This window comes from Tenrec ecaudatus, chromosome 9 (assembly GCF_050624435.1).
Source record: "Tenrec ecaudatus isolate mTenEca1 chromosome 9, mTenEca1.hap1, whole genome shotgun sequence".
NCBI classification, from domain to species: Eukaryota; Metazoa; Chordata; class Mammalia; order Afrosoricida; family Tenrecidae; genus Tenrec; species Tenrec ecaudatus.
Genome location: NC_134538.1, coordinates 161,592,930 through 161,665,018, shown reverse-complemented (window position 1 = coordinate 161,665,018; position 72,089 = coordinate 161,592,930). Strand labels below are relative to the sequence as shown.

At 45.3% G+C, this 72,089-nt stretch overlaps 1 pseudogene; it reads left to right on the top strand.

Annotated features, from left to right (window-relative positions):
- Positions 1–35,533: 35,533 nt before the first annotated feature.
- LOC142456262 (selenide, water dikinase 1 pseudogene) lies at positions 35,534–48,843 on the top strand (annotated as a pseudogene).
- The last annotated feature ends 23,246 nt before the right edge of the window (positions 48,844–72,089 follow it).

Here is a 72,089-nt window from a genome sequence, read left to right as displayed (position 1 = left end):
ACATAGACATCCATAGATACATAGACATTATAGGCATAGACATAGACAGACACAGACATGGACATTGCCATAGACACCATTGTTCTTAGGTCCCCTTGGGTGGACTCTGACCACGTACAACAGAAGAAATCACTACCTCATCCCGCTCCACTGTCAAAATTGCTATTATCTTTGAGCCCACTGTTGCAGCCACTGTGTCATTTCATCTCATCGAGAGCCTTCTCTCAGGCTGACCTTCCAATTTACCAAGCGTGATGCCCTTCTTCAGAGACTGGTCCCTCCCGATGACACAGTGTGTGAAACGAAGCCTTCGCATTTAGTTTCTAAGGAACATTGTGGCTTTACTTATTTTAAGGAAGACTTGCTTGTTCCTATGGCTGCCCGTGGTACTTTGACAGTTGAATATTCTTCTCTAACCACACACACACACACAATGTGAAACAGCCTAGTGTCCCAGGGGTTGAGCCCTCAGTTGCTAAACTAAAGGTCAGCTGTACAGACTCCCCAGATGTCCCACGGAAGAGAGGTGTGGCCATTAGCTTCCATAGAGTTCCAGCCTTAGAAAGCCTACTGAGCAACCCTAATTTGTCCTGTGCCGGTCACTGAGTTTGAATCAACTTGACAGCAACAGGTTGATGAATAAAAAACATATGTGAAAGGAAAACAAAAAGATCATGAAAAAATGGACTGAAAATACCATGGAATGTTTCCAGTAATTATTTTGAAGTCCCTTGTATATGCTGTTAGTTGCTTTTGAGTTGATTTCCCTCAAGCTGAGCTCATGCGTACAGAGTAGAGCGTCTCCAGAGCGTTTTCAGCACTGTGACTCTTCTGGGTCTGACCCCAGGCATGTCTTCCGAGGTGCATCTGCACAGGTTTGAACAACCAACTTTCAGTGAGTAATCAAGGGCTTACTCGGTGTATCACCCAGGACAACTACTTGGCCAACTGACTGAGAGAGAGCCACAGAAATGCTCCAACTACAGAACAATGTAATTGATGTCACATGCAAGTAACATTGTATTGAAGATCACCCATTAACAGCTGCAGCAGTACATTTATAGGGAGATGCCAGAGACATCCCGGTGGATTCAGAAGAGGACATGGAACAAGGGAGATCCTTGCTAATGTCAGAGAGCTCTTGGCTCAAAGCAGAGGCAACTAACTAGGAAGATGTTTACTTGTGTTTCATTGGCTATGTAAGGTCTTTGACTGTGTAGATCATAACAAACTATGGATAGAAGGGGGATTCCAAACAAATTGTGTTTATGAGGAACTTGTACATGGATCAAGAAACAGTTGTGTGACCAGAACAAAAGAATACTACATGGTTTAAAATCAGGAGTGAGGTGTGTCAGGGTTGAATTCTATTCCAAACTCAACTCCCTGCCATCGAATATATTCTAACTCAGAGTGAACTTATAGGACAAAATCAGTTACTTTGGGTTTCTGAGATTTTGGGTTTCAATCTTTACAAGAGGACAGCCTCGTCTTTCTCCAGGTGTGTAACACTGATGAGTCCGAAGCTGACTTGTGGTTAGGAGGTCCAGGGCTCCTGGTGTTAATAGCCAGTTGGAAATACTTTGCTTATCCCTCTTCCCATGCCAACAACATGCTGTGCTTGATGAAGCCAAACTCCGTAAATTTAGCCAGGAGCTAAATTTCTCAACAACTTCAGGGTCAAAGGCGAAGCTCACATGCAAACAGAAACAATGTAGATAGAAATAAGTACTTGTTTAAAGCTTGAGAAATATTTGAGCAAGTTATAGAGGGCAATCATTAGCATTAATTACTTACCCTTTCAATATTTCAATACTGAGCTAAGCTGTAAGTTAAGACATTCCAGGGGAAGAAAAAATATCTGCATAAAATGGAAGAAGTAAATGAAATTATAGTAAAAGAACGAGATATAAGACCCTTAAGTCAGCATTTTGAAATGACATATAAAAGAGATACACTATAAAAAGAATAGACATGATAATATTGTGTTATATGGATGAGGTTTGTTCTATTAGTGGTTAAAGAAATTAGAAGGGAAAAACATTATTAAAACAATTTATATGAATATATGTAAGAACACTGAGCAAATATCTTGTTTGTCAAGAAAGTGTAAAATTTACCCAAATGAGCTCTAGATGCACTATAAAACCTTGTACTTTACAATGAATAAGGAAGAACTTAGAAGAATAGATGCATTTGAATTTGTGGCGCTGGAGAAGAATACTCAAATTACCATAGCATGCTGAAAGGACAAACCGATTGGTACTGGAAGAAGTGAGACCAGAGTGCTCTTAGAGGCCAGAATGGCAAGACTTCATCTGACATACTTTGGACGTGTTGCCAGGAGAGACCAGTCCCTGGATAAGGATATACTATTGGTAAAGTGAGGGGCAGGGAAAAAGAGGAATGCCTTCGATGAGATGGACGGACACAGTGGCGCCATCAATGAGCTCAGGAATAGGAACAATTGTGAGAATAGCGCAGGACCGTGCAGGTTTCTTTCTGTTGTGCATAGAAGGTCACTGTGGGCCGAAGCTGACTACATGGCTCCTAAAGACATCAACCTTACATCATCCTTTAAATTAATTTGATATTTAGAAATATGATCACCTGGCAATCAGCAGACCAATAACAATTATCACCACAATTATTCCCAGGATTTGGAATTCACACTCTCAATCAACTCTTCCAAACATCGGAAAAAGGAAGAACATTTCCTAATTCATTTTAAAAAAACAACAACAAAAGAAACTAACATGGCTTTGACTAAATTTAAATATGAGCAAAATGAGCAAAACAACAGAGACTAATGTCAATCAGAACATGGGTGACAATAACCTAGTTTCCAAATAAATACACCTAACCGAGGGGCATACATTCAGAGGAAGGCCCTCAAGGAGATGGACTGACACAGTGGCACTGTCAATGGCCTCAAACGTAAGGACAATTGTGAAGTTATCCCAGGATCAGGGTGGTGTTTCATTCTGTGTAGCACATGGGGATGGTATGGGTTAAACGGAATCAATGGTATGTGAGATAAAGTTTATAGTGCCAACCTGGCCGATAAACACATGTGGGGTTCACTGAAGGGCAGAGAGATAAATGGCTCGATGAGCCTAGCCTTTCTAGTTCTTGGGTTTCTTGCTTTCTGATGGTTGGACCAGGGTGCAGCTGCGTAACCCAGTTCCCTGTTTCAGCTGGCAAGGCTCACTTCCTACAAGACATCCCTGAGGAGAAGCCACATGGACCTACACCAATGCAGCCCTGGGTGCGGGAGCAGTCCTGTGGAGACACCTGCCAGTGCTGAGATGCTTACATGTTCACTGATTCGGCTTTCCTCCTGCAGTTGACATCCTTGCATGTATTTTGTGAGATGGAGGAGGACTTTGTGAATTGGTGTCGGACATATGGGTTAATGTTGGCTTGTGGGCTTGGGCAGCACTGGGTTGGGATGTTTTCTTGATGTGCACTTACCCTTTATATAAAACTCTCTCTTATACATATGGGTTTCTGCGGATTTGTCTCTCTAATGTACTGACTAACACAGTACCTAACCATCAAGGGACATATATAATAAATAAATACCACACAATCATTTCAGGTTCTTTTGGCTTCCATCTTCAGTATACAATGTGAGCAGCCGTATTAACAAATGAGAAGGAAAAGTCACATGCTCATTCTCTGAGGGACGGGATACATTCTCAAGGACTCCACGCTTGTAAACTTCCACTTGTAAATGTCAGCAATTCAAGAATTCAAGGAACTTTCTTAACCGGATAAAAGGAATCTACAAAAACATTATTGAAAATATGGTATCTAATGGGAAAATATTAGAAAAAAATTTTCAATGAGCAGAAAGAAGACAAAGCTGTCCCCCACTGTTTCCATTTCTATTCAACATTACAATGGCCCACAGAAGACAATAATAATAAAATTAATGAAATGCCATGTGAAAGGAGAGGATATGAAAAGATATACTATGATATAACATAATGTGGTTTGAGAGAAAAGAGTAAAACTTATTACATGCAGATGATAAAACTTTTTATGAAGAAATGGAAAGAGATGCTGAGATAGATCGTTTAGAATTTAAAATATTATCAAGGGCACTAGATGAGAAATTCAATGTACCCAAATCATATGTCTATGCAGAAGTAAAGCTCAGCTAGGGAGTGTCGTCTAATGGGGGCCAATTACAATTTTGAGGGACTGGATGCTGGCCATCCACAGGAGAGAGGAGAGCTTTCAAGAAGCAGGCGAAGAGCACATTTTGGAGGTATTGATTAGCAAAGTCCACTGCTGAATACAAAGGTGATGAACCAAAATGCAGTCTCTCTCCTAATAATTAATAAAATAAAGTACACCATTTACAAAGTCAACAAATTAGTTAAATTACCTGGGTGGGGGAAAAACCAACAACAAAAGATACCAACCCAATATCTTATGGACAATATATAATTCTCCCTTATGATGATAATAATAACAACCCTAATAAATTAAACATGCAGTTAATTAATATATAACATGTTAAGAAATGGATTAATTAAGAATGTGATGGATTGGAACCTTGCATGTCATGAAGACATGTTTTACCTTAGCGGGATCTACAACTGCAGGTATGTTTGAGGCCAGGTGCCGGGCTGTAGGAAGAGGCCATGCGTACAAGCATCTTAGGCAGCCAAGCCAACGTGTTAGGAATCCCCTAGTGGAATGGAAACATTTGGAGGTGTACTAACACACAGGAGGAAGGGCAATAGTTTGATGAACAACTAGACCAAAATATGGAAAATTGGGGCAATGGGAAGATTCAAGAAACAGGCCTTGCTGATCAATGAGAAAGTATGTGCTTTTCAATAAATTATCCTGGGACCACAGACAATACATGCACCAAAAAAAGTGAAATTAAACCTTACATCATTCACAGGAAAATCAATCCCAGGGAAATTAAAGTCTAAATATGAAAGGGAAATATAAAATGCTGCTAAAAGACAAATGGGCGCATGGATCCATTGCACCCTTCTGACGGCCCTTGGATAATGCGCTGCTGTTGTCATCTGTGATTGACAGAGGGGTGGGTGGAGCCGGAGAAGCGGAGCCTGGTGGCACAGTGGGTTAAGCGGTGGTCTGCCCCGAGCGAGGTCATCACATCTATTCTAGCTGTTCCATGAGGTTGACACAGTGGCTGCAGAATGCGCTCAAGCGTAGGAACACCTGTGTGGATGGCTCACCACCAGGCAGCATGTCCTTCTGTTGTGTGGGGGTCGGAAACCCAACTCGATGGCGGCTCACAACCACCGCCACCAGCTCCATGGGAGGAAGGTGAACGAGTCACCATGGAGGAGTTCTGCTCCTTGCTGTTGAGGACTCCTGGCCCCTGAGAGAGGGGAGGCACCCGACTTCACTCTGAAGCAGTTAAGTGGTGGTGCTGATATTGGAACTCCGCCACCCGGTCCCCAGAGTCCGTATGGACAGATACTGCTGATCCAAACGGGGTGCTGGTGGCGCGGCTGCTCAGGTATTTGGTTTGTGCGCTGTGCCTCCAGCTCCCTGACGGCACTTCAGGAGAAGACCTGCCCGGGACCGTGCTGTCCCTCTCTCTGAGTGACAAGACAGCTCCCGGTCTCTCTGGGTTTGAATGGATTTCCTCACCAGATACGATCCATTCAGAAGAGTGTGTATAAATGGAATTGGATTCTTCTGGCCGCCCACCCCATACCCCTCTTCTTCAACACGGTCATTTGAGAGCACCTCGTCTTCTGCCTTCCTCTCCCACCGTCTGCCTGCCTTTCACGTGCTTTTTGAGAAAGTCAAAAAGATCATGGCAGGGACTAAATTAGTTTAATCATTTGGCCCAGACTTTTGGCTTGCCCTAAAAAATGCGAATACAATCAGAGACAGGTGCACACAGCAAGATGTTGGGTGGGTGGGCGCCACCTTGTCCAAGTGAAACACAATGCAACCTGCAGTCGCAATGTCTGGGCAAAGCACGTTAAATAATGACATCGAAGCACGTTAAATAATGACAGCAAAGAGGCAACGCTACTTTAGAAATGTTTTTCCTTAACTCAATATTTTACCAAATATTATCCTTTTGTTCTTTATATTTTGAAGCTACTTTGAAAATCCACCTCATTTTAAAGTCATTTCTTGTCATCATAAGAGGCAACCCAACATCAGTTAATTTGAGGTTTGCAACTTGGACAATTCAGTGAGGCCACTGACACCAATCCGGCCGTCAAAACGTCCCACTGTTATTGCCATCCGCCCCCCCCCCCCACCCCCTGTCGCTGTTTTGAGTTCGTTGTTGTAGGCCTTGTGTCCGTCAGTCTTGCCTAGGATCTTCCTCTGTTTTGCTGACCCTCTACTTTACCAAGCCCGATGCCCTTCTCCAAGGATGCGTCCCTCTTAGTCATGTGTCCAAAGAAAAGGAGAAAATTCTCTCATCATTCTTTCTCTTGCGGAGTTTCTGGATAACTTTCCCCAGGATGGTTCTGTTTCCTCCTCTGGGAATCCACGGTCTAGGTCCAACAGACTTCATCAACATCACAATCCGACTGCATTGATGGCTTCTCCCCTCCCCTCTTCACTGTAGCGTTCACATGCCTGGAGGAGCTTGGAAAGAGCATGGCTTGTTTCAGGAGCACCCTGGTCGCCAAAGGGGCTTTCAGAGAGGTCTTTAGTGGCAGATTTTCCCACTGCGATACAAGGTTGGATTTCTTGGTTACATCTTACATGGGTATTGATTATTGATCCAGAAATGGAATCTCTCATAACTCGAATCTCTTTGGCATTTGTCACGATGTTTGGTGGTTCAGGTGAGAGGTTTTTGTTTGTGTTCAGGTATCACCCACAGTGAAGGCTATGTTCTTTTACCTTCAGTAAGCGCTTCACGTCCTCGTCCCATTCAGCAGACAAAGCCGTGTCAGCTGTATGTGGCAGGTTGTTAATGAGTCTCCTTGCAGTCCCGACACCACACTCTTCTTCAGGTTACTTGTATAGCACGTAAACTGAACGAGTGAGGTGAAACCTGGCGATGCCTTCTCCAGTTGTAAACACACGATCTCCTCTTGTTCTGCTCTCTCGATCCACGCAGTCTCTGCATGAGCACACAGAAGTGTTCTGGGATTTCCATTCTTTGTAATTGGTTGTACCTAATTTGTTATGATTTGCACAATCAAAGACCTTTGTGTAGTCGATGAAACACAAGTAAGCGTCCCACTGTTCTCTACTTTTAAACAAGATCCATCTTCCCCGTTGATGGATAGTTGCAGCTGCCTTCAAATGATCGTTAGCAACATTTTGGAAGAATATGATAATATATTATTCAACCATTGTGGTATTTTGTTAGATTGCTTTTCTTTGGAATGAGGATGGATGTGGGTCTTTTTTCAATCTATGGGCCAGGTGGCTGTTTTCCAAATTCTTTGAGAGGAGTGGAGGTGCCAGGGTTGAACCCACTTGTTGAATCATCTTAATTTATATTCTACCCGTTTCTGGTCTTGTTTGTCATGATGTTCTCATGTGGCTCCTACTTCTTCCTTGAGTACCATTGGTCCTGCAGCACCTCCTGTCTTCGGAAATGGCTGAATGTCAAACACTTCTTTTGGTATACTGACTCTATGTCTTATCTCCACCCCCCTCACTCTTCTTCCTTGCCCCGTCATGTCATCCTCCTCCTTGTCCTTCATTCTTTTAACGCTTCCTGCTCTGTTCAATATTTTGTCCATAGAGTACATCAATATTGAATCAAGGCTTGAATTTTTTCCTTCAGTTGTATCAGCTTGGGAAATGCCAAGTGGACACTACCATTTGGGTTCTGGTCTACTTTCACTGCCCTTGGCGCTGTTCTTATTTCATCATTCATTCTACTCTCTTCCCTTTGGCATGCTGGCTACTCTGCACTCGAGGGAGAATTCCAGGTCTCTCCCGACATCCAGCCTGGTCCTTTCCTTCTTCTTGGGTTTAACGACTTCTTGCTCTCTTCAGTATACGCATTCCTGACGCCCTTGCTGTCTTCTGGCCTTCAGTCGACAATGAGCAATGCATCGAACCTCCACGTGCGCTCTAGTGCTGATGGGATGCGTTCAAAGTCATGCTTTGGCTCTCCTGGGTCCACTTTGATTTTCTTCTGCTTCAGCTTGAACTCCCGAATGAGTGATCGACGGCCTGTTCTGCAGTTAGCCCCTGGCTTTGTCTTGACTGATCATTTTGAGATTCTCCATCGCCTCTTTGCACAGCTGTAGTCAATTTGATTCCTGTGGAAACCATCTGGCACCGCCCGTGTGCACAGGCATCGTTTGGGTTGTTATGTGCGAAGTCGGCTTCTCTTTCATTTGCTCCAGGTAATCTTTGATTACTTTTTTTTTAGATCTTTATGTCGTTTCTCTAATGGAGGCCTACCATACTGAGAAGAGCCTTAAGGTGGCTTCTCCCTACTTTGAGTTTATCTCACGGTCTAGCCAAATGATCTGGATGTGCTCCCATTTTTCATTCTGTTTGTTTTTTCGCATGAGAAACGAAAGCAGAAAGCATGCACTGAGTAGAACTCTCAGGCTGTGGTTTTGCCAATCTGCTCCTGCTAGAGCTGGGCGTGAGAAGGGTGGGAGTCTCCGATGCCTCTGTGTCCTCCCGGCACTCATCCACACCTGGCATCGCACGTTTGCGCATTTCTTCTGGAAAATCCAGCTCAGCCCTTTTCTGTGTCGAGCCTACCACTTTTCATCGTGAGGGAGCTTCTTTGTCCTTCATCAGTTTGCTGGCCTGCATGTTGCTGTGATGCTGGACACTAGCACTGCACTGCAAAGACCAGTGAAGTGGAGCCAGGTTGGACATGCATCAAGAGAGGACTGGCCTAAGAAGGACTGAGAGAGAAGCCTAGGTGATAGACTTGCAAATGGCAGCCAGTAGAAGCCTGTGGATTGCAGCAAAATCTGGTGCCTAAGAGTGCTGGAAGTTAAGCCCTGAGGTTCAAAGGCAGCACAGACTCAGTAGGCTCAGGTCATGAAGATGGTTTGAGGCCAGGCAATGACTCACCTCTGCTGTGCATGAGGTTGCCTTGAGCCAGAGTCCGCAATGGCATGTTAATAAGGCTCTTTCATCTTCCTGCTCATAGCTACTGTGGAATGTGGCTAGCTCTGAGTTCAGGCCTCCCTTAGTGCCCATCTGGGTCATCAAGACTTACGGACTGGAGAAAGGATCCCAAAGAGTTAATGCTATCGCTGTTGCAACTAACAATGGCCATGGAAGCTCCCTTGCTAAATGCCAGAAGGGCTGATGTGTACTGCCATTTCCACAGAGGACACAGCTTGAGGTGTTGAGAGGCAGATGAACAGGGAGGAGACGGGAAGCCTGAAGAGTTTGAGCTTCTACACAGTCCACTTGCAGAAAGTACTTAACTTTCCACAGCACATTGCATAGGGTAATTTGGTTGCACAAGACCTCTTTGAAGTGTTGAAAATCAAGGATGTTACTTTGAGGACTAAAGTGTGCCTGGCACAAGCCAAGGTATTCTCCATTGCCTCAGATGCATGTAAAAGTTGGACATTGACTAAGGGAGACTGGAGAAGAAGCAAAGCATTTGAATTGTGGTGCTAGGGAAGAATCCTGAAAGGACCATGAACCACCGAAGGACCAGACGAGTCTGTCTCCGGAGAAGCACCTCCAGCTTAACGTTCCTCAGAGGCCAGGAAGGAGAGACTGCATCGCACATCTGTGGACATGTTGTCGGGAGAGACCTGTCCCTGGAGAAGGGTATCCTGCTTGTTACAGTAGAGGGTCAGCGGAAAGGAGAAGACCTTCAATGAGATGGAGTGACTCAGTGGCTGCAACAAGGGCTCACACAGAACAATGGTGAGGATGGAGCAGGACCAGGTGGTGTTTCCTGCTGTGACACATCACATTTCTGTGAGTCAGAAAGTACCAGACGGCACCTTCTCCAAGCATTTGCAGAAGTTGAGTGTGGTATTCATATAATCCCCCAAGGCAGCCATGCGTGGGCAGTGCACTTTCCAAGCATCCCCCCGGAGGTTGTGGCTGAGTAAGAATCGCGCCCTCTGGGCTGCGGGGGCGCTAGATACAGGGCTCAGGCTTCCCCAGACAGCAGAGGCCCGCTCAGCCCTGCAGAAGGCACTCACTTAATGCCCATGTGTAAAATTGGATGCAAGCTATCAAGGAAGTAGAATACTTAATCCTAGACCAAACAAAAACATCCCTTTCCCATTCCTATTGGCCAAGGATAGGATCCTACCTTGTGCTTGGGGACCACCGCAGGTGGTAAATCAGAGGCCCAGGCAGGTCTCCAGGTAAGTGAACAGTGGCCTAGCACCTTCCTGCAGAGGGAGTGGCCCTGCAGTCCTGGGAAGCTGGCAAAGCTGAGCAGGTGAGAAAGGGATCCCAGGGCAGCTGAACTCACTCATGTGAATGAGTGAAGGTGACATTATTCCTGTGGTTGTTCCTACCCATGATGACCCTGCACACAACAGCCCGACACGTGCCCGGTCTTGTGTCATTCTCACCAGGGTTCCTACTCTTGAGTCCACTGGGGCAGCCATGGTGTCCGTCCAGCTGTACACAGCCCTCCTGTTGTTTTCCTATAATCAGAGGAGAGAAAGGCCCACGGGCCTTGGGCTTCATGGACTGGTTAAAGTCTCTCTCCATAAATAGGGGCTCCAGTGAAGGACACATGGAGTGAGAAGCCCCACCCACCAGCCCCTGTGCTCTCTTAGGAAGGTGCTGGAAGGAGCATGGCATCATGGACAAGCAAGGAGTGTTTAGAGATTGGCAATGACCACCCGCCTGCCTTGGGGGTTCTTGTCCTGCATGGACCCCAAGGCAAATCCACCCAGCCTCCTTCATCTTCTGCCAGAGGGGAGATCACAAGGACACGCCATCTGCACTGGATCACTGTGTGGCAAATGGTTGCCCCTGGCAAGGCTGTGGTGTCTCTCATGATACCTGAGTTCCATGTTCGTGTCTCCAGCCCTGTGGGGGCCTCTGCAGAGGAGAACTGAGACCCAGGCTCCCTCCCCTCCCACTCACACTCCCACAGTCACTTCAGGGAGAGGGCCATTCATCCACGTCGGTTGATTGGCAGCTGTGTCATTGTCAGGGATTTGATTAATCATTTTGAGCGAGTTATCGGATTTATAATTCGGTAGGAGCTCTAAGGTGTGTTTGATTTATGTGCCTCCCTGGTGCGGCTCCCACAAACCACTGGTGGGTGAGGGCCACGAGGGCTGAGGACACCCCTCCCTGACCCCCCGCCCCCAGTGCCGCTGGGCTGTAAAGGTCAAAGATGCCCACTCTACCTGGAAAGACAGGTGGTCTAGATGCCCAGAATGACAAGGGTAAGAAGGTGGGAAATGCCATTTCCGGCCACCAGAATCATTTCACATTCTGTCTATAATTTGGCGCCTCATAGGGCTGCAGGACTGGAGCCCAGGCAGCGTGGAGGTTCCACATTTGGTTGCTAACCTTGACGTAGGCAGTTTTAACCCCCAGCAGCTCCATGGGAGGACACAGGATTGACAGCCTCACAAACTGACGGAGGCAGTTCCACCCTCTCCCACAGGATCACGATGAGTTAGAATTGATTTGAAGGCAGTGAGTGTGGCTTGGTTTTCTTTGAGAACTGGCTGCAGGAAGGAGCCAGGATGGAGCCGTGGGGTAAGATTTGGACTGCCACCTTAAGGTTGGTGGTTCAAACCCACTAGCATCTCCAGGAGAGAAAGAAGAGACTGCCCATCATGGTTTACAGTCTGGAAGACCCTTTAGACTAGGGTCGCTATGTATTGGAACGACTAGGTTTGCGGGGACAGAGGTGAACTATCAAAGAAATGTGGCATTAGACTCCTCACTGGTCTTGACCCCCATGTAGGCGCTCTCACTTCTCAGGGAGCATCTGGTGGGGGCAGCAACGGGGTGGTGGGGGTGGGGGATAGCACACGGTCCCCGTGGCTAAGCTGGGCTCTGCTGCCCTGGTGATCCTAAATCCTCTTGGATTTCTTTCTTCTGGGCCTCCCAGCTCCAGCCTGACTGCAGTCCTGCTCTGAGAAACGGCAGGAGGGTAGTGTAAAGCCACTTGATGCTTGGAGCGCATTGCCATTTTATAAAAATAGACTATATTTTTGAGAGCAGCTTTAGGCTGGCAGGTGTACTGGGCTGAGGCCTCAGAGAATGTCCCCACCCCCCACAGCTCCTCACCAGCCTGCTGCCTTTCTGTGCTGCCTGGGGGGTCCGGGAAGGACAGGCAGATGGACACTGGTGCGGACTGCAGGCCTCAGTGCTCCTTAGGGTGCATCCATGCGCCCCACCCAGCCCTGAGCTTTGGCAAGCACTGTGTCAGTGCGTCCACCCTGCCAGGGTCAGACACAGGTGCACTGGGTTACAAACTGGGCTCCAAAGCACAGGGGCAGTGGTTCGAATCCATAGCTGCTCTGCAGAGGAAAAGGAGGCTGCCTAATCTGTGAAGATTCACAGGCTCAAACTCACAGGGACAGGACTCCGGTGACCCATGGAGTCGAGTATGACTCAGCATCCCCAGGAAGGCAGTGAGTTTGGGGTTTATGTTTTCGGTTATGTCTCTAAGTGACTCAGAAGCTCATTCTCCCCACTGCTGAAGACAAAGTTTTGCTTTGTTTTGTTTTTAAGAGCATAAGATTATTCACTTGGAAGATTTTCAAAGGATGGAAGTCTGGTCTGTAAACCCAGCTCGGCCCACCCATGCCTTGGCTCCTTGTCCAGAGAACAGGACCCTTTGGCACCACTTGTCCAGGGACATCAAGTGGCCAGTGTGGTCAGGGTCCACCTCCAACCTGCATCACAACTCGCCAAGATCTGTGTTCCTCTTCAGAGGGAGAGACTGAGGCTCAGGGAAGCCACACGAGTGTTGAGCTGGGATTTTGAGTCCCCCTGGCCTGTGCTCCTCACTGGGCAGCATCACTCAGGCCCCTGAAGACAGAATGGGAGTCCAATTGGTCAGTGGAAAACAGTGGACTTCATCCTCTCTGGCCACACGGCAGTACCTGCCTCTCCCAGACGAGACCCTAATTGTAAAACGCCTCTCTTCTCGCTGCAGTGCCTGGTGTCATATTAATCTTTCTTTCTGACCTCATTCTGGCAAATTGTCTTGGAGAGAGGAATAAATAGTGTCCCTGCAAATTGATTTATAGCAACCCAAGAGACAGAGCACCAGCAGGAAATGGCAGCCGCGCCGGGCCTCAGTCAGTAGATCAAAGGTGTCTGGGTCTTACTCCCTGCCTTCATTGCTCAGGTCTGGGATGGGGTTGCTGAGGGGCCCTCTGCTGCGGCCACACCTTGCTCTCCACCCACCTGCACCCTCTGGGGTGCTGAGCCAGAAGGCAGTGTCTGGCTGGGGAGAGATGAAGGACTGGGACGAGCTGGGTGCCCCAGGTCTTCCAAGCCCTGAAACCCTGAAGCATAGACACCCAGTTCTCAGTACCACTGCTCTGCCCCTCCCTTGAAGCAGTCGGGCCCAGCCCCACGACTTGACGTTTCACCTCTGCAGTCCCTTGAGACCATGCCAAGCCCCTACCCTGCGTGGGGCTCTCTTTGACCCCGATCATGCAAGGTGGACCCTGTGGCCACACCCAGCTCTTACCTAGCACCATGGGCCCTGTGACCTCCACCCTGCACTGCGTACCCTCGGGTCCCTGCTCTGCACTGAGGGAGTCCTCCTGGACTCCTTGGGCCACCTTCTCGCCAGGGGAGCGATTCTACTGTGAGGCCATTACCAATCCTGTTCAAGTCCAGCGTCTTGGTTGGGTGTCTGCTATTTGATCAGTACTCCTGAAACAGGGCATCTTCTCTGACCCCAAGAAACTTAGCTTTCCCTTGAGGCCAATAAGTGAAATTGCGTGACAATGAAATGTGGCAGAAGATGCTGGGTGAGAGACTGTGACAACCTCTTGCAGCAACAGGGTCCTTTCATGAGGGGTGGGAAGGCCCGAGGGAAAGGTGGAGATGAACCCTCTGCCCCACTGCTAAACCAGGAGGTGTGAGTGCCCCTCATGTGCCAGGGAAGAAAGGCCTGGTGATTAGTTTCTGAGAAGCCAGTCACTGACTTCCTTTTGGGGCTCCATTTTACTCTCACATACCAGAGGGTGTCACACCGCACTTAAATCTAACTCTTGATGTGAAAGGTCATGGGACACACAAGGAAGATGGTTCAGGTAATCAGGTGTCAAGAGGGGAGGTAGCTCAGACACCAGACCCACTGCTGCCAACTGGATTTTAGCTCAGTGGAACTGTTCTTTGGGGTTTCTGAGGCTCTAAGTCTTCATGGGAGCAGACAGCCTCATCTTTCTCCAGCAGTAAGTGGCGGGGTTTGAATCCCAACCTGGTGGTTAGCAGCCCAAAACCTAACCCATAACCCTGGCCAGTTCCCTTAGGTATAAAATCAGCATGTTTTACTCTGAAGGCAATATTAGACTGGGTTGTCTACAGAAACAAAACCAGTGACACATATGGATAAGAAAGAAAATTGTATCAAGAAGTAATTTGACATTAAAAAGGTGTGCCAGCCCAGTCCCACTCAGGTTCATGGTCCCACGTTAGGCAGAGCCTTCTTCAGATTCATGGGGATCCAAGTTCAGAGGATCCGTGGAAGCCCACAGGGGGCTGACCCAGGAGGGAGACACAGAATCCAGGTAAGTTGAAAGGTGAAGGGAGGGAGGGAGAGAAGCTCCTGGTCTCTCTCCCCTCATTGGGGCCACCCTACATATGCACACAGCTTCCAGTTGACACAACGCTTAACTGCCAGGCGCAGCTGTGGGATAGAAGTTGAATGGAGTGAACACGCAGTTGGAGAGGAGCTGAGACATAAAGCTGAGAAATGTGACTTTCTCCTGAGTGCACCAGGGAGCAGAGGGAGATTCCCACTGCAGTGTGGGAAACACGCTGTGACACCCAGGGACAATGACTTGTGAGGAAGCAGAGGGCTGATGGGTGTTCTCGGGGCTTACCAGCAATGAAGGAGGTGAGGGAGCGAGTGGGGCAGAAACTGACAGCCCTGGGGGGCCTGGTGAGATTTCCTGGGTGCCTTCCTGGGAGGCGGGGGGCCCAGATTTGGGGAATCAAAACACAGGAGTCTGAGTTCAGTTGGAATCTCAGAGGAGCCTGATTTGGAGTTCTGGGTGATCTTTATCTGAAATCCACATATCGCTGGGGGTCCCGCATTTCCCTGGGCAGCCCTACCTCCGGAAGTTTGCTGTGCTGGAGATCATTCTTGGAGGGTGAAGACTCAGCTTGGTGGGTCAGTAAAATACAAATCCATAATATTGCATGAAGATGACAAATTTAGCCCATGAGCAAGTCAATGCCAATGGACTCCCAGGACAACTCCTGCGACCGGGTGTGAGCTGAGATTAGGGACGCGGCAGAGTCAGCCTACATAGAAAGAACGGGATTGACGAGCACAGGTGTTCCCAGAGAAAAGGTGGAGACTGTAGAGAGAAAATGCAATTACCTAGAACTTGTAGTTTAAAATGACAATAACGTGGGTTCCGCTGCTTCAAAGAGTGGCTGGGAATCAGCTGGGACCCAGGGGTGGCGGAGAGGAGAGACTACAAGAGTTTGTCACAGCCATTTCTATTTTTCAAAAAGAGAGCGATGATTCAATGTACGTATTCATTAAGGAAATAAGCACAAGAAGCTCCCACGGTGGCTAAGTCTTCATTGAAAGCGCTAAGAAGCCAGGCTGTTTATCCTAAAAGGAGGGGAAAAATGGAATATGAACCAACCAGAAGCTTGCAGAATATTTGGTCCAAGATTGGTGTGGAAAAGAAATGTGTTTTAAAACAGACACTGTTCGGGCCCATGGAGTCCGTTGTGATGCATAGGGATCCTGTGTGACAGAAGCAAACACTGTCCAGGGCCATGCCATCCTCATCTAAGCCTGTGTGGCACCACTGTGCCCATCATCCCATGAGGTCTGCCCCTTTTTTTCTGATTTTCCACTTTACCACACCTGATGTCCTTCTCCAGGTACTTAGAAAGGACAATGTAGATGATATGTAAAGTACAGACTCCTGAGGGCAGAGGGACTTGAGGAAGCTCAACATGTGGTAGGTGCAGGGTGGGCAGAGTGAGAGAGAGGTGTGGTGATAGCGTGATAGGGTGAGGATGGGAGTGGTAGGTGAAGGTAAGGAGAGCATTAGGCGCAAGTAGGGAGTGTGGTAGGTATAGGGCAGGGAGAGTGGTAGGTACAGGTAGGGGCGAATGGTAACAACAGTCTTTCCCAACCAAGGTATATGCCAACCAGGTTTCCTCCAGAAGGCCACTCCAATGAGATCACACACTCTGCTTCCTTCCCGTGGCTCCTGTGTCCGTTCCCCCCTCTCTCCTAATCCTCTTGAAATTGGGCCTTGGATAAAAATTGCCCTTTTTGTCTCAGATGGTGAAATAGTCTTAGGTGTGTGCACCTCACTGGTGTTACTGTCCCCCTCATCCCCCTGTCTGTTGTTTGGCTGACATCAGAGCCGCATGCATGAGATTACTTCTAGACCTGGAGGGCGGGTGGCTGAGGATCACAGTCTCGCGGTTCCACCAGGTCTGTCCAGCCTATAAAGCTGTCCTCTTTTATGATTTTGAATCACAGTTTTCTCTTACTTTAGCCAGAACCTTCCAATGGGATCCTTTTCAAAACAGTGGTAGCAGTCGCTGGGCACCAGCTGGTTTTCTGGTCTCAAGGGCCCAGAGACAGAGGTCCATGTGGTCTGTTGGCCCGCTCACCCGCTGGACTAATTGTGTCCACGTGTCCTTGCTTTCCATCACCCTTTTGTCCTCCCAACAGGGTGAGGGTAATAAGTGCACTTGACATAGCTGTTCATGAGCTTTTAAGACACAGACCACTACTCATCCAGGTAGATGTGGATGTCCCTCAATCAAGGCTGTTTTGTGAAGAGCATTTCCATTTGTGAAGAGCATTTCCATTCAGGAATTCGGTTGGTTATTCAAGTTCATGTCTACTGCAGGAGAGCAGGGTCCTGAGGCAGAACAAACGGTTCTCAGCTACCAGACAAAGGTGGATCCAAACGTATCCAGAACCACCTTGAGACAGGCCTGGCCATCTGCTTCTTTAAGGTCACCACCTGGGGAACCCTGCAGAGCAGTTCAAGGCTGCAGTGCACAAGGCGTCCCCATGGAGGCATCATGAGTCCAAATAGACTTATTGCCAACACAACACACAATCATGGCCATGGAGAGGAAGAAAGCAGCGGGCTGGCTGCGGCCTTCCCAGCTCTCCCTGGAAGCCAGGTTCAGGAGCCGACTCCTACCATTCCTACCTGCCTGACCTGCAAGACACCAGACACCTGGGAACAGAATGGAATGGCAGCTCATTGCCAGGGCCCAGCCTGCTCTGGAGGGGGATCCAGGAATCTAATATATATACAAGATGACTTTTGTTCATTAATTGTTTGGGGGAATCATGCCTCTATTCTACTGCCATAATTACATTTTCTCTTCAGAATTCACAGGGTTTATTAAAGAAGTTAATAGGTGGGGATACAGGTGAGAGCTAATTAAGACACCATTGTTTTGGTAAGGACATACTGCGAAGTTCTCTCAGAGCTGCTGATAAATTCCTGAAGTGCTGCCACACTTCTGTAAGCCTCATTCGGAGTGCCTCCGAGCCAAGCTCCACATGCCCGCAGCCCAGCTTCCCCAATTCATGCCAGGACACCCCACTCCACAAGTGAGCCTTCTTCCCCAGAGCACTCACCGTTCCTGGCTCTGGGGCTGCGACCCCACCACTGCGCCTCATGCTCTGGCCCCTGGTTCTCCTGCTGCTCCTCTGACGAAGCAGTCTTCTGGTTGAAGAAGGACGTAGCACGGGGATCTTGGGGTCCAGAGGTCACCCTTTACTCCTGGCTCCTGCTGGAAGTGAAATCCCCTTTCCTGCTTCTCAGAGGGCTCATCGGTACCCAGCAGGTGGCAATCGCCATGAACGCTGTCAACAATTACTCACAAGTGAATCCTACTAGTGTTTCCCTCATACCTTCCTCTCCAGACCCATGCAAAAAAAGAAAAAAGAAGAGGTCACTTGGTGGGGGTGACAAAGGATTTGACTAAAAGAGCCATATCACCTAAGTCATAGCCTCTTCCTTGTTTCCCTTTTGGGATTTCTAACTTCAGATGCTTACATAATTCACTGTGATAATTCACTTGTCTTCCGGGGCTGCCGTTTGAAAGAGTCTGTTCAACTCTGACTTCATCAGTTCATGGATGAAGACATCCGTCGCCACAAGATGTTGAAAGGTACCTCAGAGGGTCACAGAACTTTCACTGCGGACACCAAGGAAACTTGCTCGACGGCCAATTCCAGCAGCGTGGTAGTTCTCCACCTGCCCTTCGCCTGCAGGAGTCGACCCGCCTGGTAAGCAGGCCCTTTGACTAGCCGGGCCCATTTCCCATCGGGACTGGGGCCTCCTTGAGAAAGTCATGATGATTTGCCCCTGGAAATGCTATTTTTGAGAAGAGAGCATTTCAAAGGATCACTGGAAAGCATGAATCAAGATAATCATGTAGGGATGTTAACTACTTTTAGCGACTTCACATAAAAGACATAAACATGGTGTCTTTCTCACAGCGTGGGACCAAGCCCTGCCGTCCACACCAAAGTGGCCTCTTCAAAGCTGAATGTGCTTACAAGGTACAGGTTTACTGAGTAGGGCTGAGAGTGTTTTATTAAAAACGGGATATAGGCTAGCACGTTTAGATAAAAGAAAACACACACACAGCCACACACATACACACAACTGCATCTTAAAACAACACAGCTCAGCAGTTCATTTTAGAGATAAGCCAATCCAAACTCACTATGGCTACCGTGGTTAGTGAGCGAACTTAGATTTGAGTCCTGGACTCAACTAGGGAGTCTCCCAGAGCAGAGAAAGTGCAACCCCAGGGCTGAGGTCAGCTCAGCCGCGGTGTCCCCACACTCTCCCCCTCCAGCCTGTGAAGATCAAGCAGAGAAGGCCATTAGAAGATGAGGTTTCTTGTGTAACAGTATGGTTGACAGATGACAGACTGGACATATCATTAAAGCTACAGTTTACACACACACACACACACACAAATGAGCTTTATAGCACATGTTGTGTGAGATATTTTTTATACTAAAAAAGATACAAATAAGATAAAACAAGGCAAACAAGTTAAAGGACACACATTGGTCTCACAAGATCACCAGGGTCCACCGCCCCAGATGTCACCTCTGGTCCTTATCTCTGCCTTTCTTTCTGGACTCATGACCAGCATCCAAGGACAATACTTCCTGCAAGTTGTTGAAGTGACATGGTGTCATCAAAGGACCACACAGTGCCCTGTCTTTTGGCTACGTGGAGGTTTCCAGCCCCTCAGACTCAGATGCTGTCTGCAGCCTTCGTGACGGCCCTACTCAGGCCTCCATGAGTTGAGTTCCAAAGCAGTTCCCAAAGATCATGCTGCGCCTCTGCTGCTTACCCCACTATCTCTCCAAAATGTCCAGTCCCAAACATGGCCTTGTGGTCTCTGAGAGACAGTGTGTCAGCTGTGGAGCACCCCTGTTAGTACAGAGTCCCCGCACTCCCTCATCCTCATGAAGGTCACCTTCACAGAACTGTTGCACTAACTGGGAGGAACAGCTTATTCAAAAGCTGGGGTCCCCTTCAATCAGAAATGGATTTCTAGTAGCTTTTAAGAGGTGTTTAGACTTCTGAATACTCAATGACAACAAGTCTAGAATTCTTTATGTGCTGAATTTATATGCACTCCAGCTGAAGCAATAGGCTTTCCAGGGTCACAGCTGCCTCATATCCATTCCGGAAATTGGAATGCCTGGTCACCTCAGACTCTCTGGACAGACCCAATTCATGCCAAGTCAGTCAAAAGTTCATAGACATGTAATGAGGACAGTGTGGAAATTAAATCACCACCAGATGTAGATTCGGGATATGTAGGAGAAAATGATGGACTGGGAGTTGAATGATCCTTCCTTCCTTCCCCCCTTCCCTTGCCCTCACCTTAGCCTGCATCATGTGGCCATCACATTACCCTTTCTCATGAGAGAGGTATGCTAGCATGGGCAAGGAGAAGGAGGGAAGATAGAAGAGTCTCCTTCATCCTGGTCATTCTGCCATGGAGGTTTCAGGAGCTGCTCACTCAGGGAACAGGGGGACACAGGCACATTCATTGAGGAGAAGGTGTTGGAGGATCATGGAATAAGGTAGGCTGAAACACCTCTCCCTCTCTCTTCAGCTCTCTTCTGGTATGCTCAGGGTCAAGATTAAGCAGGAAGAGCATGCAATGCCAAAAGAACTAAACTAGTACATAATTTTTGGCTAAAGCATATCCTTACTTACAACTACAATGCCTATAAAGAATATCACTGAATGTTAATGGCAATGTTAATGGCCAAGAAGGGACTTATTAGGGTGTCCTGTTAGGCAACAGGACTGCATTTGGGCTTGTGGCCACCCTACTAATAATGTCCTCCCGTTCTAGAATCCTTCCTCTGATCACACAGGCAGCAAACTAGAGAGAGCCAACACATTTTTTCGTTTGCCGTGCCTTCAGTGTGGGTCTTGCTTTCCGTTGCTCACCTCTTCTCTCTTTGTCTCCATTGATTCCTTCGTGAAGCAGCTCAAGAAGACCCCGGTGGGTAGATTTCCCCTCCGGAAGGACAATGAGAGCTGTGAAAATGCAGAAGACCATACATAGCTCGTAAAGAGTAGTGGAGAATCGAGGATGTTTTCATCCAGGGTGTATTTAGCAAGCGTGATGTCCTCCTCCAAGGACTGATCTGGGCTTGGCCTTTCCTGATAACATTGCCAAAGCGCGGGACCCGTCCTTACCCCTTCACTTCTCTGGGGCGTTGATTTGGACTGTTCCTCTTCCAAGACAGCGTTGTGTGCTCTACTGTCAATCTTCTTTGCCAACATCCTAATTCCAAAGCTTCCATTCTTCTCTTCTGGTCAACTGCCAATCTCTTACATGCATATGAGATAATTAAAATTAGCATGGCTTGAGCCAGTCATACTTTGGTCCTCAAAATGACACTTCCTCTTTAACACCCGAAGGAGGCCTTGTACCAATATGGTGAGCAAATGGGGCTCATGCAGTGTCACCCTCTTGGATTCTTGACTGCTGCTTCCATGAGTTTGGACAGGGGAGCCAAGCAAAACAAAACCCCGGGCCACTTCCATGGGCTCTCCAGTCGTCATGGTGGGGGTTGTTGCTCCCACTGAGAACAGTTTGGTGCACACCCTACTGAAGGCCAGATCCTTTGAGCGTCACCAGCAAGTGCTTCAAGTCCTCCCCACTTTCAGCAAGCATGGTTGTGTCATCCGAGTATCACAAGTTGTCTTGCACCTTCCTCTGACCCCGATGCTGTTTCCTTCATATAGTCCCACGTCTTGGATTATTTGCTCAGCATACCGATTTTCAAGATTCGTGGTACTAATAAAATATGTGAGCAATGAAAATAAAAAATGAGGCTAAAGCATAACTGTGGATTAACGGTAATTGCTAAGTATGGCTGACATGTGTGACTACTTAATATCATTAGCTCTCATGATTGCACTCCTAAGGAAGAGTGGCACAAAGGAACATTTATGACACGAGGTCCCCTGAACCCTTCCCCTCGGCCAGGAGCTGACAAGGATTCAAGAGACTGTCATAGTCTTGAGGAATCGCTTCACATTTTTGTATCATTAGAAATTACCCAGAGCTCCCGCTAGCAGACACGAAGGCATTTACTGGCACCTGTTCGAGTGCTAAGTGAGTGGCAGGTCAGGACTGACAGAAACGAGGTTTGACAATCCATCTTCTGGAGGAGTGCGGGGTTAATCAAGTCCCTCAGCCTCACGGGAACCCGGGATCCCGCCTCCTGACCGTCTCCTCATTAAGTGACAGAGGGGAACTGTGGATAGTTAGTGTGGCCCCGGGGACCAATGTGCCAGGAAGAGAGGGCAGGGGAGAGACACCAGGCACACAGTAAGGAGCGCATTCTAGCACCGCACTCAGCCGGCCCACTTTGGGAAAGTCATTCCGTCATTCAGGTGCTTGGCACGCTGCTGCACGCCACTCCTCCGTGAGCATTTGACCTCTTCGAGTTCTGCTTCACATCTTGGAAGGTTCCCAAAGATGTCAAATGGGTATGAGTGAACATTCAGACCCTTTACTGAGCTTTCCTCTCTGGGCTGATTCCTCTCCACCTCCTTCCAGCGATTCCGGCTGGCTTCCTTTGCAACCTACCTGTGGGCATTCCCATCGAACTGGTCACCAGCCCATCCACCTGGGCCTGCTGTTTCCTAGTGGAGTGCAGCCAGGATCACTTGGAAGCCGAAGCATTCCCCACCGGAGCGAGGGTTGTTGGGGGATGAGGCAGAGTGAGAGGAGGGGAGCAGTCAGTCTCTTACCACTCAGCTCCAAGGCTCTGCAGACACAGAGAGGCTGTGGCTACCAGTACTGGGATCTGCCCTACTACGTGCCAACTCAGTGACTGGAGAAAGAGCTCTAGTCTATTTCTTTTTAACCTCTAAATGGTCAAATGCCACATGAAACAAGTGCCTAATGGTAGTTAATTGACGACGTGATTGACATGTCACAGAAGGATACATAGATACACCCCACTCCTCAAATGACTATACAGTTGAGTGGTGGAGCCGGACAAACACTCCCTCAGTTCCTTGATCCAGGGAAATAAGTAAGAAAGGCAGTACGCTGTGGATGGCATATCTGGATATGATGGAGTGGAACTACCTTTTTCCTCTGTGGGCATCTGCCCGCAGACCTATGGCTCCCATCTAACGATGAGGACACCACCAGACTTATCACATATTAGGGATGTTCTATAAGCCACCTGCCTTCCCCCAAGCCATCAAGATGGCCACAACGAGGAGCTAAATATTTGGTAATAGAGCAGGTACTTGAAGTGCCGTGTCAACCCCGGCTAGTCCACTGCCATCACCGAATGACTTCAAAACAACAGAAAACAACGAGAACAGCAAACACTCACAGCTATCAAGCCCATTCTGACTCACAGCGACCCTATAGGACAGGGGAGGAATGCCCCCGTGGGTTTCTGAGGCTGTGAATCTTGTTGGAGAAACCAGACCCCAGAGCAGGACTTCGTGCTTGATAAAGTAGAGGGACGGTGAAACAACCAAAAAAGAGGAAGGCCCTCAATAAGATGGATTGCTACAATGGCTTCAACTCCAGCACACGACTAATGGTGAGGCTGGAGCAGGACCGGGCGGTGTTTTGTTCTGCTAAGCACAGGATTGCTGTGGGTTAAACCGACCGATGGCACCTCACAACCACAAATTATAACAGGGATAGAAGGCCTCGTCCTTCTCCTGGGAGCAACAGGGGAATTCCAACTGCCAACCTCAAAGGGAGCGGCCCAATGTGCCATCCAAGGCCCCTGTGCTGTGCCTAGGGGTGTTTCTAATATGTGGGGCAGGCAGGCATGGGGTATATGGGTGTTTTCAGTACTCTATTTCAATTTTCCCGTGACTCTAAGACTCTTCTAAAAAGTAAAATTGATGAGCTCAGCACAGAGTGTAGATGGCAGGAAAGTCAATGATTTTGAAGACAGATCAATATAAATTATCCAATATGAAGAATAGAGAGAGACAGAGGGAAGGAGAGAAATAAAGGGTGTGTGTGTGTAAGAAAGGAAACGGCTCCCTGTGCATGCAGTCAGAGCGAGCTTAGCAAGAGGAGGTTGATTCACAAAGAGTCAACCCAGGGCTTGTTTTCCAAGCATCTGACTGACAGACACTAGAGAATGCCATGGTTTGATGTCCCCCACCAGAGGAGTTGAGCTGTTTCCCCCTATGTACTGGCTATGGTGGGCACACGGCAGGGGCTTCCTTAGCTAGGAAGTTGTTTACATGTGCAGAGTAGATGTCCATCTCCCTGCACATGCTAATGCTATGCTCAGTGTCACAAGGCACTCGAGAAACTAGTTTAAAAGGAGATGTGGGGGAAGGGCTGTGCTCCTGGGTCAGGATGAGATGGTGATGGAGTGTGAGGGAGGAGAAGAGTCAGCTATCCATTTCATGTTGCACTGTTCTGTCTGGATCCAAGAAGCAATGACTCTGGGCAAGGCTAAGAGCATCCCAGAGACAACAGTCCGACGTCGGTGTCCGGATTCCATACAAAGACACTTCATAAAAAGGAATCAAACACTGTCGCTGTTGTGAGGCACCGCGAAGCCCGTGGCCCCTGTAGAAGAGAAGGAAGCACTGCCCGCCGGCCCTGCGCCACCCTCACATGGGTCATATTGGAGCCCATCGCCAGCCACTGTGTCAACCATCTCGTCAAGGGTCTTCCTCGTTTTCACTGCCCTGCCGCTGCGCCACGCCTGGCTTTTCTCCAGTGGCTGGCCTCTCCTGACAACACATCCAGAGTGCATGAGAAGAAGCCTCACCGTCCATGCTTCCTACCTGTACTTCTTCCAAGAGAGATGGATGTGTTCTTTGGGCAGCCCGTGGGACTCTCCAGCTCTTTCTACCGCCATCGGTTTCTCTGTTCCATTCGCCGATGATGTATTTGCCAGTAGAACCTAAGACTGGTGGTTTCCAGAGGAGACCAGCTTGGCTGGCATTCCCATATCCCAGTATCCGAGGCAGCCCGCTGACCTGTGTTCATGGGTCATTACTTGGATGGACCTGCAGATGGAAAGACAAGGAGAAGTCAGAACCTTCTCAATGGCTTATATCTACCACCCCACATTGAAGAAATGCTCTTTCTATACTCCTCTGCTCCTAGGAGAGTCCCGTGTGGCAGAAATATGTCAGGAAGCAGTCTGTGGCTAACATAAAGGTGGAGCTTTGAATCCACCCAGAGGTGTTTCTGAAGAAACACCTGCTCCTCTTCTCTCAGCCAACCAGTCATTGAAAAGCCTGTGGGATAGTCCAACACCCCTCAGGGCCACCTTGAGTCAGGATAGACTCCACATCAACTTTGTAACAATATATGTATTTCAGGAAGTTGCAATGGGCGCCCTGTGCTCACCTGGACATTTAGATTGTCCACCCACGGACCACAGGCTGTCTGTCCTTTGGTCAAAATTCCTCATGTTCCACCCATCACATGGCTGATTGTACCACTTCTGCCACCCACCCTGGAAGTATATCATGCTGTAAAATTAAATAAAATAAAGAGCAGGAGCTCTTGTTAATCATCTTATTTAATACCTCTTCACCCAGAAAGGATTCAATCATTCTGGGCATCAGGCTGCAGCCCCATCTCTTTTCCATTTGCAATAAACCGATTCAACTCCCCACAGCTCCGTTGAAAGGGGGATTTAATTGTCAGCTCGGCTGACAGCCTGCTGCTTGACACTTGCATGCGGTCCCAGTGGCCTCAGGATGACAAATCAATATTAATTTCCAGCGAATTGAGCAAAATGTGAATATTTCATAAGGGAATAAAGTTATTCTCCATTCCATGATAACAGAGGGAGATTGGATTTCAATTTTTAGCATCTCATATTTAGCAAAATTAACAAAATCAATAAATATATGGATTCCTCAAAAAATGTTTACTTAAAAAAATCTCATTATTTTGAATTGAAAAGTACATTCTAAAACATATACTTCCTTCCCCATTTTGTTATGAGTCATCTGCCTGAAATCTATAATTGATTCACTTCAGAGAAAGGTGGGATGTTTAAAATCAGCATCAATCCAGGAAGATCGTGGTGTTTTAAAGAGGCTGCTCATTAACAGAATAAGCATTTAAAATGTAAATAAATGTGTCCTTTGTAGCTCTGGCATTGTAGTCAGATCTAGATTACAATATCAGTTTGTTCCTGACCAGATAAATTATGGTGGTCAAGATATAAAATCCCCTCAGAGTCCCAATTTTCTTTCAAAAAAACAGAAACTTTTCCTTAAAGAACTTTGTGGACGTGAAATTAAAATGTATGGGATTACAAGTAGACTTATTTGCATACACATATGTGTCAATCAAACAAGAAGAAATCGACTGTCCACTTCGAAAAAAAATTAGTCTCTGATTCCTCTGTGGATAGCCTGGAGGAATGCTCCGGTACTGAAAACCCAATGAACAGAAGCAGAGCATTGTCAGGGTCGTGCCAGACATTGAGCCCCTCGGTTCAGAAGGCACTCAAAACATGACTGAGTAGAGCTGCCTTCTCAATGTAGAGGCAACCATAATGACGTGAATGGAGTTAAGCCTGCTGGTGTAAAGTCTTGGGATCTTCAGTTGCTGATGGGGCACAACTTAAATGCGAAGAAACAGCTGCAAACATCAATTGATCATTAGAACTCAGAACGTAACATGAATCTAGGAAAACTGAAAGGCATTAAAAATGAAGACTGATACTCTCGGCATTAGTGAAATGACATGGCCTCCTATTAACCATTTTGAAACAGAAAATCCTATGGTTTACTATGACAGGCCTGACAAAATCAAGAGGGGTGGTGTTGCATTCACCCTCCAAAGAGACCTTTCAAGGTCTCTCTTAAAGTACACTGCTGTCTGTGATAGAGTATGGTCTCGCAACATGCAAGGACGTCCAAACAGTTCCACAAGTATTCAAGATTATGCACCAATCATGAAAGCTAGTGATGAAGACATGGAAGAATTCAACCAAGTCTTCCATCTGAAATTGATCAAATACATAATTTAAAAAGAACTTGAAGCACTTGCTGATGAAGATCAAGTACTAAAGCCTTCAGTGTGGATTACAACTCAATGTACAGAAAACAGAAATCCTTACGACTGATCCAATAGGTAGCATCATCATAAGCAAATAACAAACTTGGCCTTGTCAAGGTTTTATCTTGCTTGGATTCATAATTGGTGCTCATGGAAGCCGCAATTAAGAGATCCATTGAAGCATTGCATCGGGCAGATCTCCACGAGAACTGGAACTGGTGTAAACTTCTTAAACTGCTGACCTCTTTAACGTGATAAAAAGCAAGGTCGTGACTTTGAGGTCTAAGGTTCACCAGACCCAAGCCATGGTATTTCCTTTCGCCTCATAGGCATGGGAAAGTTGGACATGGAATGAGGAAACCGAAGAAAATGAATGGCATTAGATTGCGGTGCTGGTGAAGCACACTGCCAAAAAAGACACAAATCTGTTTTGGAAGGAGGACAGCCCAAAAGCTCCTTAAAGGCCAGGATGACGAGGCTCCACTTCAGGTATTTAGGACATACGTTCGGAGACACCAGCATCAAGAAAGTTGAAGGCCCTCAACCAGAAGGATCAGCAAGGTGCCTGCACCAATGGAACCCAACATAAGAACAGTGGTGAGGACGGCACGGATGGGGCAGTGTCTCACTCTGTTGTGCACGGGAGCTCCATGCGTCGGACGGACTCACTGGACAACTCCTAACAACAATAGCAGCAGCATGTCTGTCCCAAAAAACAGATCCATTGCCACTGAGTTGATTCTGACTGATGGTGATCCTATGTGATCCTTCTGAGACTGTTACCCTTTATTGGAGCAATGGTCCCCTGTGGAGCAGCTGACCTGAGAGTCAGCAGCCCAAAGTGGCACCTATATGTATATAACTATCATTGGGCCCCGTTGTTGTGCTTAATCAATTATTTCCTGTAACCTTTCTTGCAGGCATTTTAAATGATCTCGTTTGTGTCTTTAAACACGTTATCTTTCAGGGATGCAGCAATGCTAGCAGTCTTCAACGGTTCACCCTTCATGCTGGGGAGAATTGGAATGAGTGACGAAGGGGAGATGGGTGTGGAAACAGATGACAACCTTTCGCTACAGCTTGAGAGTATTTCGGAAGGCAAAATGACACGTGACAAGCGCACGGGGTAGAGATGGCTAATTATGAACCCCAGCCAGCCCCAGTCTTCCTCTGATTCATAGGCTTTCTGAATCTCAACTGGGCACAGGAACACCCTTCACACACTCGCTCAAGTCAATTCCAACTCATAGCAACTCTCCAGGAGAGAGGAGATCCGAAGCTGCAATCATTCACAAAGCAGACAGCCTCATTTTTCTCTGACAGAGTTTGAAAAGCGAACTTACAGGGAACAGCCCAACCCACTGCACCACAGGCTCCTGGACTCCAAGAAGAGCCTGTGTGTCACGGCCCCATTTCCAGTAGGACACACCGTATGACTACGTCCTGGGCAGCGGGATGTGATCAGACTGGTTACTTTGCTAGCAGAAGTGTGAGTGGATTTGTTTTTCACTTCCTGATCAAAGGACACTGAATGCTGTTGCCTGGAAATTCTTCCCTGTAAATGCTGATCCATTAGATTTAGAATGCGATGGGAAGTCCTGTGTGGGGGACCGTGTCACAGTTCGAAGGATGGCTGCCCCAAAGACACACCCATGCCCTCAACACCAGTGACTGTGACTTTCTTTGGGGACAGGGCCTTTGCAGCTGTAATTAAGGGAAGCATGATGAAATGAGGTCACCCTGGTGTATCTGGATGGGCCCTCGCTGCACCCAGGGACAAGGAGCAGAGGCAACTAAGACAAAGAGAAAGAGGTCAGGTGAAGACCGAGGCTGAGATGGCATGATGCCATCCCAAACCAAGCTATCAGGGAGCCCATGAGAGCTAGGAGCGTCAGAGAATGCTCCCCCGGGAGCCTCAGAGGGAGCAGCTCTGTTGCAGAGCATTGAGTCCAGGTTTGGAGGAGCCTCTGGACTGCCAGTGAGTGTGTTTCTCTTGGTGAAAGTCAGTAAGCTTGGGGACTCCTGCTCTGGCAAGTCCAGGAAGCCGCCCCACGCTCTATGATCAATGATCCGCAGGTGATCACTCAGGGGGTTAGGGTTCATACCCACAGTTCAGAGTCGCCCTTCAAAAAGGTAGGGGCCACCAATGGGGGAGACATTTCCTAAAATACCGTAAACTGTATTGAGAGGGACTGAACACACGAGTTACAAAAAATATAAATTTTGTCATTAAAACATCTGATACCCAAAACAATTATGCTTATGTCCTGTAGGAAAGGGTGCTGAGTTCACTGGGTTTTTACAATACCCTTCAGACAAAAATCCCCAACCCCTTTTTTTATATCAAATGCAGAGCAACCTCCAAAATGATGTCATTTTTTACCTGTGGCTCTGAGGTTACACAGTACGTTTCAGCTGAGATGATTCTATTTCGTCTCCTCATTTACTTCTGAAAAATCATGTGCTTCCAAAATGCATTTGAGGGATTGGAAGGAAAAGACATTGGTACAATAAAAATGTAATATTAGAAGGTGGGTTTGAAGGTAATTATTATATCAGGAATCTATTGCTGAACGATAAAAGAGATTTATTCTTGAGATCTGTGCATAAGGGAAATTGAACAGCTTATAGGTAATACGTATGGGAAGAGCTATAACATGCACTCGTAGAAGGCGTCCCCGTCGAGCACTGAGAGGACTAGGTGCACAGTGCCTTCTCCTATGGTTCTCTTAATAATATGCCCACGTCTACAATCCTCGAAACTTACAATACTGAGGCTCAAAGTAAGATGAAAACATGCTCTATTCATGGACTGCCATTCAGCATTCACAGCAAAACAATATGGAGGAGCCTTGAGACCACCATGCTGCATTAAAAGCAGCTAGGCATAAAGAGTACATATGCGATTAGCCTACGGATGTGAAGTCCACGTGCAGCAAACTCGATCACGATCCTCTTGAGAACAGCCTGTGTTTGGAGGCTGACCATAGCGTTGTGGGGATCATTGTGGGGATCTAGATCATTGTTGCGTTCCTGATAACATGGTCATAGACATGGACCACCTATAAATTGTTCACTTCATACCTGTCTATTTGACGGTATGAGGACTTTATCCCAATTATGTATTTCTATATGTGTGTGGATAACATGCAGGTATACATGCATATCTGTTTATATGTATTTGGATATATATGCACATATATGAGGCTATTTTACAAGGGAGCTTCAAAATATTTCAGGTAGAAAGGAAATCAAAGTTGATGGAATGTTTATGATCTTTCAGAAGCCCCTGGTACTATATTTGAGTCGGAAAGCACCTGAGCACATTGGTCCTGACATTGAACACTTTTCCAAGAGGAAGCAAGAATGTACTCAAGGGACTGATCGGCATCGTGGGGGCCTAGTTGGATGAGGCTTGAATTTCAGGGCTTCGTGAATAAAAACTTAGCAGGTCCCCATCTTATTCAATAAACTCAGTGAGGATTTGGATGGGCACCAGAAAGCTAGCAATGAGACTTGAATATTTTGCTAACTGGAATTTGAAGATTTTGTGGAAAACCAATATTCAGGTGAAAATAAATGTGTGCAGTTTTAGTTTAAAGCAGTGGAACTACAGATCTGCATTACTCTCCTAATACCAGCCTCTCAGCCCTACAAAAAAGAGCTGTTTGAAATTGTTCCAGAGGCCAAATTTTCCACCTTCTTCAGTGATGATTCTCACAGTGAGGTTCTGTCCCACTAGGATACACGGATGAACACCATGCTGTTAAATGAGAGGTAGGCCTGGGCTTCATTTCTAGCTCTGTCTTCACCAGCTGCATAAAACACGAATCAAATCCCCACCCCAGCAAGGTCCCCCTACCTCAAAAGTACCGATCACTGTGGGTCAGGGCATGGCGAGTAGTCAATGAAGCCATACATGCGCAGCACCACCTGAAGGGATCAATACATTTCTCAATTTCAGGGCAACGTGTGTGTATTTTCATGTATGCACCCAAACGCCTTGTCTCCATCCATTAATAATTTAATATAAGTAACTGGCATGATTTTCCACTTTCCCAAAGCTATTTTTTTAGAGCCCTGATGTCCCAGGGCCTGAGTGTTTATTAACCATGAGGTCTGTGGTTCAAACCCACTGGCTGCTCTGGAGGAGAAAGAGGCGGCAGTCTGCAGAGATGCACTGCTTTGGAAAGACTATGGGGAAGTTCCATTTAATCGCTGAGAGTCTCTATGAGTGGAACCAACTCAATACCAATGGGCACAGACAACCTTGTGATAAAAGGTCTTTAAAATGTGAAATTGATCTATCAATATATTTTCTGTAAGTCAATCTATATACAATCTATACAAAATCCCACATACAATTGATACAGAACCCATTATTTTATTGATGTAGGCCAAGTCTTTGGGCTGGACTGTGTGCCTTTGATTCGAGAGTGCGTGGTCATTTGGAAATGGCCGCACTGAAAGTGTTCCGTCTGCACGTCACCAGGGGCTGCTCTGAGCTGTGACAAGCAGTGCGCATCAAGAAATGTTATACATGATTAAGATCCCAGCTCACAGATAAAATGGAGAAGGCTGGGACTAGAGCATTTCGTTTAGTCAATACTATTTTTTAATTTTTTTAAATTTTGTCATCGATATTGGTAGCACTTTGAAGGCTACAATCAGGAGAGACAAATCCGGCAAACGGGCATCGAGCTTGGCAAAGTGGCAGGCAGGGAAAGGGAGGAAGGCCCCCAACAAGATGGATTGCCAACACAGGCTCAAACGGGACACGATTTGTGAAGACAGAGCGGTGTCTCCTTCTGGTGCCATTGTGCATTGTTAAAAACAACCAGTGAAACCCACTGCCATGGGGTGAGGCTCACTCAATGACCCCATTGGGCAGAGTAGAACTTCTTAGGGGACAGACAGCCTCATCCTTCTCCGATGGAGCTGCTGGTGGGTTTGAAATGTCCACGTTGAGTTTAGGTGGCCTCTGCTTAACCTACAGTGCCACCAAAGTGCCATGCACCATAAAAAGAGAAGGTCAAGTATCAAAAGCATATTGTCTTTCATCTTGCCAATAAAAAGGACTATTTTGTCCTCTTAACTATGAGTTCATTTTTTCCTAAAGTAGCTTAGTAATGCTTCATCTTAAGAAGTTGATAAGTTCATATTCCTAACCCCGTTAATCTATTTCTTAAAACCTTGGGGAGTTTCCAGAAAGGTAATACAATAATGCTTTTCAAGAATGATAATGCCACAGATATTTAAAATTGTGCAAGATCAGTAAGGATTAAATGCGCACAAAAATTGGAGAATGTTCAAATACATTATGGCACATTTATGAAAGAAATATGACTATTCTTCTATAAACATGGTGTTGTCTAGATATTCATGATTCCGCAGGAACGCAGTTACTCTCTCAGCTTTACTTTTCAAGCAGATTCCCTAGTTCTCCTCAGCACAGTTCAAAGAAAAGCACGCAGCTCCACCTTGTACTCCATTTAGCTGTCTACAGAAACCCTTGCCATCCAAAGGCTTCCTGTAGCCCAGCCTCCTTCATCAGGGAGTGGGGGCTATTCTTGAACATTTCTCTACTGTCCAAGTCATCTATAGCCAGAGAGCTTTGCTTCGCCTATGAATTGAGCAAAGCAGCTTGAAATGATGTGCAAAGCCACCTGGAAGAGTTAGCGCAGTGTTCCCAGAGTGGGCAGGATAACATGGCGGGTGGGGGTGGGAGGAAGTGCTGAAGGGTCCCGGGGGCCTGTATGGCAGATGCCTACTCTTCACCCTGGAGCATGGGCTAAGGTACAAACATACTTATTTGTTAGGGGAGTCGCCGAGTATTTTTATCTCTAAAAGGGGAAGTAGACCAAATGAGCTTGGGGTCCTTTGACTTAGATGGACATACTCAAGTTGAGGTTGTGCTAAAATGCATATTCTAGTTACACTTGGGAACTCAAGTCTACTGCCCTGCATGAGAGGGGCCACTGCTCAACTTGAGTTTGGAAGTTCAAGACCACCCCAAAACACCTCAGAAGAAAGTCTTGTGATTGCCTTCTAAAAACCCAGACACGGAAGACCCTTGGAGCACAGTTCTGTCTGGACACAGAGGGCCTTCCTGGGAGTCAGAGTTGGCAACACATGGATGACTTCCCTGCAGGCTTCAAGCCTGAAATAAGGTAGCGAGAGGCAGGGGCAGGGGGGTCCCATGCTCTCCGTAGTTCTGCATAGTCTTTGCCCAGCACCCTTGCTGTAGCAGTGACCATCCAAATGTTGGTCATTCTTACAACTAATGGATTCTTTCCAAGAGGGCAGCCTGCGAGCATAGGCTAGACGGCAGATTAAAAATGGGGCTATTGTGCTTGCACGCCTCAGGCCCTAAGCACGAGCCACTCCCTACCCTGGCCGTCTGTGGACTGCCTACTCGTCAGCCCAGGATGGGCGACAAGGGCAGGCCTGGTACGAGTTTATAGAAAGGAGTTAAGTCAACATCGTCAGCATGCATTCACTTGTGAGCCGATGCTTCCACTTCGAGCTAGTCTGAAGCTTCCAGATTCCATCGCAGGGACATAGGAGACAAGCTGGAAATCACAGGTTGCATTTGAAGAGCTAAAAAGCAAATGGTTTTAATCCAGTGGCTCTGAGCCTGTTCTGCTTTATAATGGAGTTATTGCTTCCACTGATTTATAAATATGCACTCACTTAATTTTTTTCACAGTGCTTAGATCTGTGAGGGTAATAAAAAAAAGAAATTTAAGCCCAACAATATCAACTTGTTTGTAATGTATGAGACAGATAATAAAAATAAGAGCTATCCTTCCCTGAAAGCTTAGCCTGCGCAGGGCTGTGCTAAGTACCATGCATTAGGTTTTCTGTGGCCGTAATCTCAATAAGGTGAGATGGATGCTACTTGCCTCTTATGTTTAACCCGGATTATAAGCGAGAACAGCGCATTTCAGAGAAATAAAGGAAGATAACAAGTAACGAATGGCTACATCCAAATCCAGATATAAATAGTCTGTTCAAAGAGATTACAGTCTCAACTCCAGGCTTATTTCTGCCTTCCTCAAAATTTAGGAGTGCATTGTCCCCTTATTCCAAGACATAGCTTATTAAAAGGTAAACATTAATCATTAAAAATCAAATAGCTCATATCCTCCCCGTGACCCTTCTGTAAGGGGATGTCCAGTTTCCTACAGATGGGTTTTGGGTCCCTAGTCCACACTCCTCCTCATTCACAGTGGTATGAGGCTTTTTTTATTTTATTCTTTGATGCTGGATATCTTATCCTATCTATACCTCATGATCACACAGACTGATGTGATTCTTCCATATGGGATTTGTTGCTTCTCAGCTAAATGGCCGCTTGTTACCTTCAAGACCTTTAAGACCCCAGTTGCTATATATTTTGATAGCTGGACATCATCAGCTTTCTTCACCACATTTGTTTATGCAGTCACTTTGTCTTCAGCGACTGTGTCTGGAAGGTGAGCATCATGGATTGCTAGTTTAATACAACAAAGTGTTCTTGCATTGAGGGAGTGCTTGAGAGGAGGCCCAATGTCCATCTGCTCTCTTAATACTAAACCTATAAGTATATGCACATAGATCTAATTCCGAATCGTGTAAAATATATTTACATCTGTACATGCCTGTATTTAGACCTCTATAAATGCCCTTTGCTTCCTAGTTCTTTCCTCTGTTTCCTTTTATTTTCCTCTTGTCCCACTATCATGCCCAGCCTTCATTTGGGTTTCAGCCATTCCTCTCGGTTAAATTGCCCTTGATCAAACCCTACCAGGCAATGATGAAACATACAACTTTCCTCTAGTTCTTATGTGCTTCCTCCCCCCCAATATCATGATCCCAATTCTACCTTACAAATGTGGCTAGACTAGAGGATGTACACTGGTACAGACAGGAACTGGAAACACAGGGAACCCAGGACAGATGAACTCCTCAGAACCAGTGGTGAGAGTGGCGATACCAAGAGGGTGGAGGGAGGGTAGGGTAGAAAGGGGGAACTGATTACAAGGATATACATATAACCCCCTCCCTGAGGGATGGACAACAGAAAAGTGGGTGAAGGGAGACATCAGACAGTATAAGACATGAGAAAATAATAATAATTTATAAATTATTAAGGGTTCATGAAGGAGAGGGGTGGAGAAGGAGGGGAAAACTGAGGAGCTGATAACAAGGGCTCAAGTAGAAAGCAAGTGTGTTGAGAGTGATAATGGCAACAAATGTACAAATGTGCTTGACACAATGGATAGATATATGGATTGTGATAAGAGTTATACAAGCCCCCAATAAAGTGATTAAAAAATAAAATCAGATGGCACCAGCTGTATTGATTAGGGTTCCAGCATGAGGGAAATGGAGAGGACCATTCTAAGAGGGGCCAAGGAACACACTCTTTATGAAGGGGAGGCCCTGCATGAATCCAATGGTCAATGCACCCTACTTCTAATAGAAGGGTTGCAGGTTTTCGTCTACCCAGAGGTACCTTGGAAGAAAGGACTGGTGATCTACCTACTTCTGAGAAGTCTGTCAGTGAAAACCCGTTGGGTCTAGCTTTTTACAAAGATGACACTGAAGGTGAAGAACGAAGCTCTAGCCTCTCCCAGAACTGAAGTCCAAGAAAATGCATTAAAGGCCAAGAAGGCCAGACTGAAAGGCGTCCAGAGTCCACAAAAGAAACGTCCGCAGTGTAGCACCCACCTCCTGTTGGCTGAAGACCCTGAGGCTGAGGGCCAACCCTCAGCAGAGCACCCCCAGGAGCAATTGGCTAGACCAGTGTGCCATCACCACGTTCCCCCTGACCACTGAGTCAGCCACGAAGAAGATGGAAGATAACAAGACACTGTTCATGGTGGATGTCAAGGTCAACAAGCACCAGGTCAAACAGGCCAAGAAGAAGCTCTGCGACATTGACTTAGACACGGTCAGCGTCTTGGTCAGACAAGAAGAAGGTGTATCTTTGACTGGCTCCTGACTGTGAGGCTTTAGATGTTGCCAACAAAACCAGAATCATCAAAGCTGATTCCAGCTGTGCCATGCTAACTAGAAACCTTTTCAGTGCAAAGACAGAGGAGAGACATGGGGGTGGGGTGGGAGAGGGCGGGAGGGAGGAAGGAAAGGAGGAAGGAAAAAGGCCCTCTGGATCCCAGATCTCCTTTGACACAGTGGAAGCACCATGAGTGGGGATGAGGGGCAGGTTTGAAGCAGGTAGAGGGTCAGGACCTCAGGAGATGATATAAACTGGTGACCATGCTGATGGTTGGCATGTTGAGCCCTGGAGAGTGTACAGGGAAGCTGCTCGTTCTCCACGTCCAGGGGAAGGTGGTGGGCCCACTCTAGCTGGAGGGAGGCTGCGTTTCCATCTGAGACCATGGGCCACCTCGGGAGTGACGCATGTCTGCTCTGACTCACCTTCTAAGCGTCTCTTCAGTCCATCCATCAGCTGAAGGCAAGCTGAAGCCAGGAGTCAAAGTGCCACCTACAGGTATGTTTGTGCGTGTGTTTGGAGGCGACACATGGAAGGTGTGTGGCATTCACCCAGCCAGCATTAGAATGGTTTCTACAGGCAAGCCCTACCCATGGCCTTGAAGTCTATCCCAACTCAGAGTGACCACTTGGAATGGAATTAAACTATGTACAGGAGGTCCTGGGTTCTAATGCTTATGGAGGCTGACTCCCTAGGCTTTCCCCTGGTCGCTCCTGGTTGGTTCAAACGGCCAACCTTTCAGTTAGTAACTAAGCACTTTGACAACGATGCCACCTCAAACCCACCAAACCCATTACCACTCTGCTTCATAGCAACCTTACAGGGCTTCTACGACATGCTGTCAGTGATGCTTAATCTCTACACAAAACACTGCTATCAAGTCCATTTTGGCTCATAGAAAACCTACACAGTAAGAGCGCTTCTTCGGGTTTCTAGGCTGCAAACAGCCTCATCTTGGTCCTAAGGAGCAGCTGGTGGGTTTGAGCAAACACAAGAAGGAAGGGAGGAAGGGAGGAAGGGAGGAAGGGAGGAAAGGAGGAAGGAAGGAAAGGAGGAAGGGAGGAAGGAAGGGAGGAAGGAAGGAAGGGAGGAAAGGAGGAAAGGAGGAAGGAAGGAAAGGAGGAAGGGAGGAAGGGAGGAAGGGAGGAAGGAAGGAAGGGAGGAAAGGAGGAAAGGAGGAAGGAAGGAAAGGAGGAAGGGAGGAAGGAAGGGAGGAAGGAAGGAAGGGAGGAAGGGAGGAAAGGAGGAAGGGAGGAAAGGAGGAAGGAAGGGAGGGAGGGAGGAAGGGAGGAAAGGAGGAAGGAAGGAAAGGAGGAAGGAAGGGAGGGAGGAAGGGAGGAAAGGAGGAAGGAAGGGAGGAAGGGAGGAAGGAAGGAAGGGAGGGAGGAAGGGAGGAAAGGAGGAAGGAAGGAAAGGAGGAAGGGAGGAAGGGAGGAAGGAAGGGAGGAAGGAAGGAAGGGAGGAAGGGAGGAAAGGAGGAAGGAAGGAAGGGAGGGAGGGAGGAAAGGAGGAAGGAAGGAAGGGAGGGAGGAAGGGAGGAAAGGAGGAAGGAAGGAAGGGAGAAAGGGAGGAAAGGAGGAAAGGAGGAAGGAAGGAAGGGAGGGAGGAAGGGAGGAAAGGAGGAAGGAAGGAAGGGAGGGAGGAAGGGAGGAAAGGAGGAAGGGAGGAAAGGAGGAAGGAAGGAAGGGAGGGAGGGAGGAAAGGAGGGAGGAAGGAAGGGAGGGAGGAAGGGAGGAAAGGAGGAAGGAAGGAAGGGAGGAAGGGAGGAAAGGAGGAAGGAAGGAAGGGAGGGAGGAAGGGAGGAAAGGAGGAAGGGAGGAAAGGAGGAAGGGAGGAAGGGAAAGGGGGAGGGAGGCAGGGAGGAAAGTAGGGAGGGAGGAAAGACAAAAATCCCCCTCTGGATCTTGTTTCTAGCACACCAACGCCTGAGACAAAGCAGTACTCTCTATATAGGGCCACATAGTTTGTCATAGGTTGCTGTAAATTTTGAACATATTAAGATGAACTTTATTCCAATTTTAATGAATGCTTCATAATAAAAATTATGTGTGATATCATTTTGTTGCTTTTAACCTCTTATTTTATTCCAAGTTAAATTTTACGTTCACATAGCACTCCCCTTATCATAGAAATCAGTATTGAAAAGATAACTGTGCCAGGAATGCATGATTAAATTGGTATAATGCATATCTAAATGATTATAATTACAAATCACAGAGATGAGTAACCATGGTCGCCCGGGCCGGTGTAAAATATTAACGTGGTTGTTGGGTCCCTTCAAGTGGGTTCCACTCAAAGCAACCGTGTGCACAACGGAAGGAAACACTTCCTGTTCCTGTGTTGTTCTCACAATTGTCATTCTGTGTCATCCCACTGTTACAGTCGTTGTGTCGATCCATACCATCGAGGGCTCTTCTGTCTTTTATTGCCCCTCTACCAAGATGATGTCCTACTCCAGGGACTGCTCTCTCCTGATTACGTGCTCAAAGTATGTGAGACAAAGTCTTGCCATCTTTGCTTCTAAGGAACATTTTGCCTGTCCTTCTTACAAGACAGATATGTTTGTTCTTCTGGAGGTACATGTATTTGTTGTTGATTTAATAATCTTCTCCAGAACCATGACTTAAATTCATCAATTACTTTTCCATTGTCCTTATTCAACGTCCAACTGTTCGCATGTATATGAGCTGATTGCAAATACAGTGGCCTTGGTCAGACACACCTTTGTCTTCATGTGACATCCACGTCCCTCAGCACTCTGAAGAGGTCTGGGGCCACAGACCTTCCCAGTGCAGTAGGACATTTGATTTCCGGACTGCTGCTTCTGTGAGCATTGATTGTGGATCCAAGGAAGACAAAATCCTTGACAACTTCAATATTGTCTCCCTTTGTCATGATGTTACCCTATTGGCTCGGTTGTGAGGATTTTGGTTTTCTTTCCATCGCAATCCTTAGTGAAAACGGATCCTTGCCAGCAAGTGCTTCAAGGTCTCCTGCCTTTCAGCAAGCCAGGTGTTACCTGCAGATCACACACAGGTTGTCAAAAAACCTTCCTCCAGTCCTCTAATGCCATGTTCTTCTTCCTATAGTTCAGCTGCTCAGATGATCTATTCCGCATAGAGATTGTGTAAACACGGTCACAGGAGGCAATCCTATGCACACCTTTCCTGATTTTAAACTATTCAGCATTCCTTTGTTCTGTTTGAATGGCTGTCTCTCAGTCCAGGTGAGGGTGACAGTGCACAGGGAAGTATTTTGAATTAGTATTCATCTCAATGGTATCCATAATTTGTTACGGTTCACACAATTAATGCCTTTGCCTAGTCAGTAAAACACAAGTAAACATCATTCTGGTGTTTTCTACTTTCAGCCAAAAGCCACCTGACTGACATCAGCCATCATAGCCTTCATTTCATGTCCTCTTCCAAATCCTGTTTGAAGTTCTGACAGCTCCCTGTCAATGTACTGCTGCAACCACTATCGAAAGATATTCAGTAAAATGTTCCTGCATGTGTTATCAGTGGTATTGTTAGACAATTTCCATGTTGTTGGTTTACTTAGCTTTGGGATGGGTACAAATATTGATCTCTTCTAGTGGGTTGGGCACATAGCTGTCTTCCAATTTTCTTGGCATTGATGAGTTGAGTGCTTCTAGGGCAGTGATTCTCAGCCTGTGGGCCGTGACGCCTTGGGGTCGAATGACCCTTTCACCGGGATTGCCTGATTCCTCACAGTAGCAAAATTACAGTTATGAAGTAGCAAGGAAAATAATTTTTTGGTTGGGGGTCATCACGACATGATGAACTGTATGAAAGGGTCGCGGCCTGAGGAAGGTTGAGAACCGCTGGGGCTTCATTGGCATATGGGCACATTTCTAATGTATTCCATCAGCTCTTAGAGTCTCATTTTTCATGAACGCCTTCAATGCAGCTTAGACTTGTTTCTTCTTGATCATACGATACTGCTTGAAAAAAGTGAACGTGGACCAGTTCTTTCTTGGCAGGGTGACTTTGTGTATTTCTTCCATAATATTTGGCTGTCGCTTGCACCATTCAACAATTTGGTCATAGAATTTTTAGTATGCCGATCAAAGCTTGCGTTTTCCCTTCAGTTCTTTTAGCTGAAGATCTGCTGAATGCGCTCTTCTTTCCATTGGCTAATCCCGGCCTCTGCACATTTCTTTCAACACTTGACTCTGCTTTCCTGAGCTGCCCTTTGAAATTCCCTGTTCAGCACTCCGACTTCATAAGTCCCTCCATTTTCCTTAGCTGCTCTAGGTTCAAGAATAAGTTTCAGAGTCTCTTCTGAGATCCATTTTTGTCTCTTCTTCCTTTCCGGTCTCTTTCATGACGTATTGCGTTCTTCATGGGTGGAGTTCTTGACGTCATCCCACAGCTTGTCACATCTTCTCTCATTTGTGGTCAGTGAGTCATTTTGTTCTCGGGATGTTTTTTAATTGAGGTGATAGATGCGCAAGGTCCAATTATGGTTCTCTTGAGCTTGCTTTGATTTTCCCCAACATCAACTGGAACTTTCATATGAGCAAGTAGTGATCTATTCCACTGTCAACCCTGAGCTCATTTTGGCTGTTGATATTGAAAATCTTCACGGGCTTTCCCCACAGATGTAGTCAACTTGATTTTTGCATCGTTCACATGGTTATATCCACGTGAATAGGGTCTATTTATGTTGTTGAACAAAAGGCATTTCAAATCGTATCATGAGATCTCCAGCTTCATTTCTATCCTCAAGATATTATCAAACAGCTGCTCTTTCCCCTTTATTTCCAACTTCCGCATTCCAATCTCCAATAATGGTCCATGTGTCTTGACCACACATTTGACCAATTTCAGATTGAAGGACTGGTGATATATGTCAATTTCTTCACCACTGGCTCTAATGGTTGCTTTGTACATCTGAGTATTAATTGCATTCGTTGTGTTTCCTGGTACGTATATAGATATTATCCTATTGCAGACAACATTAAACTCCAAGATGGATCTTTAAATGTTCTCTTGAAAATGAATGTGAAGCAGCTCCTCTGGGATTTGTCATGCCAGGCAAAGTAAACCACATGATTTTCTGTTTCAAAACGGGCAAGCCCAGTCCATTTCAGAGCAGTAATGCCCAGAATGTGGATCCTTTTGTGTGCCATCTGATTTTTGTGGACTTCCACTTTTTCCATATTCATATCTTATACATCCTGCATCCAACTATAATAGATATTTGCAGTTATTGCTCCTCATTCTGATTCCATGCCGCCCCTTGTCTGCCACACACACCAAATGAAGGACCTGAGAGCACATCCTTATGGTTGACTCTACTTTGAGAAGGCAGCTCTTCCTCAGTCAGATTTTAAGTGTCTTGTGGACCAAGGGGATTATTTTCTGTAACCATCTCTGATAGTGTTTTCATGTTAGTCTTAATATTTTCAGTGTGCCGGATCATGTTCCAATGGTCTTCATGAGGCCTCCAGTACCTAATCGCTCAGAAGTGGAGAATAAGTATCTCCCTTCTCTGTCGCCTATTCTGGCTGCGGGAGCTTTGCCGGGTTTGCCAAGCTGGACACCTGGGTTGGCCCCTACTGGTATTTGAAATACTGGTGGCATAGCCTCCCACATCATCAACACATACGCCCCTGCAGGACAACAAATGAGAGAAAAGCCAACATGACACACATTTATTTAGTGCTTAGAAATCCTGGTGGAGCAAGAGTCCCAATCCTTGACTCTTGGCAGAAAGGGTGGTGGTTGGAACGCACTCAGAGTCACCCTGGAAGAAGCCTGGCATTCAGCTTCTGAGCAGGCACAACCTGAGAAAGCCTGGGGAACTTGGCTCTCCTCCAATTAACATGAGGACAGCATGTCTCTGGATGGACTAATTGGAATCCCGCAACAGTGCCAGGTTTGCTGCATACAGGAAGCAGAGTGAAAATCATTGTTTCACTCTAAGTGGCATAACACATCCTGTCTGTCTGTGTGCCCTGTTACGGTGGTTTGCACCAAAATAGAGATCCATATTCTAGGCATTCGAAAGCGGAATGAGACAATCATATGGTTTACCATGCCTGGAAGGACACATTTGAACTGGAATGCCTTCACGTTGGTTGTCAATAGGAAAATCTTATGATTTATACTGGGATACAACACTGTTACTCATAGGATAGCTTCCATATGTCTAAGGGAGACCAGCTGATAAGTTATTATTTAAATCAACACACCAACCACAGAGGCCAAAGATGAAAACATGGAGGATTTTTTACCAACTTGGATCAAGCAGGCAACCAAGGTACATTGAAAATTACGGGTGACAAGGATGAGAATATGGGAAACAAAGAAAATGAACCAGTAGCTGGAAAACATGGCCTTGGTGACAGCATCCTGTCTGTGTTATGCCAGATCATCCCGAGTCAGGCTGACCAGAGAACAATCAACAACAACAGGCCGACGCCAGTGAACATGACTTCCTTTGGCACCGTCATTACAGGTGCAATGACACGAAGAGCGTGGGACACTCACAAGTCTACCGGGTGATTAACTGATTCAGCTGAAACGTGTTCTCCTCTTCAGACAGAGATAAATGAGGACCCCAGGCAAGAGCTGTGGACCACGAATGATTACTCCCATCCCGTAGAAACTCTGGAATTTATCCTACTGAATTTCCACATGATTTGCCACTATTGACATCCTTCCTCTTCCTGCTTCTACTTTTTCAATGAAATGAATAGGTGTCTTATACTGGAGCTGTGGGTTAAGTGCTGGACTGCTAGGTTGGAGTTCAAACCCACAAGCAGGTCTGCAGGAGGAAGAGGAGGTTGTCAGCTTCCATAAATATGTACAGTCCCTGAAACGCCATGCATCCTCATCAGGAGTTGGAATCTCCCCTATTGCAGGATGTTGGTTTCTTGGTGAGGCTTTCTACTTCCATAAAGAATTGGAAATTCAATCATGGAAATTCAGGGGTTGTTATTAATCAGAACTCGCTCTTTTATTTTGCTCTTTCACTTTATTGTCCCTTTGTAAAAGAGCACTGGTGGTATAGTGAATTACACATTGGGCTGCTAACTACAAAGTTGTCGGTTCAAAACCACCAGCCACTCGATAGGAGAAAGATGAGGCTTTCTACTTCCATAAAGAATTATAGTCCTGAAAAACCCACAGGCACAGCTCTATCCTATCCTACAGAATCTGTTCTATCCTTTGAGCCTGCCTCAACTGGATAACATTGAGACTGTGAAGCCTTTGTGACCTGGAAGCAGAGAGATTGTCTCATGTGTTCGAAGTACTGAGATGGAGAGGAAATGGCCTTATGATCGGTTGTATCAGAATCTCACCCAAACCTGAGTTAGATGTTTTTGAAAATAATCTAGATTGGGGTGGAGGCTCCTCAGACTTCGGGGAGTGTGGGACAGGGCGGTTGGATATCACACCCTGAGCCAGGTAGTGAGCTGAATGGTGACCCTCAAGATTCTCAGGCCATCATCTGTGAAGGTGGCCTTATATGACAAGTCTTCAAAGATGCCATAAAGCGAAGAGTTTAGAGATGAGGGTAGCATGCTCTATTATCTTGGGGAACTTCTAATGTGTCTGTACTTTCCCACTGAGAGCAGAGACATGTTTACATATGTTGTGTTTGGAATAAACCGTGCATGTACAAAGTAGGACCGCAATAACAACAACCTTTGCTGACCTTGGGATACCAGGTGAGCCCTCTTCTCCTGTGTAAGAAGAGGACACAGGGAAGCCCTCAACGTGGGTGTGGCATCGTTATATTTCAACGGTATCAACAAATCCAGGTAGCTGCCTTGTTGAACATGTGAAAAGAAATTAATTAATGGGAACTCTGAAAACTCTAAAACTGGTTACTGTGGAGTTGATTCAGACTCACAATGACCCCATGGAGTTTCCAATGTTTGATGTTCCTAAGCACATGACCAGGCCTTTCTTCCTCATCTACTTCTGTCATCAAGTTCCAGTGAGACCTGGTCAGCATCCTGGCAATATCCACGCCTCCACTGATGGAAGCGTGAGGGCTGTGGATGAAGGCATGGGCTGAGATTCAAACCGGGGTCTCCCACACGGAAGGAGGGGATTCTACCACCAAGGCAACAGTGCCATCATACCCATGCTCATGTGAAAGCACTGGATTTCATCAGTTACTACCACCCCTGTCCCATGGCCCCAGTGCAACTGGGGATATTGTCTACCCACTTGCCAAACAATGCAAGAAGTCTAAACTCACCCGTATTGTTATTCTCTGTGGTGAAGCTCTTCTTGCCCAGAGCACTGCATCTGTGACCCCTTTCCTGTGTCACTGCTGTTGACCGAGACTTCTCCTGTGAGGCTGCAGAGTCTAGGCCTGGCTCTGGTTCTGAGCTCCTGCACTCCCTATAGGAGGGGCCGCAGTTGCCAGTCCCATCTGCTGGCCTTAAGACAGCTGCATGTCCTACTGCTCCTTAAGACTGAAACTAATCAAACACACAATCAATATAGACTGATAATTATTGGTGATTCAAGTGAAAAGGTTAGAAGCAAAAAGGAAGGAACAGATGTTGGAAAATAGGATGTTGGTGGTGGAAACAAAACTGGCGGTTGCATGATCGAATACTGCAAAGCCACACCTTCTTCCTCACAAATACCTTTGTTCAACAACACAAAAGGTGCGTGGACATGTGGACTTCTCCAGAGAGAATGCACAGAAACCAAACACACTACGAGTGTGTGAAGAGAATGCCGAGAAGCTCAGCAGCAGCAGCTAAACCCAGGCCAGGAACAGACTGTGGGACAGACCACCAATTTCTCATTTATAAGGGAAAGTTGAAGCTGAAGAAAATTAAAACAAGCCCTTGAGCTCCAAGGTACCACCTCGAGTCCATCCCACGTGAATGTTGAGGACAGTGTTGGCACACAGAACACTGGTGACAGAAGCGCAGATAACCTGTGGGATGGCATCAAGAATGTCAGACGTGGAAAAGCAACAGTCAATAGAAAGAAAAGATCAAAGTGGATGTCAAAAGAGGCTCTGAAATGTGCCCTTAATTTTAGAGGACCTATGGCAATTCAAACAAATAATAAAGCAAAAGTTTGAATAAAAACTTTCAATGCATTGCTTGAAATGCAAACAACAGGTTAAAGTCTTACAATGAAAGGTGTAAAAACCTGGAGTTTGAAAACCAAAAAGGAGGAACATGCTCAAAATATCCTAAATGGAAATAACCTGAAAATATTCAAACCTTGAGTTTCAATACTGAAATATACCATGGGAGGAATATTGATAGACCCAGGAAGCACAAGAGAAGATGAACGAGCACACAGGGTCACCATATCAAAATGAACTAGTCAACATCTCACCCTCTCAAGATGAAGCATATGATACTGAAGGAAGAAGCTCAAACTGCCCTTAAGGCATTACGGCATTACACAAAAACAAGACTTCATGAATTGATGTAATTCGATAGAAAAGTTTCAACAAGCTAAGGCGGCAGTGAAAGCACTCACTGGTCTTTGCCAAGAAATGTGAAAGACAGCTACTTGGCTGACTGACTGGAAGAGAGCCATATAGTATCCATTCCAAAGAAAAGTGACCAAAAAATGAGCAAATCATAGAATGATATCATTGACAATACATGCAAGTGAAATGTTACTTAAGATCATCCAATGGCGGTTGCAGCAGGACCCTGACAGGGAGCTGGCATCAGTTCCGTCTGAATCAGAAGAGAGGGTGGAAAAAGGGATACCATTGCTGCTGTCAGATCATCCCGGCTGAAAGCAGAGGACACCAGAAAGCTATTTACTTGTGTTTTATTGACTATGCAAAGGCATAGTCATATGTGGATCATAGCAAACTATAAATAGGTTTGAGAAGAATAGGGATTCTAGAAGTCTTCTTTGGGCCTTCAGAACTTGTACATGGATCAAGAGGTAGTTGTGAAAATAGAAAAATTGAGAACTCCATGGTTCAAAATCAGGAGAAGGATGTGTCAGGGTTGTATCCTTTCACCATTCTCATTCCATCCGTGTGCTGAGAGAGTAATCAGAGAAGTGAAATTATAGGAAGAAGAATACAGCGATAGGTTTATCAACAGCTCATTTTTTGACACAACCCGACTTGCTGAAAGTGAACTTGAAACGTTTGCTTATAAAGATCAAGGAGTCCAGCCTTCAGTATGGATTACAATTCATTATAAAAGAGATCAAACAATTAGGGCCATTAATGAGGGAATATGGACAAACATGGGAACCTTAGCACAGGGAATACATAGGCTGTCATAAATAGGGAAGGATACAAATACAGAGGAGTCACAAATTGACAAGTGGGATATACTGAAGATAAGACACCTGTGTACATCGGAAGAATTCACCAAGAGTGTAATAAGGGAGTCCACCTACTGGAAAAACATCCTAAGCAATGATACATCAGACAAAGGTCTTATTACTAAAATCTACAATACTTTGCAAGCTTATAATAAGAGAAAAACTAATTGCCCACTGAGGAGGTGAGCAAAGGACCTGAACAGAAATTTCACAGAGTCTGAAATCCAAATGGCCGATAAACATATGAGAAAATGTTACCGATCATTGACCATAAGAAGAATGCAAATTAACCTCCCTGGAGGTCTAATTATATGAGTAATTTTGTTAAGGAACTTCTCTGCAGTGTAATTCCGAATGTGGCTCAGGGTTACCGCTTCTGACAGGTAACATTTACCCCGAGCCACACTCAGGATTACTGCCAGGGAGGTTAAAACAACCGTGAGATACCACCTAACACTCTCAAAGATAGGCCAATTCAAAAAATCAGAAAACAACAAGTGTTGGAGTGGCTGTGGGGAGATAGGGACTCTCAACCACTGCTGGTGGACCCGTAGGTTTGTACAGTCTCTATGGTAATTGATTTGGCGATTTCAAAAACAGATGGAAATTGAGTTACCATACGACCCAGCAATTCCCCTACTGGGCATATACCCAGAAGAGGCAAGAGACAAACCATGGCCAGACATCTGTGCTCCAATGTTCATTGCAACACAGTTCACAATCGCAAAAAGTTGGAAACAACCCAAATTTCCATCCACTGATGAGTGGATTAAAAATTGTGGTACATGCATACAATGGAGTACTATGCATTGCTAAAAAGCAGTGATGAACGCATGAAGCACATCGCCACATGGGAAGCACTGGAGGAAATCATGCTATGTGAAGTAAACCAAGCACAAAAGGACAAGTACTACATGAGTCTGCTGGAGGGAAGTTTTATAAAAGAAAAAGGAAAAGAAAAATTCAAAAGGGGCACGGCGGGGTGGGGGTGGGGGGGCGAGAAGCTACTGTATACAAATACTCCAGGGGTGAGGTCCAGGTAGTATGGCAGGGGCCAGACCAAATCCAGGGCTACATATGTCAGCAAACTAAAAAGGCAAGTGGGAGACGAAAGTAAAAAAATAAAAAGAGATGTGTGGTGGAGGAATAGGGCACTGACCCACCCAAGGAGAGAGTATTGTTTGTGTCTCCACAGGGAAAGAGGGACCAGCCTTAAATCGGTTGCTCTGGGATTTGAATGCAGTGTGCCAGCACGGAGAGGGGAGCCAGTGCAGGGGCCTGTGGGCTCGGCTCCAGTACCAGCTATGTGGACAACTGCCCTTCCAGCAAGAAGAATTTACTTTAGAGGATGTCACTGAAGCTGCAGCTTGGGGAGAGGGGCATGTCTGATCAGAGCACACAGGAGCAAATGCATGGGAAACAAGAGAATGGAGCACATCCTGGCCCACCAGGCCTAGAGGATGATATCCCCGCTCTGAACAGCCACTGCACAGAGTGGACAATATGGCTGATCCCAGTATGAGACATGATGTCCATCAATGACACATGGTCCTACAGGGGACAGCACTGGAGACTCAGTGTTGGGATTGGCCTGGTCTGACCTCACCACACCAAGGCAAACATCAAAGGCGTGCGGCAGAGCAATGGTGGGGGGCAGAGGAAGGAGCTCCCGAGGGAGTGCAAAAGGTAGACTGTGGGGCCAGAGCATGGCACCCCTCAGACTTCACTGGAGGACACACCTAGAGGTCAAAAAATCAAACCTTGACCTATTGACAGGGTTTTCATCCTTTAAAAAATTTTTCTTCCTTTTTTAAAAATTAATTTAACTCAATTCTTGGTCATAGGGTTTCTTTTTTGTGGTCATTGTGTTCTCGTTTGTCACTTTGTCTTGCTATGCCTTGTTTTTTGGTGCATATTATTATCTCTGAAGATCTATCTAGATAAGATAGACTGATGAACAGTGTGGAGGAGAAAACAACGGGACTGATGCTTCCGGGGAGACACGGGAGAAGGGGAGGTGGGGGTAAGGAGGTGTTGTTGACCAACTCAGGGACAGGGGAGGAACAAGTGATCCAAAATTAGTGGCAAGGAGGGTGTGAGAGGCCTGGTAGGGAGTCAGCAAGGGCAATATACCTGAGAGAAATTACTGAAACCCAAATGAAGACTGAACATGATAGTGGGACAGAGGACAGTAAAAGGAATAGAGGAAAGAACTAGGAGGCAAAGGGCATTTCGGGAGATGTGCTTGCGTTGACAAAGCCCCTGGGGATGCAGGTAGTGGTCGCGGTGCACCAATGGCTGGATATTCCTGAGAAATGGAACAAAATTAAACCCGTGGTTACACAAGAAGATGTAGAGTTGGCATACCAATAGGCAATGATGAACATGGCAAGGCTCAACAGAACAGCTGCAGGACTCATGCACACGTTCAATGCTCATTCGGCTGCTGACATCACAGGCTTTGGGAATTTGGGCCATGCACAGAACCTGGCCAAGCAACAGAGGAACGAAGTTTCCTTTGTGATCCACAGCCTCCCTGTACTGGCCGAGATGGCGGCCGTGAGCAAGACGTGTGGGAACATGTTTGGCCTCATGCCCGGGACCTGCCTGGAGACATCAGGAGGCCTCCTGATCTGCCTGCCCCGGGAGCAAGCCGTGGCGTTCTGTGCAGAGATCAAGTCCCCCAAATACGGTGAAGGGCACCAAGCATGGATTATTGGGATTGTAGAGAAGGCCAACCGCACTGCCAGGATCATAGACAAACCCCGGATCATTGAAGACGCCCCGCAGGTGGCCACACAGAACGTGAACCCCACGACCAGTGCCCCCTCCTAATTCAGACCGCAGCCACGGTTTGCTATTGTTTTAATATGAGCTGTTCCTTTCCCACCACTTCCATTAAAGACTGTAAGCGACAAAACGATCTCATCGCGCCCACACAGCTGGTGACCTTAGGCCGATGTGCGAGTGGATGGCATTACTAAAACACAGCCCCTTGCCTTGCTCCTGTGACATTAACTGAAGATGCACCTGGTCCCGAGGCAGCTTCTGAGCTGAGAATGATATTGTTATCCAATACTGTTGATTCATTTGGAATCTTTAGACACTTCATCTCTTGCCGCATAGGCTCTTTTTAAAGGTGCTTCCACACAGCACAGGCATTACCTAGCGTCGCGTCAACTAGCAGTTTGCGTCTTTTCACGTTGTGTATATTTTATCGTTTGAAGTCTGATTTTTTTCTTTTTAAACTGTCTTGAAGGATACTCTGGAAAGACCACATTGGTAAGCCACAGAGCAGTACCCCGGTGGTAAGAGGGCTGCATGTGCCTGAGTCTTTGATTTGTAAAGCCTGGACTTTAATCATCCAAAAGCATCTCTCTGACCCAGGGCGAGACCCCCCAGTGCATCAGCCCGCCCGGCCAGTGTTTCACTGCATGGGAAGCACTCAGAAGACAAAAAAAGAAATTTTGCTTCTTTTTCTGTAGCCTTCCTGATGCATAACAGTAATATCTTTAACAGTTTTCTTTATTGATAGGGAAACAAAAGGATACTTTTCTGCAATGTAATTCGATCTTCTATAGCGCAACGAATTTGCCTCCCCAAAGGGGCGTGTGTAGAGTACTCATTCACAATCCAATGTATGATTAACTACACGAATAATTTTAAATATAATCCATAATGAAGACTGTTCTGTGGATGGTAGTGTTTAATACATTTTATATTTTGTATAGTGATTCCAGGCCCTTGATTTTTTTACGAAGCCGACAGCGACTTAGCCGTCATCTTAGCATTACCCCGTCCTTCGCACCAGCCCGTTTCTTTCCTTTTTGTGCACGTTTTGTGATGTGTGTTAAAAACCTGCGTTGCCAATATCTGCAGTTCAACCTTGTTATTCAAATACATATATAATTTTTTATTGCTCTTGTATAATAAAAAGGGCATTTATAGAGGTCTAAATATAGGCATTTACATATGCAAATATATATAGGATTGTGGGGAAATAGATCTACATGCACATATTTATAGGTTTAGTATTAAGGTTGCAGATGGACATTGGGCTTCCAATCAAGTACTTCCTCAATTCAAGAACACTTTGTTCTATTAAATTGGCATTCCAGGATGCACACCTTCCCGACAGGATCGCTGAAGGCAAAGTGGGTGCATAAGCAAATGTGGTGAAGAAAGCTGATGGTGCCTGGCTATCAAATGATATAGCGTCTGGGGTCTAAAAGGCTTGAAGGTAAACAAGCGGCCATCTAGCTCAGAAGCAACCAAGCCCACATAGAAGAAGCACACCAGCCTGTGCGATCACGAGGTGTCGAAGGGGTCACGTATGAGGCATCATCAGAACAAAAATATCTTAACATTGTGAATGAGGGGGAGTGTGGATTGAAGACCCAGAGCCCATTTGTAGGCAATTGGACATCCCCTTATGGAAGGGTTGTGGGGAGGAGACGAGTCAGTCAGGGCACAGTGTAGCAATGAGGAAACATACAGCTTTCCTCTAGTTCCTAAATATTTGCTCCCCCCCTCCACCCCACCCCCGCTATCATGATCCCAATTCTATCTTACAAATCTGGCTAGACCAGAGGATGTGCACTGGTACGGATAGGAACTGGAAACACAGGGAATCCAGGGTGGATGATCCCTTCAGGACCAGTGCTGAGAGTGGCGATACTGGGATTGTGGAGGGACGGTGGGGTAGAAAGGGGGAATTGATTGCAAGCAGCTACATATAACCCCTCTCTGGGGGATGGACAACAGAAAAGTGGGTGAAGGGAGACATTGGACAGTGTAAGACGTGACAAAATAATAATAATTTATAAATTATCAAGGGTTCATGAGGGAGGGGGAGCAGGGAGGGAGGGGGGAAAATGAGGAACTGATACCAAGGGCTATCAAGAAAGCAAATGTTTTGAGAATGATGATGGCAACAAATGTACAAATGTGCTTGAAACAATGGATGTATGTATGGATTGAGATAAGAGTTATACGATAAATTATTATAAAAAAATAGAGACCAAAATCCTCCCACCTGGACCAATATGTAATATCCCGATAAATGGAGAAAATACTGGTGTTATCAAGGATTTCATCTTTCTTCAAGTTACAATTAATGCTCATGAGAGCAGCAGTCAAAAATCCAAAGGACACAGTACGTTGGGTAAATCTGCTGCTGCACAAGATCTCTTTAAAGTATTGAAAAGCAAGGATGTTACCTTGAAGAGTCAGTTGTGCCTTACCCAACCCACAGACTCTTCAGTCACTTTATATGCATGTGGAAGCTGGAGATGGGCTGAGGAAGACTGAAGAAGAACTGAAGCAGTTGGATGATGCTGCTGGTGAAGAGAATTGAAAGTACTATTCATCAAAGGACAAACAAATCTGTCTTGGAAGAATGCTCCTTAGGGGCAAGGAAGGCAAGACTTCATCTTATGTACTTGGACATGTCATCAGAAGAGACCAGCTCCCGGAGAAAGACGTCATATTTTATCAAGTAGAGGGGCAGAGGAGAGAAAGGTGCTGGACCAGATGGATTGGCATGGTGGCTCCAACAGTGGGCTCAGATGTTCGGAGAATGGCACGACTAGCAGAGAATCAGGCTGTGCTTCATGCTGTCGCGCTGACTTGATGGCATTTAACAACGAGTTCTCTTCCCGAAATCCATTCCAGAAGGGGGAGGCACCACCAGCTGTGCTTCTCTGCACACAGGTTCAGATCCATGCCCATCGGACCATTATCTATTCTCAGTGTTTCCCTCTACCTCATGTACATGCAGGATGACGGATGGCGGAATGTCCTCTTTTCTGTGAGGAAGACAATCAAGACTTCCACAAAGTCCAAATACTTATCTACAACCTTCATTTCTTTCCTCCCATAGACACTTTCTTATTTTCTCCTGTAGCTTGCATTGCTTTCAGAACATGGTTTCTCAACCTAGAAACAAGCTTAAAATATGTGCCATTGGAGGGAGGAGAATCTAGCTTGTTTTGAGGGTAGCAATAGGAAAACAGAGTGTACACACAAACATTTATTTTGATTAAGAATTGCTAAGTTAAAAATATTGGTATTTCTAATTCTGTTCATTAGTGGGGTTGACAGAGTTTACTCTCCAGCTATGTTTCTGTCTCAAGACGAGGAAGATGGGTATGTTTCATGTCAATGTGAACTGCTACCTGAGAAATTGCTTTAAATCGTCAATGATGACTTTTCTTCTTCGATGGAGAAAAAAAATAACATGCCATGATTTATTGCAGTCATTAAACAATGCATTAAAGTCACACTAAGCAACTTCTAAAGCACTCCAAGATTAGAGCACTGAAAATTTCCCTCCAGGCATCATTACGAATCAGCATCAGGACTCTTGATATCCTTTTACTTAAGACATGACAGACATCAAGGCAGGATCGTTAACACAGAGAGAAAACGAGGAAGAGCTACGGCAACAAGAACAACAAAACTAATGACCAAACTGGGGGTTTGTTTTTAAACGATCAAAGTCAACAAGGGAAAAGGGTGGGCTAACATCTGAACCCAAGAATCAGAGTGACCTTGGATTCTTACCATGAATTACCCAGGCAAAGCAGCCCTTTATGCGGGTCATACGGAATCCCATTTTGGGGAAACAACTCTGAGTGTGGTTGGGACCTCAGAAAACCTCTTGGGACCTCAGGATGGAATAAAAATGGATAGAACCGAAGGGGAGATTATTCCTGGTATCATGTCCCTCATCGAACACGTTGACAAATTTCTATCCAGCCATGGTGACCCAGGAAGCCTGCTATCAGCAACTGGGATTTTAGACTCTGTCCCTACCAGGCACACAGCATCCTTCTTAGGTCACATCAGAAAGGCTTGATGTGGAAATGCCACTCAGTGAACTGGCCTTTACCTTAAACTCACCTGCAGCGATGTTAATTAACTTGCATACCTCCTTGGACCAAAGGCTGAAATGCCCTAGAGTGAGGAAAAGCAGATGACTGCTATCCCAAGGGCATAAGATCCCGCTGTTGGGCTTTGGTTCCGATCTCTTGCTTTGAGGTGGCTCAGGACTACGGCATCCTCAGTATTGTAAAGCTCTCTTTGATGTTTTATGACACAGATTAGTCTCACTGCCAAGGTTCTGCCTTTGTAAATGAATGACATTGGAAGTGTTGCCTCATCCCCAAACCTCATTGTCTGTGTAAATAGGGTCCAGTAACTTAAGCTTTTACTCTGTGCAAGTCAGCAATCCTTGTGTTCCAGTCTGAATAGCCTGATTACACATACACGCAACAGCGTTATCAAGTCTATATTATTGTCTACATTAATTATACTGTCAATAGAATCACCGTATGCACCATGAAAATAACTGATAATGTTATCTAATATAAAATGATAGTGATGGCTGTAAGTGCACCAGAGATATAAACAAACCATGGCTCTATGAGCGGGTTTTGGCTTACACTTAATTGTAACCTCAAACCTAAGACTAATTAGTTCTTATGACATAGCTCTGCTTGATGCCTGCCCTCCTAAAGAGATCACTGAAACACGGGTGCTATAGTGCAGTGTGGTGAAGACACTAGATGGTGCCCTGCTTTCAGAAACAATAGCTTTAGGGTCTTACAGGCTTGTCTCAAAACAAGCAGCCACCTAAGTGAGGCATCAATCAAGTCCAGATGGAAGAATCAACCAGCCTGTGTGATCCAAAGATGATAAATAATACAACCCAAAGGATGGAACAGTATCAACGTTTAAATTCTGACAGTGGAAGCCCGAAATCCGTTTTCAGGGTGCACATATGGCTTCAGCCTCCAGCGAATCCCCTCAGGTCACAGTAGAGGAATGTGGACAGCCTTTCCACCACACAGAAAGCACTCCCGACGGATGATGTAGTTGGGTTGATTTTAAACACCGTCTCCTTGAAACTCCTTGTGACCCATTTTAAAGCTCTGTCAGTTTTTAATATTTTCTGCTTGCTTTTCACTTGAGATTTTCTCTGATTTGCTTTGTTGTTGGTTTTGATTTATTTGTTGTTTCTGTTTTGTATTACTTTCTGCGCATGATATGCAGGACAGGTAAATCTATAGAGGCAGTAATTAATAATCACTGAGTGTCCTGGCAGGGGAGGGGCCGGGGAAAAGAGAGCAGATAACAATGAGTACAAGAAAGAAGAAAATGGTTTCAAATTGAGTGTGGTGAAGATTGTACAATTCTTCTTAATATGATTGAACTATTAAATTGTATAATCTGTGAATTTTATGCCAATAGTTGTTTTCTGTGTTTTGTTTTTGTATTGGGATTTATCTCTGTCGTATTGCATCATTGTGGCAAACCTTCCCAAATCTTTGTCGTGGGTCTGTCTATGTTGTGCAGTATATAAAACCCATGATAGATGGCCCTATAGAGACAACTAGAAGACGGATTCCTGGGGAAGACAGTGGGAGAGGTGTGGGGAGTAAGAAGGGACTGATATCAAGGAGATTAAAAAGGAAGAAAATGCTTTGAAATGGAGTTTAGTTATCAATGGTACAATAGTTCCTAACGTGATTGAACTATGGAATGACATGATGTTTGGATTAATTCCTAGTAAAAGGGTTTTTGAAAAAAGAAACTATTTTCAAAAGCATGAACCTAATAGTTATTAATTTATAACACATTAATACCTACATACAGTCAAAGCGCTCCTTAGAGGCAAGGATGGCAAAATTTCATCTTACATATTTTGGGCACGCTGTCAGGAAATAGTAGTCCCTGGAGCAGGCTATGATGTTAGGTAAAGTAGAGGGGCCCCAAGCAAAGAGGAGCGATCTCAAGGAGCTGGATTGGCCTCGTGGGTGCAACAGTGGGCCGAGCCATAGAAAGAAGTATAAGGACAGCCCAGGCCCAGGCTCGGTTTCGCTCAAGGTCACTGGGGTCGGGACTAACTTGACGGCACCTAACAACAACAGCAACCGCAACATCTGCATTCAACTGAAACCCCGCTTGAGTATGTGGTCTGTACACCCCTGCTGTGTGTCAACCGGGGACCTTGTCCATGTGGCCTCAGGGCAGCACCAGTGCAGGTCTGACTGAATACCAGGAACCCAGACCACACAACCCAGAACAAGGCTCTGGAGCCATCCCATCAAGCAACCCGACCTTTCATGGTGGCTATCTATTGGTTCATAGAGAATCCTATGGGAATTTCTAGCAAATATTTTAAAAAATCACATGATTAACTTTTGTCAAAATGAAAACAAAACCAAAAGAACAACTTCAATAAAAAAGGCGAAGCTTCTTGCTCTAGACCAGTGGTTCTCAGCCTGGGGGTCCAATGACCCTTTCCCAGGGGTCGCCGATTCATAACAGTAGCAAAATTACAGTGATGAAGGAGCAGCAAAAATAATTTTATGGTTCGGGGGGGGGGTCACCTCATGTCACATGAGGAACTGTATTAAAGGGTGGTGGCATTAGAAAGGTTGAGAACCACTGCTCTAGACTAAGTCCTCCTGTCGACCAGAACAAGCCTGGGAGCCAACAACTCAAAAGGCCTAATACACTGAAGACGTCTGTAAAGTGCTCAAGGACAAGGGCGTTACTGTGAGGGCTGAAGGGCCCCTGACTATAGCTATGGCGTTTCAGTCACCTCTTGCGCTTTAAAAGTCGGACGGTGGTGAATCAGGAAGAATGAAGAAGAATGGACACACCTGAATTTTGCAGCTGATGAAGAATTCTGATGTTCCACAGACTTCCAGAAGAAAAACAACCCAAATCTTCCTTATAAGAAAGACAGCCAGAATTCTCCTTGGAAATCAGTATGACGAGACTTCTGTTGAGGAAAGAGCAGCCCCTGGAGAAGGACATCATGCTTGGCAAAGCAGAGGGCCAACGTGGGAGAGCTGTGTTCCTGAGATGATGGAACAAGGGACTGCAATATGGCAATTGTTCTGAGGATGAGCCAGCTTGGGCTCTGTCCCTTACGGTCAGCCATAGGTCTTCTGAGAGTCGGAACCAACCAGCAGGCACCGCAAAGCATGCCAAGAAGGTAGACTGTGTCCGCAGATGAATTTCTAGTGGCATGTCCATCGCAGGAAATAAATAAAGAAGCAGAGGGATAATTCCAAAGACATTTAGAAAACTACAACACCTTACTAAGAGAATACAAATAACCCAATCAAAGAAAACGGGTACAAGGCATAGACAATTCACTAAAGAGGATATGCAGGCAGCCATCAATCATATGAAGAAATAATTGTATTCTTAGCAATAAAAGAAATATACATTGAAACAAAAATGACATACCATCTCACATGCTTGGCAAAACAACAACAGCAACCATGAGATAATAAAGGATTAAGACATGGAGCAATTGCCATGCTCATAGATTTCTGGTTGGATTGTAGAATTGTACAATCATGGAAAACACTACAGCACTTCATGCAAACACAAATACCTTTTGATCCTGAAATCTCTCTACTTGGTATATGACTTAAAGAAATAAAGAGAAAAACATGAACAGACATATCCACCCCCATGTTTATGGCAGCAATTTCTATAATTGCCAAAAAGAAGGAAATAATAAAAAGCTCTGACTCTAGAGGAATGGATGAACCACGAGTCGGCATCCATGCAATGGCGGTGAGTTTGGGTTTTGGCTTAAAAACAAATGACGAGTCTGAAAACAACGCAAAGGGGTATTTAGTTGTGTGTTGGTTTTTTTGTTTTGTTTCGTTTTCTTCTACTTTTGCTATTACACAGAGCGGGCAGCGTCATTTTTATCCAGGTGTCTGTGCATCTTGAGGGTGCTGGTGGGGGAGACCACCATACAGTCATGTCCCCTCTAGACAGGCGACTGTCAGCTAGTCAGCCTGAGGATCTGAACCAGCCACAAAGGTGCACCAGCACCCACCTCTACCAAGAGTGTAGGAGGGCACAGAACGTGCGGGGCTGAGCTTGCCATGTCACTTGTCATGTTTCCACTGTCAACTCGAGAAGGCCATAATGAAAAGTACACACTTACTACATTTATTTGCATCACTAATTATCCATACGAATATGTGGGGGTCTTTTGGCCAGCACCATTTTTCCTGTTTATGTACCTCATTAATTTTTCTATGGCACTATCTTTTCTTTGCCTTAGAAATCTTCTATTTATATAAATATTAAACATTTGTTGGGAGCATATGCATTTTTCTTTCTGCTTGTTTGTCTCTTACTTGTGTTCTCGGTGATGTCCCATGCCGACAAGGTCTATACACTTAGGTGATTGAATGTGTGTTTCCCTATAGCTTTCCCCTTTGTTGTCTCCCTCGGGAAGGACGTGTCCTGTTTGTGGGCCATTGGACACTTCCTGTCCAGCTGTGGCACTCCTACTTTTTGAAGTCATCCTGAGACCCTGGTTGGTGTGTCTACAGCTGCCTCTGTGACTCTGATTCATTTTGGCACAAGTAGCTGACTAGTGACTGGATGGTGTTCCAGGACACTGGAGCGGGACGGAGCACAAGGCGAGACCAGGACACACAGAGCAAAGGTCAATCCAGAAAGGATGCTGTTACATTTGATAAAGAGAAACCTCAATGATGTCCTCCCTCGTTGGATGTGTGCCTAGGACATTCACTGGCACCTTGTCAACCTCCAATGAACCTTGTCTGGAAATAACTCTTGCACAAAGGAAAGCAGAACAAGAATAAATAAGGAACAATTTCTGATCGTATTGTTTGGGTAAATGTATCAACGATGCCAGAAGCCAGGCCTTCCCCTGGGGATTTTCAGTTCTGTGAGTGAATGTATTCTTAAATTCTTACATTTTTGAAATGCCATTACAAATAGCGTCCTATTCTTTGTTGGATACTAAAATGCACGTGTTTCTAATGCAATTCACATCTTGAAACTGTTTTGAAAATTTTTCTAAACCGTTCTCAATTGCTGCTTGTATCTTTCTCCGTGTTTTTATCTATTGTGAACTTGCACAGAACACATGAGGTTGGCAAGCAAGAAAATAAAATAAAAGCCCTCAATTTATATAAAGAATATGACATACATACTCATATTTCTGAAAATGTCATACCATAGGGCCCATACTTTACTAAAAGTGTCTTTTTCTTGTACATTGGGGGTTACCTAATATTAACAGCCATGTTTGCAATGTCATGTTGGAGATACAGAAATACAGACATAATATGTATTGTTTTCATGACTGAAGAATAATTGACACAAAAATAAACTACATCCTTAAAGTGTATAATTTGATAGGCTTGAGGCATAAATCTTTGCACTCATCTCTACAATAAAATCAAAGAGTCCATGTTTCACCCCAAAATGCCTCATGTCTTACTCTACCCATCCCTCCCTCCCTAAGTGCCCATCACTCGGCCAGCTCTGCTCTGCTTTATGGCACTAAAGATCCACTCTGAACCTTCCAGATATTTCTATGAAAGGAATCATATTCTCTGCACCCATGTGTCCATTGCATGGTGTCTGGCTTCTTTCCTCCAAAATAAGCCATTTCACTTAAGAGCCTATCATTGATTGCTTTTCATTGCTGATTGGTTTGAGAACATGAGTGAGAGAAGAGGTCAGTCCATACCAGGCTAGAATTGAACTATTGCCTCCTCTCATTGAATAAGCGATATTTCTTTCAAGTTCATTGTGATTACATTTGAAAGGCAGGGCTTTGATGTCATGAAAGGTGAATGTCACAGAAATGCCATCTCCTGATTCTGCAACAAGAACCTGCTTTGACGAAGAAGGCTGGACCTTACTCCTTTCCAGGATCTTGGTTTTGCCCCAGCTTGGGGTGGGCTCTGACAGCTGTTGTTGGCACCTCTGGGTGGCCCTTTCCCACCACCTTGGGTGTTTTCTCACCTAGCAGTGTTGATCAGCACGGAGCACCCAGTTTTCTCCGTGCAGGTTTCTCTGTTAGTTTTCCGCTCCTGAGCCCAAGCCTCTTCATTCGAACTAGACTCAACCGTCTCTTCTCAACTCTAGTCAGTGCGCTGCTCCCTCCGGGACCCTCTTCACTGTGAGCTCCCACCTCACACTCTGATGGGATACTTGCAGAGGCTCTCTTGTTTGTTTTCTCTCTTGGGATGATCGATGTTCACATCATGAAAAAGTGCTCGTATAAGTTGTTTTAGTTTCGATTGCATTTGAAAGGCTTCTTACCCTAGTTACAGGCCCAATTCCTTCTAGAGAGTATTTTCAAGATTCAAAGATGATTAAAAAAATCTAGGGTATATTGTCTTCTTACTGTGAAATCATCTCAGAGATTATGGTAAGAAGTTCTAATCTAGATCATTTACTTTAAATCAATTCCTCCATGACTGAGGTTCAGCTTCCTCTGTCTGTCTGCTTTTCTGATAACCGTTGTGTTGCTGTGATGCTAGAATCCATGAAACCAGTGTTTCAAATTCCAGTAGAGTCACCCCTGGTGGACAAGTTTCAGTGGACCTTCTAGAAAAAGATAAACTAGGAAGGAAGGCTGAGTGATTTACTTTTGGAATGCATCCAACGGAAATCCTATGGATCACCATCGAGAATTGCCCAATGTAAGACTGGAACATGGTCCCCCAAGGTGAAAGCACGCATGGTCCAAAACGGTGGACATTAGCACACCAGCAGTGGTGAAGGGGGTGCAGGAGCAGATGTTTCCTTCTGGTTTACCTGGGTCCTTTGTAAGTAGGATTGAATCTGACAGTAGCTTACAACTACAGCCTGGCTTGTGTTGATCTATTGTACAAATGAGTCTTCAAAGACAATCAGGACAAACTAATCCATATCTTAGTGAAATAAATATACAAATGCATTTCAGAATGAATAGACCAGGAATATACTAGGTATTTTAGACTCACCTGAATAGAATGGCAAGAGGCTATTTCCCCCAAAGCCTTTTATAGAGAAGGAAACAGAGGGGCACTGCCTAAGAGATATGGAGTTGTGAGATGTGAATGAAATGGTTGGTCTATGAATAAATTCATTTTTAAAGATTTTTTTCTAAATATGTTTGGAGCTGTTTATCAAAATTTACCTCGTCTCAACTGTATTTGATTACCCAAAACTATAAGAAAACTTCCTCTAAAAGAGATATTTTAAACATTTATTCAACAGTAAGATGCATCATTCAAGCCATAATTCATGCTCTTTTCTGAGAATTTACCAAGATTTTCCTCAAGGACCTGTACTTGGGCTTCCCATCCGGTTGTTGGTGGTGTTGTTGTCAGGTGTCACACAGTTTGTTCCGACTCTACAGGCGACAGAAACAGAGCTCTGGACTGTGCCATCCTCACATTCTTGTCATGTTTGAGCCCATTATTGCAGCCGGTGTGTCAGTCCATCTTGTCAAAGGCCTTCCTCTTTTCCTTACTCCTCGACGGAGCATCACGTCCTCTCCAGGGACCAGTCTCTCCTGGCAACATGTGCGAAGTTCTCGAGATGATGTCTGACCATCCTTGCCTCTAAGGAGCATTCTGGCTGTACTTCTTCCAACACACACTTATTTGTTCTTTCATCAGTCCATGGTGCTTTCAAGGCAACACCATGCCTCAAACACATCAATTCCTCTCCAGCCTTCCTGATTCAATGTCCAACATGCCTATGGGTGGACTGAAAAAATAACATGGTTTAGGTCAGGTGTACCTTAGTCCTCAAAATAATCTCCTTAATTTCCAACACCTCAAAGACGTCTTGTGCAGCAGGTGCCCCCAATGCAACATGCTGTTTGATGTCTTGACAGCTGCTTCCAGGAGCACAGATTGTGGATCCACGCAGGACAAAATCCTTCACAAGGTGAACCTTTGCTCGATGGATCATGAAAACTAAGGACATTTTTTCCCTGGGTCAAGCCAGGACATGGAAGGAATGCCTCCCAAGGAAGGAGATACAGCCACCTTGGTGAAAAATAGCCTGGAAAGGGGATCCTTTTCCTGAGAAGGAAGACACGTCTTCAGAAGGGACCTTGGGCATGCATTTTACTTTCGAAGTTACTCAAGCAATCCAGGTTGCACCTGGATAACCAGCTTCTGATGAAAGGGGCTGCACACTGCTCTCTTCCCAAGCTAAAGTCGCAGATGATTTTCACCTCCAAGCAGACATTTTTCTGCCGGACTGCAGAAAGTGTGCACTGTAAGCACCCTGCACCCATGGTTATACACGTCCTAGTCTGCCTGAGCACAACCCACCATTCCTGTACCAGGAAAGCCTCTCCCCACCTTCGTCACGCTCCCTTAGATCACTTCAGTCAACATTGTTGAGTTTCTTGTGATCTTTGTTTCCTCCCTCAATCTGTTTGTGTTTGGAGCTCTGTCCCTGAGACCGCCATGCTTGCTTCTAAGCTAGCTGGGCCTGGCTCACTGAGACGCCTCTCGGATGCTGAATAAATATGCTCAATCTTGATTTAAGGTCAGGGTATTTCCCCCTCCGATTTAGCAAGAAACTTCTCCTACAGGATCGGTAATTTTAAAGACTATTTTTTCACTATTTCCTTTTATACAACCTGAGTGTTCACCCCTTAACAACTATAGAGAAATCTGCAAGAACCATTGCTTCTTATCAACTGCTTCAGAGTGGCTTCCTCAAAGTAGAGACTTCAAGGACATGGATAAAGGGGAACTAGTTTTACTGATATGGCTTGACTCAAAATAAGAAGAAAAAACTGCAGTCAATAATGATCTGGGTTTAGAATATAAAAAAAAACATGAATCCAGGAAAATGGGAAGTCATCGAAAATGCCATGGGAAGTACAAAGATCAGTCAATATCGTAGGCATTAATGAGCTGAGATGAAGTGGAATTGGCTATGTTTAATGGGACAGTCATGTGGTCAGTGGTGCCAGCAATGACAAATTGAAGAGGGTTGGCATTTCGTTCATTGTCACAAGGAAAGTGTCTAGATCCTTCCTGAAAGGCAACACTGTCAGAGATTAGATATGATTAAAAAACTATAAGGAAGACCAGTCAATACGACCATTATTCACTTTTACTTACCAACCACTAATGAAGTAATTGAAGGATTTTACTAGAAACCCAACTTTATCCCCTTGGACTAATTGCTGCCGTGTGTCTTTTGAGTTCATCGCTCATCTTTCCCAACGACAGGGAGAGATCAATAGTGGCACCTGAGATGGCTGCTCATGTGCTTCCCCTTGAAGTTGCATTTTAGTAATTGATGGTCTTGTTGTGACTGGTGGTGCTAAGCTTCTCTGTTGTCTCTTTCTCTCTGCAGATGTAATGAGACTGATTCCTTTGTTTGCCCTGTATTCCATCTGGTGATTTAGTGTTTCAAGTCCTCTTTGCTTTGAAGCAAGACAGGCTGTGTCATCTGCGGATCACAGGTTCTTAATGAGGCCTCCTCCAATAAATATGCAGCACTTTTGTTTCTTAACAGCTGCTGGTTGTCCTTGTTTCTCTGGGCAGTGACTGGAGGTCCACAGCAGGTTGCACAGGGAAAGTCACTGGGCATTACTGGAATAGAGAAGTTCCATTCTCATACTATGTTCACCTGGTAGAGTTTGACATTATAGATTTGAGCCCCAATTCTCACACTAAATTGATGGTTGTATGACTTATTGTCTGTGTTTTATCCCCTCCAGCTGTCACCATGATTCGATCTAACTAGTGGGCGTGTTTTCAAGTTGAAATAAGATAATCCATTGCCCTGCCATCCTGGTGCCTGATACTGTTGCTAGATGCCAAGGAGGTGGCCCTTGTCTCGTGGTGACCTCTGTGGGTCAACGCTTTTCCAGCAACTTGAGAGGTTGCACATCAGACAATGGGGTTCTGTAGGGTTTCCATTGGTTTGACTTTCACAAGTATATGGTCATGTCTTTCCCACTACCACTACCTGTCACTTATAGCTCCCCATCCCATGATGACTCATGGTCCCCCTGTAATCCGTGGGGCTCTCTTGGCTGGCGTCTTCACAGAAGCCCTTCACCAGGCCTTGCTTCCGTGGCACCGCTGGGTGGTTTCAAACCATCAACCTTAGGTTACTAACGGAAGCCAACCTTTGTTTTTTTCAGGGACCTTGAACCACATATTGGAGGTCGGTAACCCCATTCACAAAGCATTGTTTCATGATCAGGTCTTATTTCCAGTTTTCTAAAAGTAAAGCATTAAAAAAATCTCATATCTTCACATTGCCTCCTAACCTTGACCTGACAGGTTTGGTGTGTAATTGCTAGACAAGTCTCACACACACACCACCACCACCATCAACATACACACCGAATAAACACCCATTAAAACAACAAATATGTAGCAGGAAATGGGCTATCATGTCCAGTGATGCTTTGCATTGAAGACTCCTCCGCTTCAGATGATCACACAGAACTCAGAATGATGCCACGGACGCATGTGCACATAGGTCATCCCAGGAAGAATGCTTTCACAAGCAAACCACAAAGACACAATCTGAATAAAAATCCATAAGGAACAAGCACACTGCTTCCCACGTTAAATTCCAGTCACTATCCTAAGCAATGGGAACTGGCTGCAACCCTCTAGAAAAATGCTCTTCCTATCGAAATGGAATGGGAATGTTCACCTCCATTCCACTAAGACAGTGTTTGGGTTTACACATTGTGCCTTCTGTCCATAGTGTTTCTTCTTACTCTTGAATGGTGTGTCGATTGTGAGCCTAGTTCTTCATCTAAATCCTTTAATGTCTGATCACCAATTACCAATGTGACATTTGAATATAATACAGTGGGCAAAGAAGTATAACACCTGGATATTTGAGGGGAGATGTAATTATAGAATAGCAACCACAACGGAAAGCTTAATATAATGGATTAGCAGATACCTTAAGCCACACGCAGCACCTGCCTGGTGTTTTAGCATCTTATGCCCCTGTGTTTATAGATCCTCAAACTAAAGTACACAGCTAACTTAAAGGTGACCTATTCTATGAGCAGGGGCCGACCGCTTGGGAAGTGTAAATCCACACTTCACAGATGACTGAGGTTCTATTTTCTTTAGGGAAGAGGACAGGTAAAGGAGAGATAGGACTCCGGACAGGTAAAGCTACCTTATCAAGTCTACCCCACCTGTGGTGATCACACAGGTGTCTGAGTAGAACTGTTCTCTGTAGGGATGTCAGTGCCCAGTAGGTCACCTCATGCCTTGAAACTGATTCTAACCACTCATGTTTAAGTTGCAGGGGAGTGCTTTAACCATGTGCGCCACCCAGAGTCCTACACTAAAACCCAAACCCACTGCCATGCATCCAGTCAATGCTGACTCATAGGGATTCCTGTGGATTTCTGAGACTGTAACTGTTTATGGGATCAGAAAGCGCCATCTTTCTCCCAAAGGTTGCTGGTGATTTCCAGTTGGAGAGTCTGTGGATCACAGCCCAACTTGTAACCAGTACGCACCTCTAGAGGTTTACCTCCCTTGGATTTCATACAATGAAAAATATACAACAACTAAAGTGCCAACAAAGCAAACAAAAAACAATAACAGTAACAAAGTAAAACACGACACAATCTCCGTAGAAAAGTGCATCGATAATTTTCTGAGAAGAGCCAACTGCTCCCAAGAGACAGCTTTCCGGGCACTTACATGCACAACATCAACGGAAAGGGCTCCAGAGTCTCCATGTTTTTTATAGTCTGTGGTCTTTATTAGTAGTTATGAAGCGATAGCTCATGGTTTTTGTACATACATTATAATTTAACTGTTCAATCATATTAAGAAGACTTGCGCATCCTTTACCACAATCAATTTCAGAACCTTTCTTCTCACACTAATTGTGGTTAGCTCCTCATTTCCCCCCATATTCTACTACTACAGCCCAAACTAGTTATATATGTCTACCTATATACGCACCGATATAGAGAGAACAATACAGCAAATCACACAAAATAAAATGTAATCATACAAAACCATACAAAGAAAACAATCAACAAAATGCCAACAACAATTATTAGACCAAACAGAAAAATCTGAATCAATGAGAAGGCATAAAATACTACAAACTCGAACAACCGTAAAATGGGTCAAAAGGGAGAACACAGGATAAAGTGTTAGAGTTTATCTCAGGACATCTGCCGTAACCAAGTTTACAATGCTCCATGCATGGGAGCGGGGATATTCCCAGGCCTGGACGATGATCCCAGGGAGCTCACCGAGGTCGAATCCACATGGGGACCCTGCAATTGGACTGTGTCCTTCCACTGTCATACATAGCCTTCTGAAAGGCAGAATTTCACAATTTGAGCCCTGATATCATTCTCTCATTTTAATTTGGATTTTAGTATTCACAATCCTTGGATCACAAAAGCTGGCATGCTTCTATGTGGAATTAGTTGGCACTTCCCTTAGATGGCTGCAGTTTGAAGACAAGCTGTAAGACCTCCAACACTATTCTTTCTGACATCTGGGCACCATCTGGTTTCTTCACTTTACTTTGCTACAGCACCTCTGTCTTCCGTGATCTCTTCAGGAGGGTGAGCATGGAGCAGGGCCGTGTCTCAAGAACTAATGTCCTTCCATTGGGACTAGAATTAAATATGAACCCCAAGCAATTTACATATCTATGGTTTATGTATACCTCTGCTTCATTTTAGAGACGTTATTACCATTTAATGGCAGAGAATATTATCGATTATCGCCCTACAGCATAATGTACGTATGTTGATAGTATCATTAAATTTGCCATGGTACAAAATGCATCACATTGCTGAGCAAAGGAAATTATGTAAGTGTAGGTTTAAACCAGTTGTCACGGTTGCACCTAACAACACCAAATCATATTCACATGTCGGGCTGCATTCCACAGCACAACACGCCACACTACAATTCACAGATTATTCTCCAAATACTGTTTTGAGAGATCGCACCTCTCTGAAAGTGAGTTTCCATTAGGCTAGAGAAATGCTGTCACCAGGAGGAGGCCCATGCCTTTGAGTCTTTCCAGCCCATGGTGCTTGTCCTGCTCCTAAGGAAGTTTTCAGGAGAGATATACATTTCAGACCAGAGTCAGAGCAAAGGTCAGACCAGAAAGAGTGAGTTCCTGGAAGGGGGGATACTTAGGAAAAGAACTCCACAGGACCCTTCTCACTGGCCCCGAGTTGATGGTGTTGACTCATAGCAGCCCCAGAGGGCAGGCTAGAACTACCCTGTGGACTTCTCAGACTGTAGCTCATTACAGGAGGAGAAGCCATGACGTAACTCGGTCTGAGCATAGAAAACGCCCCAGAAAAATGGATGGCCTGAAGTGCTGGTCTCACGGTTAGTAGCTGGATGCACAGCCGCTCCTCACAGGGCCCGGGGCTAGTCCAGAAGGCCTGCTGGGATATGGTCATGGCAGGCCTCCCATCATCCCCTGGCTCTCAGCTGGATCTTCTGCTATTAGCTGATTCTAGGTATTGTACCTCCTCCTTCCCGGTGTGGGCATCCCTGCAACCCAGCACCCAGGACTTGAGGCTGTACCCTGTGTCCCAAAGCCAAGAAACTATTCAGTATCGTGGCAGTAGTTTGAATTTCCTGTCTTTTCCCAACCTGCCTTCCACTCTCTCCCGTCTGTCTCTTCCTTTGTTAAGGAAACGTGTCTCTTCTCTCCACCACCTTCTCTAGTGCTGCAGAGCTCTCTGAGGAAGCAGGTCTTTTGTATTTGGATTTCCACCATACCTTCCTCTTCCCCCCTGTGCATTTCTGTCTAGCTAACATTGCCTACCTGTTTTTCCGTTCCATGTTTAATGTAAAATCACAAACTCAAAGATTTTAAAGTCTAGAGTGTGGTATATTAACATAAGCCTAGGGGAAAAAATTAGTATTCTACAGCCATAAATTAGGTTGCATGATGCTCAATTTATGTGTCACAAATTGGTGGCATTGTTTATTATAGTCGATTTAAAGTTATTGTTTTATAATATTTATTGTTATCTGTTCTAACTACAAAGAGTGTACCTTAAAATTTATTCACATCAGGAAGAACTTCATACATAAAGAAGAAACATTCCTGCCATAATCACTGTGTTTACCCATATTTTATCTACCACATGATATTAATTATACATCATCTCTAGAAATCCAGATAAAATATAAGAATAAAACAACTAACATAATTTCACTCAGTTGTTAGCATGCATGACTGGCCTCAGTAAATGCTTCCCAAAACATGTCCCAAGGCCCTGTTCAGTGGGGTGCACCTTCACACTAAGAATAAAGCCACTGATGGTCAGCTAAGCCTGGAAGGCTGGGAGAAGCAAGCTAAGCAGGTTTCTCTACCGCAGGGTTTCAGAGGGTTTTTACTATGTAAATATAAATCGGAATCCTTAAAGATATGCGGAATTCCTCAAACTCATTAAACTTTGGAAAGTTTTTCTGTCAGCAAATCCCCTATGGGAGTGTTTAATGGATTGGAAATGTTAAATGGCCAGAGATGAACTGCTCAGAACACTCAGAAAGGAGTAGTGGAAACCAGGCTACAGGTCATTCCCAATGGAGCAAGGGTCTGGAAACAGAAACCACATGATAGACGTTGATTCCTGCCTCAGTTTACACAGGGGAGCTTCCTCAATTATCTGTTAGGGAAAAAAATACATGGCTTGAGGAGGAATTTTATCTCGGTGTTTCTCCTTTGTATTACTATCTGTTTTTTCCTGAAATTGAGCACAACTTATCCTTCATATTAAGATGTGTTCTTCAAAGAGACAACATTAATCCACATTTTCGCATGAACAAGGAGCTGCCAAACATCCAAGCAGGAATCAGAAGAGGTCTTGCAGCCAGGGCTATTAACCTCAGATGGCTCTTGGCTGGATGCAAATACCACAGTGATATTTACCTGTGCTTTGTTGACTAAACAAGACATTGAACTGTGTTGATCCTAAGGAGGCATTGATAACATGGCCCAGAATGGGGAGTCAAAAGCAGTTCATGGGGCTCATTGAGAACCTGCATGCAGACCCAAAGACAGTCAGTCGAACAGAACAAGGGCAGCTGCTTGGTTTAAAAGCAGACAAGCTGTGCACCTGGGCTGTACCCTTTCTCCGTATTTATTCAATCTACACGCCGTGCAAATCATCCCAGAGCCCGGGCGACATGAGCACACACGTAGCATCGGGATGGGGGAAGGCTCCTCCACACCTCACGATATGCAGGTGCTAGCATCTTTAGAGGACTTGATGCTGATGGAGGTCAGAGACTACTGCCTTCAGGAAACAAAACAAAAGTCCCCACACCTGGACCAATCAGCAGCTTCATGCCATGTGGGGAAAATATTGAAACTGTTAAGGAATCCATTTTATCTGGATCCACTATCAAAGCACATGGAAAACTATGCCAAACCCTGCCATCCTGATGCAGAGTAACCTCTCAGGCAGATGAGAACCGCTTCTGTGAGTTTCTGATGCTTTAAGTATATATTTTTTAATTCTAATAAATCATTACATTGGAGGCTCTTATAGCCCTTATCACAACCCATACATACATACATTGTATCAAGCACATTTGTACATTTGTTGCCATCATCATTCTCAAAACATTTTTTCTACTTAAGCCCTTGGTATCAATTCCTCATTTTTCCCCTCCCTCATGAACCCTTGATAATTTATAAATTATTTTTTTTTCATGTCTTACACTGTCTGACATCTCCCTTCACCCACTTTTCTGTTGTCTGATTCCTCAGGGATGGAGTAGATCCTTGTGATAGGTTCCCCCTTTCTACCCCACCTTCCCTCCACCCTCCCAGTATCACCACTCTCACCACTGGTCCTGAAGGGTTCTTCTGTCCTGGATCCCATGTGTTTCCAGTTCCTATCTGTACCACTGTACATCCTCTGGTCTAGCCAGATTTGTAAGGTAGAATTGGGATCATAATAGTGGGGCGAGGGGGGGAGTAAGCATTTATGAGTTGAAGGAAAGTTATATGTTTCATTGTTGCTACACTGAACCCTGACTGGCTTGTCTCCTACCTGCGACCCTTCTGTAAAAGGATGTCCAGTTGCCTACAGATGGGTTTTGGGTCCCCACTCTACACCCCCTCCTCATTCACAATGATATGGTGTTTTTGTTCTTTGATGCCTGATACTTGATCCCATCGACACCTTGTGGTCACACAGACTGGTGTGCTTCTTCCATGTGGGCTTTATTGCTTCTGAGCTAGATGGCAGCTTGTTTATCTTCAAGCCTTTAAGACCTCAGATGCTATATCTTTTGACAGCCGGGCACCATCAGCTTTCTTCACCACATTTGCTTATGCACTAGCTGGCAGTAGAAAGCCTCACCCTCCTCCCAAGGTAGTTTCAAACCACTGACTGTGTGTTTAGCGGTTCAGCCCCTCTGCCACGCTCATGGAAGTGACGTCAAAAATGTGTTGCATTGGCCAAATCTACTGCAAAAGAACTGTTGGGAATGTTTTAGAGTCACTGTTTCACTTTGAGGACCAAAGGCTACCTGATGTAAAACTCATATGCATGTGAAATCTGGATAAATGTAAGGAAGACTGAAGACTTGATGCATTTGAATTACTATGTCGGTCAAAGATGTCAATAGTGGCGTGGGCTGCTGGAAGAGCAAACCCATCTATGTCGGAGGGAGCTCAGCCAGCATGCTTGTCATGTCCTTTAAGTGTGTGATCAGGAGTTACCAGTCTCTGGAGAAGGACAACGTGCTTGGGAAGGTAGGTCAGAGGAAAAGAGGAAGCCCCTCTAGAACATGGATTGTCACATTGGCTGTAGCCTTCAGTTCAAGCATGAGTAATTGTGAGGATAACGCAGGACTGGGTCGGCTTCCATTCTGTTGAACACAAGGGGTCGTTGTCAGTTGGAACTGATAACATCCTGGGTAACAAGGAAAACATCTTCCATATGCTAATTCCGTGGGAGATGGCCTTTTAATTGGTGTAATCATGCCTTGCTTTAAGATTAAATTCTACTCTAATTCATTGAAAAATTATTTTAGGAGTATACCCTTCTTTGGATGTTATGATTTAACAGTAATCACTACCCGGGTCATAAAGTAACTTGACTGGATTCAATCTGTTTTATGTAATTTGATTACAATATGCTTGACCAGCTATGTTCACCTAGCAAATATCAAAACTTTACTCAGAAGGCCAATCAGCTGCATAAAAACTTCATCCAGATCGTTAGACAGAAATGTTGCAAAAAACATCTGCATTTAAAAATATGTATTCAATTCTGGGGTGATTAAATCATTAATAATGATTTTTTATTAATAAATCATTTTATTGGGGGCTCTTATAACAGCCCAGACATCAATTGTATCAAAGACATTTGTACATATTTTGGTACCATCACTTTCACATTCTATTTCTGCTTGAGCCCTTGGTATCAGCTCCTCTTTTTAACCTCCCTCCCACCCCCTTCCGCCCTCGTGGACCCCTGATAAATTATTTGTAAAGTAGAATTGGGGCCATGATAGTGGCAGGGGGAAGCATGAAAAAACTAGAGGAATGTAGTGTGTTCTGTCAGTGCTCTGCTGCACCCTGGCTGACTGGTTCCTTCCTAGTGACCCTTCTGTGAGGGAACGTCCAATTGTCTACAAATGGGCTTTGGGTCTCAACTCTATCCCTCATCCTTTGCATCCATATAATTGTTTGTTTTGGGTCTTCTGATGCCTGATAGATGGTCCCATACATTTCTCATGATCACACAGGCTGGTGTGCTTCTTTCACATGGACTTTGTAGCTTCTCAGCTAAAGGGCTGCTTGTTTATCTTCAAGACTTTAAAACCCCAGATGCTATTATCTATCAATAGCCAGGCACCGTCAGCTTTCTTCATCACATTTTCTTATGCCCTCATTTTGAATTCAGCGATCGTGTTGGGAAGTTGAACCATCACAGAATATCAGGTTATTAGAACAAATTGTTCTTGCATTGACGGAGGACTTGAATAGAGGCCCAGTGTCCATCTGCTACCTTAATATTTAACATTTAAATATATGTACATACACCTACATCTCTATTGTTATATATTTATATATTTACATATGTGCATGCCTCTATTTATGCCTCTAGTGCAGTGTTTATTATGTTTGCCTAAAAATTCCGTTTTAATATCTAAGATAATAAATGCTTTCACCCTTCTGGGAATTCCTGAGTCTTAAAGAGCAGCTGCCTCCTGTAGTTGCTGTCCATCTGTGTGACCTCCTTGAAAGTTGGGCTGACAAAGGTTGTGTGAAGGATCCCTTACAACACTGACCAGGCAAAAGGAACAGCGGCTGAACCTGCTGATGTACAGATACCTCACAGGATTTGATGCCCGTGTTTGGTGATTTGAGGTCATAGATTCATGACACATTCCAGTCCGTTGGCCTATTAACATCCTTAATACTTCAATTCTACTTCCTATTCCTTTTAGGAGAGCAAGGTGTCTTAACAATTTAAAAGATCTAATCATTGGTCCCTATTTCCCTGGAGCTACAGAGGAAGACCAGTTAGCAAAGTGGGTTACTAATTGGAGGGTCAACAATGCAAACCCACCAGAAACGTAGCAACAGAAAGATGAGGCTTTTGATCCCAGCAAAATGCACAGCATCATAAGCCCTACATGAGGCTGTCAAGACTCAGAATCAGCAAGATGGCAGCTTGTGACTAAGCCCGGAGAGACTGGAAAGGGAGGGGAAATGGGGGGTGTGGGTAACCGTCTGCATGGACAATTGCCTCCTTTGCCAAGAGACCAGAGAACTGGTTGGTGCCAGGCGACTGTTAAGGAGTTTCTTTTCGATCAGCATTCCTCAGAAGCATTCTAACCCAAAGGGAGAAAATAAAGAACAGATTCTCATGAATTCTAGATGTTCTAGGCCCATGAAGGTTGGATAAACCCTTAAAACTATTGTCTCAAGATAATCTTTGGACCTTAAACTAAAGAAATACCCCTCCTTCTTCTTTTAACATTAATGACTAAAAAGTATATGTATCCCTCTTGGTAATTGTGTTCCTTAAAAGAATGGTGTGCACAGAGTCAAATTGACACTGGCCACTGGCAAGAGTACGCAGGAGACACCGGGAGGTTGTGTTACGAGTTTGTGTTAATGAGGGAGGAACAACTCTGAAGCGATTAATGGGAATGGTGGCAGGGTTTGAAAGATATAATCAAAGTCATGGATTGCAATGGAGAACTGTTGCATTGGTGGATATTTTGCTGTATGGA